The sequence below is a fragment of the Microcaecilia unicolor genome, unplaced genomic scaffold, assembly GCF_901765095.1.
Source record: "Microcaecilia unicolor unplaced genomic scaffold, aMicUni1.1, whole genome shotgun sequence".
In the NCBI taxonomy this organism is placed as follows: Eukaryota; Metazoa; Chordata; class Amphibia; order Gymnophiona; family Siphonopidae; genus Microcaecilia; species Microcaecilia unicolor.
In genome coordinates this window covers 1-70,824 of record NW_021963624.1, presented here as the reverse complement: position 1 = coordinate 70,824, position 70,824 = coordinate 1, and the positions used below count along the sequence as shown (strand labels likewise).

The 70,824-nt window shown below is 46.6% G+C and overlaps 1 protein-coding gene across 1 annotated transcript; it reads right to left on the bottom strand.

Annotated features, from left to right (window-relative positions):
• Window positions 1-26,267: 26,267 nt before the first annotated feature.
• On the bottom strand, window positions 26,268-58,058 carry LOC115459519 (erbin-like; the record flags this gene model as incomplete). Its single annotated transcript, XM_030189334.1, has 3 exons — window positions 26,268-26,350; window positions 36,003-36,120; window positions 57,861-58,058. Coding segments are annotated over 3 exons (399 nt in total), but the record flags the coding sequence as incomplete, so codon positions are not given.
• Window positions 58,059-70,824: the final 12,766 nt, after the last annotated feature.

Sequence of the window (70,824 nt, the reverse complement as noted above, 5' to 3'; positions counted from 1 at the left end):
GGCGATGTCAGTCAAATGCAAGCCTCTCATGGTCTACAAAGCACAGAATCCTCGCACACATGAAGGAAAGAACCTGTTCCTCTGATCCCATTCCCACCCTCCTTCTTAATGTCATCTCTCCTGCTCTTATTCCTTTTATCTGTCACATTCTCAACCTCTCACTTTCCACTGCGACTGTCCCTGTTGCCTTTAAACATGCCTTGGTCACACCTCTCCTTAAGAAGCCTTCACTCGACCCTACTTGTCCCTCTAATTACCGACCCATCTCCCTCCTTCCCTTTCTCTCCAAATTACTTGAGCATGCTGTTCACCGCCGCTGCCTTGATTTTCTCTCCTCACATGCTATTCTTGACCCACTACAATCTGGTTTTCGCCCTCTCCACTCAACCGAAACTGCGCTTACTAAAGTTTCCAATGACCTATTACTGGCTAAATCCAGGGTCAATATTCCATCCTCATTCTTCTTGATCTTTCCGCTGCTTTTGGTCCCCTCCTCTTTTCTATCTACACTTCTTCCCTTGGTTCATTAATCTCATCCCATGGCTTTTCCTACCATCTCTACTACTACTACTATTTAGCATTCCTATAGCGCTATAAGGCGTACGCAGCACTGCACAAACATAGAAGAAAGACCGTCCCTGCTCAAAGAGCTTACAATCTAATAGACAAAAAATAAAGTAAGCAAATCAAATCAATTAATGTGTACATGAAGGAGGAGAGGAGGGTAGGTGGAGGCGAGTGGTTATGAGTCAAAAGCAATGTTAAAGAGGTGGGCTTTCAGTCTAGATTTAAAGGTGGCCAAGGATGGGGCAAGACGAAGGGGCTCAGGAAGTTTATTCCAGGCGTAGGGTGCAGCAAGACAGAAGGCGAAGTCTGGAGTTGGCAGTAGTGGAGAAGGGAACAGATAAGAAGGATTTATCCATGGAGCGGAGTGCACGGGAAGGGGTGTAGGGAAGGACGAGTGTGGAGAGATACTGGGGAGCAGCAGAGTGAGTACATCTTTATGATATCTCACCTTGCATCCAAACCAAAGTTTCAGCGTGCTTGTCTGACATTGCTGTCTGGATGTCTCAACGCCACCTGAAATTAACTATGACCAAAACCAAGCTTCTCATTTTCCCCTCCAAACCCACCTCCCCGCTCCCCCCGTTTTCTATGTCTGTTGATGGCTCTCTCATCTCCCTGTCTCCTCAGCTCGAAACCTTGGGGTTATCTTTGACTCTTCTTCTCTTCTCTGCTCATATCCAGCAGATCGCCAAGACCTGTCGTTCTTTCTTTACAACATCCGTAAAATCCGCCCCTTTCTTTCTGAGCACTCTACCAAAACCCTCATCCACACCTTGTCACCTCTCGTTTGGACTACTGCAATCTGCTTCTTGCTGGCCTCCCACTTAGTCACCTCTCCCCTCTCCAATCGGTTCAAAACTCTGCTGCCCGTCTCGTCTTCCGCCAGGGTCGCTTCACTCATACTACCCCTCTCCTCAAGTCGCTTCACTGGTTCCCTATCCGTTTCGCATCCTGTTCAAACTTCTTCTACTAACCTATAAATGTACTCACTCCCCAGTATCTCTCCACACGTGTCCTTCCCTACACCCCTTCCGTGCACTCCATTCCATGGACAGGGAAAGCAAGGCAATATGTCCACATCCACAGAGGTATGGGTAAGGCAGGGAAAGGGCTAACCTATGTGCCTTTAAAGTGAAGCTGCTATAGCCTCCAACACCCCGGTTAACAACTGGCAAGCCAGGAACCACCTCCCGGCAGATTTTTCTGGAGCGAACAAGCTGCAGCCACCCTGCTAGGGGAGATAAAGAATACTGAAGAGGCAGTGGCGCTAGCTGGCCAAGAGGGCACTGTGAAAGTTTGAGTGCTCTCTATCCCCCCTGCTGGATGATGGACATAACCCATACGTAATGGCTTCATCTGCTTGATGATAAGGAAAGAAATGCTAAATAGTAGTAGTAGTAGTAGAATTGCATGCCATTGGAGATGTAACCGCAAAGCTTGATGCCATCCAAAATATTCTAGGATTGGTTCAACAACTGTTTCATCCCAGAAGTTGAATGCCATCTCTGCCGCAAACACCTCACCTTAAAATTTTGCTGATTTTGGATAATGCCCCAGTAACACTGTCACAAAGCCCTTGAAAATGCTCACCCAAATGTATAAGTCTTTTTTATGCCCCAAAACACTACTTCTGACATCCAGCCCCTCAATCAGGGAATTATAAAGGCTTTCCAAGTGTCGCTACATATGGGAGTTCACAGCAAAGCCTGCGAAGCTTTAGCCACTGACAATCAAACCTCCATGCTTGATTACTGGAAGACAGTGATGATACCCAACATAATTGACTATGTTGGAATAACCAGGAACAGCATAACGCAGGCTACTATAAACAATTGTTGGAAAAACAAACTTGGCTTGATTATAAGTACATAAGTATATAAGCATTGCCATACTGGGACAGACCGAAGGTCCATCAAGCCCAGCATCCTGTTTCCAACAGTGGCCAATCCAGACCACAAGTATCTGGTAAGATCCCAAAAAATACAATACACTGTATGTTGCTTATCCTACAAATAAGCAGTGGATTTTCCTCAAGTCCATTTTTTTTTTAATTCTTGTTTATTAACATCTGAAACCTCTTACAAAATACAGTCCACACAAAAGAGAATAATGCAATACATCAAGATGTTATGATCATTTTCCCCCTCCCCCCCCTTACGCTCCCCCTGCCTTCCCCCAGAACAACCCTCCCCCTTCCCCTTTCCCATCCCATATCCCTTCCCTCTATGCATCTAGCAACTGAGAATATTATTCTCTAGCTACGGGTGTTAGCGTATCCCAGAATGGAGACCATGTCCTACAAACCTGTCCCCTCTTTGGAGGCCAGGTCCGGTGTGCCTTTCTTTTCCAAAGAACAGCACTGTACCATCGCCGACCCTCCAATGCGCCATGCTTGGAGATTTGGTGGCCAGCCACAGTTGTAAAATACCTTTTTTGCCATCAGAAACAGCTATCTTTTGAGGCCAAAACCCCCTGGTCTTGGTCCCTGAGTTCTAATCAGATCAAATAGTTGACCTGGGTGTGGTCTCCAGTTGGTGTTCCAGATCTGCGAGACCTGGGAATTCAGTGCAGTCCAAAACCTTTGCACCTCCGGACAAATCCAAAACATGTGGCCCAGAGTTGCATTGCTGCCCCGACACTTTGGGCAAGAGTCATTTCGCGGAGGGGTGGCCCGATAGGCTCTGTGTGGTGACACATGAAGTCTAAGCAGAAATTTATATTGTATTTCCCCCCATGCGGTGTTCATCGTCAACTTGTAAATAGACTGGAGACAAGCCATCAGTTGCTCTGGTTGTAGGCTAGTTTTCAGTTCTTGATTCATGTTAAAGCTATTCCATGTTAAAGTCCTTAGGGTCCTATGAAAATAACTCAACGGTACCTTAATTGCGCATCCAAGCCCAGCAATTCGCCATCCCAATCTTTTTAAAAACCCTGCTAACTACTTTTACTACGTTCTCTGGAAACAGTTTATCTCGTTGGGCAGACTGGATGTTCAGTTCTTTATCTGCCGTCATTTACTATGTCTAGTTAAATTCCAGAGTTTCATTACATGTTTGAGTGAAGAAAACGTTCTTCTCCATTTGTTTTAAATTTACTACTTTGTAGCTTCATTGCATGCCCCCTAGTACTAATATTTTTGGAAAGAGTAAACAAGCAATTCACGTCTACCCGTTCCACTCCACTCTCATTATTTTATAGACAAACCAGCGATTCACATCTACCCATTTCACTCCACTCATTATTTGCATAACAAACTTTGAGGGCTTTGAAGCTGTTGTGGAAAATGTGAAAAAATGTATGGAAAATATAATGCACTTTGCACAAAGTGGGCTTTGAGTACATGACACAAAAAGATGTGGAGGACGTTTGGCAGAGATTGCAATAGAACCCAGAAATGAAAACCTAGATGAGACAGAACAACAAGGCATCAGAGGCAATGATGATGACAAAGAGGATGATCAGCCTAAGACTCCAAAAATAGTGCCTCTCACAGCAGTAAAAAGTGCAGAGTGGACATTATTGTTGGATACAATGTTCAGCGACACAGAGGAACATGGTTCCGTGCTACAGCTCAGTCTAAAAATGTAAGCGTTTTGTAAACTCTGCATTTGCCCCTTACACCAAGACATTTAAGGACTTGAGGAGGAAAGCCAGAGTTCAAGTCATTGAGTCGTGAGCCCAGGCTCCAGAGATTATCTGCCAGCTTTGCTATCTTCCATCGAGGTTAATCTACCAGTGACAACGTCTTGTTTCCTACTGTGCAGGAGGTGCAAACCTCTTCCTCTCATGCAGTTGTTGATGTGTAATGTTTGTTTTTTTTTTAATTTTCCTGCACTATTTTCTGTGCATATTTCTTTTAGTACTGTAATTGCTTTAATGTTACTGCAAATAATTTGTATTCAATATACAGTATTTGGTTAAGTATGCAGGTTTTTTTTTTAAATTGCCTGACAAATATGCAAGCTGGAACATAACCCTGTATTTCTCATAGGAGCAATGCTTCACTTTTCACGTTTTTGCAAGAGATTGGCAGGAGCTTAACCCTGTATTTTCCCACAGAACAATGCATCACATGAATAGCAAGAACACACATTGAGCCTGCAAATAGGTGGGAAAATGTGGGATACAAATGTAACAAAATAAATAAATAATTAAATAAAATAAGGTAAAATTATGTATCATACCTGATAATTTTCTTTCCATTAATCATAGCTAATCATAGCTGATCAATCCATAGATTGGTGGGTTGTGTCCATCTACCAGCAGGTGGAGATAGAGAGCAATCCTTTTGCCTCCCTATATGTGGTCATGTGCTGCCGGAAACTCCTCAGTATGTCGATATCCAAGCTCCATCTGCAGGACTCAGCACTTAGAGAATTACACCCACAAAGGGACACTCTGCCCAGCTCCACCACCGCCGAAACGGGGAGGGGAATTAACCCAGCTCATCCCCACACAAGTGGGGGAGGGGAATCCGTCCAGCTCATCCCCGCGGAGCGGGGGAGGGACACCACACCCGCCGATGCGGGGGATCTGGCTTATCCTGCAACCGCAACCGCGGGAGGAGCTGACTGACCCTAAACACCGCCGAAGCGGGAGGGGTACAAAGCTGCCCTACTGCCGCACGAAGCGGGACGGAGCGCCGGCAGAATTTAAGTCTCAATCCAGCCCCGTAAAACAGAGGGGAGAGGAATGCAGCAGCTCACTGTAACACAATTCGTCTCAACTCTTGAAGAATACATTGAAAAACTTGAACACGAAGTCCTCCTGAACAGGAACTGAAGACTAAACTTGAACCTGAAATGCAACCAGAATATAAACAATACAGATATCTGGGAGGGGCTATGGATTGATCAGCTAAGATTAATGGAAAGAAAATTATCAGGTATGATTACATAATTTTACCTTCCATATCATCATGCTGATCAATCCATAGACTGGTGGGATGTACCGAAGCAGTACTCACCCAGGGCGGGACACAGAAATCCCTGACCGCAACACTGAAGCTCCAAACCGGGCCTCCGCCCGAGCAGCCACAGTCAAGCGGTAATGCCTGGAGAAGGAATGGGCCGATGCCCAAGTTGCCGCCTTGCAAATCTCCTCCAAGGAGACGGACCCGGCCTCTGCCATCAAAGCCGCCTGAGCTCTAGTGGAGTGAGCCTTCAGCTGGATAGGCGGCACCTTCCCCGCGGCCACATAAGCCGCTGCAATGGCTTCCTTGACCCATCTTGCCACTGTAGGCTTAGCAGCCTGCAGACCCTTACGAGGACCTGCAAACAGGACAAACAGATGATCCGACTTCCGGAATCATTGGTCACTTCCAAGTATCTGATGATGACTCGTCTCACATCCAGATATTTGAGAGCAGAGAATTCCTCTGGGTAGTCCTCCCTACGAAAGGAAGGGAGACAGAGCTGCTGATTCACATGGAAGCGAAAAACAATCTTGGGCAGGAAGGAAGGCACTGTGCGAATAGACACTCCTGCCTCAGTGAACTGCAAAAAGGGCTCTCGACATGAGAGTGCCTGGAGCTCGGAAACTCTTCTGGTTGAAGTGATAGCCACCAAAAAGACTGCTTCCAACGTCAGGTCTTTCAGAGATGCCCTTGACAAGGGTTCAAAAGGCGGCTTCTGCAAGGCTCTTAGCACCAGGTTGAGATTCCACGCAGGCACCACTGAGTGCAGAGGAGGGCGCAGGTGATTAACTCCCTTGAGAAAGCGCACCACATCTGGCTGCGAAGCCAGGAAAGCACCCTTCAGGTGGCCCCTGAAGCAAGCCAGAGCCGCTACCTGGACTTTAAGGGAACTGAGCAACAGGTCTTTCTCCAGACCTTCTTGCAGAAACGCCAACACTGAAGAAATTGGAGCAGTGAAGGGAGAAAGTGAGCCTGCTTCACACCATGCTGCAAAGGTACGCCAAACCCTGGCGTAAGCAGTAGAAGTAGAGCGCTTCCTCGCTCTTAGCATAGTGGCGATGACCTTGTCTGAGAAGCCCTTCTTTCTCAGACGCTGCCGCTCAATAGCCAGGCCGTAAGACCAAAGGGGAGGGATCCTCCATCACCACGGGACCCTGATGCAACAGGCCCTGCTCCACTGGCAGCCGCAGAGGATCGTCCACTGAGAGCCTGATCAAGTCCGCATACCAGGGACGTCTGGGCCAGTCCGGACCCACCAGGATTATCCGGCCCGGATGCTTTGCCACCCGGTCTAGCACCCTGCCCAACATGGGCCAGGGTGGGAACACATAGAGAAGCTCCTGTGTCGGCCACTGTTGGAGAAGAGCATCTACTCCCAGGGATCGAGGGTCCCGTCCTCTGCTGAAAAAGCGCGGCACTTGGCAATTGGCCGATGACGTCATCAGATCTAGGCTCGGCTGGCCCCAGCGCTTCGTGATGTCCAAGAACGCCTGAGCAGATAGCTGCCACTCTCCGGGATCCAAGGTATGGCAACTGAGAAAGTCCGCCTTGACATTCATGACTCCGGCAATGTGGGCCGCTGACAGCTGTTCCAGGTTCGCTTCTGCCCACTGGCATAGATTCATGGCCTCCTTGGCTAGAGGGGCGCTCTTGGTACCTCCCTGGCGGTTGACATAGGTCACAGCCGTGGCATTGTCCGACAGGACCCGTACTGGCTTCAACGCCAGTACCGGGAGGAACTCCAAAAGCGCCAACCGAATGGCTCTGAGTTCCAGGAGGTTGATAGACCACTTTGACTCTGCAGGAGACCAGAGCCCCTGCGCTGTCCTTCCCAAGCAGTGGGCTCCCCAGCCCGTCAAAAAGGCGTCCGTCGTGACTACAATCCACTCCGGGGTCACAAGAGGCATCCCTGCAGACAACTTGTCTGTCTGCAGCCACCAGCTCAGCGCCTTGCGCACTGCTGGGTCCAAGGGAAGGCGCACAGCATAATCCTCCAACACCGGAGTCCAGCGCTGCAGCAGAGAGTGTTGTAGTGGTCTCATATGAGCCCTGGCCCAGGGCACTACTTCCATCGTGGCCGTCATAGAGCTGCACATAGTCCCAAGCCCGGAGCGGAGAGGCTACTAGGAACTGGTCCACCTGAGCCTGAAGTTTGACAATCCGATTGTCCGGCAGGAACACTCTGCCTACTTGGGTGTCGAATCGAACTCCCAGATACTCCAGGGACTGAGTCGGGCGCAGCTGGCTTTTCTCCAGTTGATGATCCACCCCAGGGAGCTCAAAAGAGCAATCACCCGGTCCACAGCTTTGCCGCACTCTGCATAAGAGGGGGCTCGGATCAACCAGTCGTCCAGATAAGGATGGACTTGTACTCCTTCCTTTCGCAGGAAGGCCGCGATGACCACCATTACTTTGGAAAAGGTCCACGGAGCAGTAGCCAACCCGAACGGGAGGGCTCTGAACTGGAAGTGTCGGCCCAGGACTGCAAAACGCAGAAAGCGTTGATGAGGAGGCCAGATGGGAATATGCAAGTACGCTTCCTTGATGTCCAAGGATGCCAGGAACTCCCCTGCCTTCACTGCCGCTATAACAGAGCGGAGAGTCTCCATGCGAAAGTGCCGAACTTTCAAGGCCCGATTGACCCCTTTGAGGTCGAGGATAGGCCGTACAGAACCTCCTTTCTTTGGTACCACAAAGTAAATGGAGTAACGTCCCTTGCCAAGCTGATTTTCTGGCACCGGAACGACCGCGCCCAGGCGGATCAGATTGTCCAAGGTCTGCTGCACTGCCACAGCTTTGACCGGAGACTTGCAGGGAGAGAGTACAAACCCGTCTCTTAAGGGTCGGCAGAACTCTAGCTTGTAGCCATCTCTGATGACTTCCAGCACCCAAGCGTCTGAAGTTACCCTGGTCTCTGCACTGGGCCATGGACCAGGACCCCGTCATTGGGTACGAGACCCTGGGGGAGGACCGGAGGGCGCACCTCCGGGACAGCGGTCTCTGCGAAAGGAATGCTGCTTGGGGGAGAAGTTCCTCTTGAAGGAAGAGGGGGCAGAGGAGCCCGACTTGCCCGGGCGGTACCGACGGGCTTCTTGAAACCGTCCTCTGGAGTTACCGGGGCAAGCACTAGCCCGAGCCCTGACCTCTGGTAACCTCTTGCCCTTAGACGTGCCGAGATCGGTCACAATTTTGTCCAGCTCGACCCCAAAGAGCAGCTTGCCTTTAAAAGGCAACTTAGCCAGGCGGGACTTAGAGGCGTGGCCCGCAGACCAATGTTTCAGCCAAAGCCACCGCCGCGCAGAGACTGTCTGAGCCATACCTTTAGCCGAGGCTCTCAAGACATCATACAGTAAGTCTGCCAAATAAGCCCAGCCCGATTCCAGGGCCGGCCAATCAGCCCTCAAGGAAGGATCCGAGGGGGAAGCCCGCTGCACAATCATCAGGCACGCCCTGGCCACGTAGGAGCCGCAAACTGAGGCCTGCAAACTTAAGGCAGCCGCCTTAAAAGGACGACCTTAAGGCCGCCTCCAATCTTCTGTCTTGGGCGTCCTTTAGGGCCGTGCCACCTTTCCACCGGCAACGCCGTTTCTTAGTCACCGCAAGTGATTAAAGAATCCACGGTAGGCCAAAGAAAGGCCTCCCGTTCACTTTCAGGCAAAGGATAGAGGCGGGACATAGCCCTAGCCACTTTAAGGCTCGCTTCCGGGACATCCCATTGAGCCGAAAATAAGGTGTGCATGGCATCATGCACGTGGAAGGTTCTAGGCGGGCGCTTCGTCCCCAGCATAATGGCGGAGCCAACAGGGGCTGAGGGAGAGACGTCCTCTGGAGAGGAAATCTTCAAAATGCTCATGGCCTGCAGTAACAGGTTGGGCAAATCCTCTGAGCGAAAGATCCGTGCTGCAGAGGGGTCATCCGCTCCATCCGAGCGGGAATCCGTTTCCTCCAAGGAATCCCCAAAGGACCGTTGGGAGAACTCAGATACGCTGCCCTCATCTACATCAGAGGAAACAGAGTCCTCTAAGGCCTGGGAATCCACCCGAGGGCGTTTACTTCCGGGGGCCTCAACCCCTTTATGGACAAGGGAGAAGGGGCAGCGTTTTGCATAAAAAAGGCCTGATGCAGCAGCAAAATAAACTCGGGGGAGAAACCCCCCAGACTGAGCACTTCAGCAGCCTGGGCCACAGCCCTAGACGCACCCTCAACCGGCGCTCGCAAGAGCGGGGGAGAAACATGCTGCGCATCCAAGATGGCGTCCGGCGCGACACTCCGAGAAAGAGCCGCGCGGGAAGAACGGCGCTTAACTTAGCCGCTTTTTTTGCCGTCGCCCAAATCAAGGGCGGCCATGGCATTAACGTCTCCCAGCTCAAGGGCGGCCCAAGAAGAAGCCGTCCGAGCAGAGTGGCCGGCCAAGATGGCGGAGGCGAGCAGCGGGGGATGGGCGCTTATGGCGGGAAAAACCGCCGCACCGGAGGAAGACCCGGGACACTGACCGGTCTCTGAACTGACACCCAACAAGGGCGAATCAGACTTTAAGACCCCCACATCCCCGCTAACAGCGCACACGCGGTCCGGGGAGCGATTCTTCGCGCCCTCGCCCTCCAACGCCATAGGCCACGTGGAGATCGATCGGGGAACCCCCTGCCCGCTATAAAAAGGTAAATATTACCTGCTTCTCGCTCCGAGCTGTAACGACCTGGTGTCCCAGTGAGTAGCTGCAATAAACGTTTAAATAAACGTCGAAATAAACGCCTTTAAGGACGTCAAAATTTTTTTTTTTTTTTTTTTAACGGAGCCAGCGGGAGGGGGGAGAAAAGGAGGGGACCTGGCGCCACCAGGTTTGCACTTGCTCAAGAAGAGCCCTCAACCCCAGGCACTCAACAAAACCTAAAAATTAGGCTTGGAGGCCTAGCCAGAGCTGCTGCTGTGTGTGACCACCACCTGCTGAGATAGAGAACATACTGAGGAGTTTCCGGCAGCACATGACCACATATAGGGAGGCAAAAGGATTGCTCTCTATCTCCACCTGCTGGTAGATGGACACAACCCACCAGTCTATGGATTGATCAGCATGATGATATGGAAATTATCAACATATTGTTCTATTTCTTACTACATTTATTTTATATACATCCATAAAATGTATAACATGGGAAATAAGGACCTTATGGTCCATTAGTCTGTCAAATTTCATTCCTAAAGCAATATAACAGAACACTATTTTTTTTTGCTCCAGACAGTAATGGAAGATAACTTGTGAAACCTCAACTGCCCAGGAATGCCTACAAAGATGGCCTTCCAACACAGGCTCTTATCACAGGTTTCTCTTGGCGCCCAGAAAAAAACCACAACAGAAAACATTCCCTTCCAGGAAGAAAAAATTGTTTTAACAAAAAAAAACAGAGCATCCAGTGTTAAAATGTATATAGCCAAAAATCTCTTCTCAATGTCTATCAACAAGCTGATCAAAAACTCAATAAATACTGTGAACAGTAGTAAAGTCACTTAGTTGTCATTATAAACATTCTGGAACATCAAAGATATATTCAGTTCATCCAATCAAACCGTAAAACTCCAAAGCAATACTGTAGCACAGAATATTAAATCCTCAACAAGAGACTCCCTTGTTTCAAATTCTTCATCAGGAGGCATCCATAATAGTTTCAGCTCGACATCAAAATGGCAACAACCGGTATAAAACGCCATCAAAGAAACAGCCTATATATCAGCTTGGAAGAGAGTTTTATACTCACTGAGAGTTTTATTCTGTGTGCTGCACTCATGAGTACTTACCTTTTGTTATACTTTTGTTTTGTCATGATGGGGTATCTTCTTATGTACTTTGGCTCTTTTATGGGATCCTTTTAAATTTATGTTTTTAGCACTAACCAGATAAGGAAAACATTGGACTACTGCTGGGATGTAATTTTGTTTTTTTCTGTATTTCTGAATGCTTTATACACTTGATTTTTTTTATATATCTTTATTGAGTCAGACATGTACAGTGAAGTGTAAGGAGAATGTTCCATAACATCACAAATATACAAACTTCAGATTAAACACTCACAAAGAGCTGTGCAATTAAGTAGAACAAGATCAGCTCAACCCTGACCCCTCCATGATCCTTCCACCACACCCAGGCGTGTCGCAAAGTGCCCAAGAAGTGATTGCCCCAGACTCCTAGGGTGACGAGATTCTAGGACTACAAAAGGGTCATACGGCGCACACCAACTGTTCCAAAAATCAACAGGAGCAAAAATAACTGCCCTCCCCCCCCCCCCCCCCCCCCCCCCCCCCGAGTGGATCTCATGCACCCAACGGAGAAGTGCGGCAACATTATAAGCCCTCAGGTCAGGTAAACTGACTCCCCCTGAACCCTACTAAGGGTTAATTTAGTAAAAAAAAAGATTCTGGATCATTTAGCATGCCAAATAAAGGAGCTGATGGTGCTGCTTAACAAGTTATCTTCATGTTTGCGTACCCAGAGCGGAAGCATTTGTAAGGTAAAATTATGTATAATCATACCTGATAATTTTCTTTCCATTAATCATAGCTGATCAATCCATAGACTGGTGGGTTGTGTCCATCTACCAGCAGGTGGAGATAGAGAGCAAACTTTTGCCTCCCTATATGTGGTCATGTGCTGCCGGAAACTCCTCAGTATGTCGATATCAAAGCTCCATCCGCAGGACTCAGCACTTAGAGAATTACACCCACGAAGGGACACTCTGCCCAGCTCACCACCGCCGAAACGGGGGAGGGGAATTAACCCAGCTCATCCTCACACAAGTGGGGGAGGGGAATCCGTCCAGCTCATCCCCGCGGAGCGGGGGAGGGACACCACACCCGCCGATGCGGGGGGATCTGGCTTATCCTGCAACCGCAACCGCGGGAGGAGCTGACTGACCCGAACACCGCCGAAGCGGGAGGGGTACAAAACTGCCCTACAGCCGCACGAAGCGGGAGGGAGTGCCGGCAGAATTATAAGTATCAATCCAGCCCCGTAAAACGGAGGGGAGAGGAATGCAGCAGCTCACTGTAACACAAACTCGTCTTAACTCTTGAAGAATCCAAGTGAAAAAACTTGAACACGAAGTCTTTCTGAAGTAACTGAAGAGTAAACTTGAACCTGAAATGCAACCAGAATAAAACAATACAGATATCTGGGAGGGGCTATGGATTGATCAGCTATGATTAATGGAAAGAAAATTATCAGGTATGATTATACATAATTTTACCTTCCATATCATCAAGCTGATCAATCCATAGACTGGTGGGATGTACCGAAGCAGTACTCACCCAGGGCGGGACATAGAAATCCCTGACCGCAACACTGAAGCTCCAAACCGGGCCTCCGCCCGAGCAGCCACAGTCAAGCGGTAATGCTTGGAGAATGTATGGGCCGAAGCCCAAGTTGCCGCCTTGCATATCTCTTCCAAGGAGACGGAACCGGCCTCTGCCATCGAGGCCGCCTGAGCTCTTGTGGAGTGAGCCTTCAGCTGGATAGGCGGCACCTTCCCTGCGGCCACATAAGCCGCTGCAATGGCTTCCTTGACCCATCTTGCCACTGTAGGCTTAGCAGCCTGCAGACCCCTACGAGGACCTGCAAACAGGACAAACAGATGATCCGATTTCCGGAAATCATTGGTCACTTCCAAGTATCTGATGATGACTCGTCTCACATCCAGATATTTAAGAGCAGAGTACTCCTCTGGGTAGTCCTCCCTACGAAAGGAAGGGAGACAGAGCTGCTGATTCACATGGAAGCGAGAAACAATCTTGGGCAGAAAGGAAGGCACTGTGCGAATAGTCACTCCTGCCTCAGTGAACTGCAGAAAAGGCTCTCGACATGAGAGCGCCTGGAGCTCGGAAACTCTTCTGGCTGAAGCGATAGCCACCAAAAAGACTGCTTTCAACGTCAGGTCTTTCAGAGATGCCCTCGACAAGGGTTCAAACGGCGGCTTCTGCAATGCTCTTAGCACCAGGTTGAGATTCCACGCAGGCACCACTGAGTGCAGAGGAGGGCGCAGGTGATTAACTCCCTTGAGAAAGCGCACCACATCTGGCTGGGAAGCCAGGGAAGCACCCTTCAGGCGGCCCCTGAAGCAAGCCAGAGCCGCTACCTGGACCTTAAGGGAACTGAGCGACAGGCCTTTGTCCAGACCTTCTTGCAGGAACGCCAACCCTGAAGAAATTGGAGCAGTGAAGGGAGAAAGTGAGCCTGCTTCACACCACGCTGCAAAGATACGCCAAACCCTGGCGTAAGCAGTAGAAGTAGAGCGTTTCCTCGCTCTCAGCATAGTGGCGATGACCTTGTCTGAGAAGCCCTTCTTCCTCAGACGCTGCCGCTCAATAGCCAGGCCGTAAGACCAAAGGGGGAGGGATCCTCCATCACCACGGGACCCTGATGTAACAGGCCCTGCTCCACTGGCAGCCGCAGAGGATCGTCGATTGAGAGCCTGATCAAGTCCGCATACCAGGGACGTCTGGGCCAATCCGGACCCACCAGGATTATCCTGCCGGGATGTCTTGCCACCCGGTCTAGGACCCTGCCCAACATGGGCCAGGGTGGGAATACATAGAGAAGCTCTTGTGTCGGCCATTGTTGGAGAAGAGCATCTACTCCCAGGGATCGAGGGTCCCGTCCTCTGCTGAAGAAGCGCGGCACTTGGCAATTGGCCGATGACGCCATCAGATCTAGGCTCGGCTGGCCCCAGCGCTTCGTGATGTCCAAGAACGCCTGAGCAGATAGCTGCCACTCTCCGGGCTCCAAGGTATGGCGACTGAGAAAGTCCGCCTTGACATTCATGACTCCGGCAATGTGGGCCGCTGACAGCTGTTCCAGGTTCGCTTCCGCCCACTGGCATAGACTCATAGCCTCCTTGGCTAGAGGGGCGCTCTTGGTACCTCCCTGGCGGTTGACATAGGCCACAGCCGTGGCATTGTCCGACAGTACCCGTACAGGCTTCAGCACCAGTACCGGGATGAACTCCAAAAGCGCCAACCGAATGGCTCTGAGTTCCAGGAGGTTGATAGACCACTTCGCCTCTGCAGGAGACCAGAGCCCCTGCGCTGTCCTTCCCAAGCAGTGGGCTCCCCAGCCCGACAATGAGGCGTCCGTCGTGACGACAATCCACTCTGGGGTCACCAGAGGCATTCCTGCAGACAACTTGTCTGTCTGCATCCACCAGCTCAGCGCCTTGCGCACTGCTGGATCCAAGGGAAGACGCACCGCATAATCCTCCGACATCGGAGTCCAGCGCTGCAGCAGAGAGTGTTGTAGTGGTCTCATATGAGCCCTGGCCCAGGGCACTACTTCCATCGTGGCCGTCATAGAGCCCAACAGCTGCACATAGTCCCAAGCCCGAAGAGGAGAGGCTACCAGGAACTGGTCCACCTGAGCCTGAAGCTTGACAATCCGATTGTCTGGCAGGAACACTCTGCCCACATGGGTGTCGAATCGAACTCCCAGATACTCCAGGGACTGAGTCGGGCGCAGCTGGCTCTTCTCCCAGTTGATGATCCATCCCAGGGAGCTCAAAAGAGCAACTACCCGGTCCACAGCTTTGCCGCACTCTGCATAAGAGGGGGCTCGGATCAACCAGTCGTCCAGATAAGGATGGACTTGTACTCCTTCCTTTCGCAGGAAGGCCGCTATGACCACCATTACTTTGGAAAAGGTCCGCGGAGCAGTAGCCAACCCGAACGGGAGGGCTCTGAACTGGAAGTGTCGGCCCAGGACTGCAAAACGCAGAAAGCGTTGATGAGGAGGCCAGATGGGAATATGCAGGTACGCTTCCTTGATGTCCAAGGAAGCCAGGTACTCCCCTGCCTTCACTGCCGCTATAACAGAGCGGAGAGTCTCCATGCGAAAGTGCCGCACTTTCAAGGCCCGATTGACCCCTTTGAGGTCGAGGATAGGCCGGACAGAACCTCCTTTCTTTGGTACCACAAAGTAAATGGAGTAACGCCCCTTGCCAAGCTGACTTTCTGGCACCGGAACGACCGCACCCAGGCGGATCAGATTGTCCAAAGTCTGCTGCACTGCCACAGCTTTGACCGGAGACTTGCAGGGAGAGAGTACAAACCCGTCTCTTAAGGGTCGGCAGAACTCTAGCTTGTAGCCGTCTCTGATGACTTCCAGCACCCAAGCGTCTGAAGTTATTGTGGTCCACTCGCCCAGAAACGAGGACAGCCGTCCTCCAATCTGCACTGGGGCGTGGACCAAGACCCCGTCATTGGGTACGAGACCCTGGGGGAGGACCGGAGGGAGCACCTCCGGGACGGCGGTCTCTGCGAAAGGAACGCTGCTTGGGGGAGAAATGCCTCTTAAAGGCAGAGGGGGCAGAAGAACCCGACCTGCCCGGGCGGTACCGACGGGCTTCCTGAAACCGTCCTCTGGAGGTACCGGGACGAGCACTAGCCCGAGCCCTGACCTCTGGTAACTTCTTGCCCTTAGACGTGCCGAGATCGGTCACGATTTTGTCCAGCTCGACCCCAAAGAGCAGCTTGCCTTTAAAAGGCAACCTAGCCAGGCGGGATTTAGAGGCGTGGTCAGCAGACCAATGTTTCAGCCAAAGCCACCGCCGCGCAGAGACTGTCTGAGCCATGCCTTTAGCTGAGGCTCTCAAGACATCATACAGCAAGTCTGCCAAATAGGCTAAGCCCGATTCCAGGGCTGGCCAATCATCCCTCAAGGAATGATCCGAGGGGGAAGCCCGCTGCACCATAGTCAGGCACGCCCTGGCCACATAGGAGCCGCAAACTGAGGCCTGCAAACTTAAAGCAGCCGCCTCAAAGGACGACCTTAAGGCCGCCTCCAATCTCCTGTCTTGGGCGTCCTTTAGGGCCGTGCCACCTTCCACCGGCAATGCCGTTTTCTTAGTCACCGCAGTGATTAAAGAATCCACGGTAGGCCACAGATAGGCCTCACGTTCACTCACAGCCAAAGGATAGAGGCGGGACATAGCCCTAGCCACTTTAAGGCTCGCTTCTGGGACATCCCATTGAGCCGAAATTAAGGTGTGCATGGCATCATGCACGTGGAAGGTTCTAGGCGGGCGCTTCGTCCCCAGCATAATGGCAGAGCCAACAGGGGCTGAGGGAGAGACGTCCTCCGGAGAGGAAATCTTCAAAGTGTCCATGGCCTGTAACAACAGGTTGGACAAATCCTCTGGGCGAAAAAGCCGCGCTGCAGAGGGGTCATCCGCTCCATCCGAGCGGGGATCCGTCTCTTCCAAGGAATCCGCAAAGGACCGTTGGGAGACCTCAGACACGCTGCCCTCATCTACATCGGAGGAGACAAATTCCTCCAAGGCCTGGGAATCAACCCGAGGGCGTTTACCTCTGGGAACCTCAACCTCTTTACCAGACGAGGGAGCGGGGGCAGCGTTGTGCATGAGGAAGGCCTGATGCAGCAGCAAAACAAACTCGGGGGAGAAACCCCCCAGACTGTGCACTTCCGCAGCCTGGGCAACAGCCCTAGGCGCACTCTCAACCGGCGCTCGCAACAGCGGGGGAGAGGCCTGCTGCGCATCCAAAATGTCGTCCGGCGCGAAACTCCGCGAAGGAGCCGCGCGGGAAGAACGGCTCTTAACTTTAGCCGCTTCTGTGCCGTCGCCCAAATTAAGGGCGTTCCTGGCATTAATGTCTCCAACCTCAAGGGCGGCCCAAGAAGAAGCCGTCCGAGCCGCGTGGCCGGCCAAAATGGCGGAGGCGAGGAGCGGGGGATGGGCGTTTATGGCGGGAAAAACCGCCACGCCGGAGGAAGGACCGGGACATTCATCGGTCACGAAACTGCCACCCAACAAGGGCGAATCAGGCTTTAAGACCCCCGCATCCCCTCTAGAAGCGCTCAAGCAACCCGGGGAGCGACCCTTTGCGCCCTCGCCCTCCGACGCCATGTGCCACGAGGAGAAGAATCGGGGAACCCCCGCCCGCTATAAAAAGGTAAAATTACCTGCTGTCCGCTCCGAGTTGTAACGACCTGGTGTCCCAGTGAGTAGCTGCAATAGACGCTTAAATAAACGTCGAAATAAACGCCTTTAAAGACGTTTAAAATTTTTTTTTTTTTTTTTTTTTTTTTTAACGGAGCCAGCGGGAGGGGGGAGAAAAGGAGGGACCTGGCACCACCAGGTTTGCACTTGCTCAAAAGAGCCCTCAACCCCAGGCACTCAACAAAACCTAAAAATTAGGCTTGGAGGCCTAGCCAGAGCTGCTGCTGCTGTGTGTGACCACCACCTGCTGAGATAGAGAACATACTGAGGAGTTTCCGGCAGCACATGACCACATATAGGGAGGCAAAAGTTTGCTCTCTATCTCCACCTGCTGGTAGATGGACACAACCCACCAGTCTATGGATTGATCAGCTTGATGATATGGAAGGGGTATAGCAGCTTAGGTAATAGGACCATTTTGGCGACGTGGGAAAGGAAGTGCATTGAGGTGGGCCAGTTGATCTGATGTCAAGCAGGGCAGGTTCAATTTGGCAAAAAAACTCCTCACAGCCTTCAACAGAGAAAGACCCTTTCCTATAAAGAGTGGAATAGAACCGAACAAATTCCCACTTTATTGCCTCTAAACCAGTATGGGAGACCCCAGTTGCATCCCTGATTCTGCTAATGTAACTTTTTGCTGACCTGTTTCACTAAGGAAGAAAGCAATTTTCCAGTCTTATTACCCCATTGGTGTAAGCGGTATTTGTAAAGTTTAACATTATAAAGTGCTCTAGCACCCAGGGAGTGCTTGCATTTGCTTCTTAATCTCATAATAAGCTTTACGTGCATTCTCAGAGGGGGTTAAGAATAAAGAGCCTCTGGGTGTCTCTTAGCTGTGCCGTTAGGTCTCGGATTTTATGCTCTCGGCGCTTGTTTAAAGATGCAGTGTAAGCGATGATTTTACCGCAGAGTATCACCTTAGCCACTTCCCAATAGATTCGAGGCCCCACAGACTGGATGTCATTCTCGGCTGCATAGTTCAGCCACCCCTGGCACAGGTACTCGCGGAAGTCTCGGTCCTGATAAAGAGGTTTCATGCACTAACAATGGGTGCCAGGTCTCTCCCCCCCAGCACAAATCAGTCCATACTGGGGCGTGGTCTGAAACATCAGGCACCCCCTACTCCCACCCGATCAACCCCTCGAACTAAAGAGTGTGACAAAAGAATGTAGTCCAAGCGTGCATGGACTCCATGGGGGTGTGAGAAGAAAGTGTAGTCGCATTCATCTATATGAAAAAGTCGCCAGATATCTGTCACTTCCAATTCCCTGATAAGAAAGTTCACCTCCGCCCCTCAAGGTCCTTAGATGGTTTCTTCGGGGGGGGGGGGGGGGGGCGGCTTACAATCTACCAAGGGGTCGCTTGTGACATTGAAATCACCCCCTAAAATTAGAGGGTAATCATCAAAAGTCACCAAGCGGGCTGCTAGAAGTGTGAAGAATTTATGTGAGTAAATGTTAAGTGTGTAAATACTACAAATGGCCACTTTAACCCCTTGTAAGAGCCTTGCTACAATCACAAAGCAGCCTTCCAGATCTTGGTACAACCTATGCACAGCAAACACTACATTTTTCTTTATTAATATGGCCACTCCCTGCTGCCTGCTATTATAAACAGCAAAGTAAAGATCACCCACCCAATCCCTTTTCAATTTAAGATGTTCAAGCTTCCGTAAATGAGTTTCTTGCAATAATGCTATGTCAGCGTGTTGTCTTTTGAGCGCTTGCAGGATTCTTAGTTCGTTTTATGGGTGAGTGGATGCCATCGACGTTTAAGGATACAACCTTGAGGTTAGCCAGAGGGCATCACCAATAAAGGAGGAGTGAGCAAGTTAATTGGTAACAATGATATGCCCAGGGAGCCTCCCAGTTGACCCCCCCCCCCCAAGGCAGCCAACAAAGTAGAAAAATGACATCCCCAACCATGCATCAAGTTTTTTTTTTTAAAACCTCAATGAAAGTGGACATTCCCACCCTAATACCCCACTCCCTCCCTCTCCTCACTCAACTGATAGCCATGCAACTCATGTTCCCCTCCCACCCAACAACCCAGCACAAAAACCTTGAAGACTAACACTCACAAACCAAACAGTTTCACAACATTCATCCCCCCTCCTTCTCACCACTAACCCCCCAAAAATCATGAGAGACTTCCCTCGAGGCAGCGCTCCAAGAACAGCAGCATGGGTGGTTGCCATCTGACGACAGGAGAGCCAAGAGGAGGAAAAAAAAACAAAAATAAAAAAAACAATAGCTTTGCCATAGGGTCTCCAGTTCTATGTGTAGCATCCGGCAGCGAGTCAAAGCCCACCAAAAGTACCCAAAATTGTCACAGTATGCATGAGAGTGCAAGCCCTCAGATCTTCAAGCAAAACATCAAGAAATCTGATAATCCATATGCACGTGGCGCCTTGCAGGTAGCATCAGGAAGAATCATACTGTAAGCAGCGATCTGTAAATTAGAATTATTGCAGCTTGTCCTCGAAGATGCTTAGGTCCTTTGGATCAGTGAAGTAAAGAGTCTAATTGTCATGTAGGACACGCACTTTAGCTAGATATAGCAATGCAAAATGCACCCCTTTATCAAGGAGGCATTTGCAGTGGCAACCCATCTGCTTCCTTTGGTCAGAGACATGAGCTGAATAATCCTGGAAAAGTAAGATTGTGTGACCTTTAAATTCCACTAGCCTCTTCTCTCAGTATGCCTGGAGTATCCTGTCCTTTTTTGCATAGTTAAGAATCCAAGCCAGCACTTGTCATGGTCGCTGCTCACCCTCACACAGGACACCCACTCAATGGACCCTTTCAACGCGCTTTGCCTTATCTGGGAACTGCAGGCCCAGGGGGAGGAATGCTGGCTTCGGCCTAACCCCTGGTAAGCCTTTTCTTGGTTGAGAGGTGCCCAGCTCTCCCACCGGTTGCCTTCTCAGGTGCCGTGGAGGACTTGCAGCTCATCTGCATATCCTCGGAGCCTTCGCCGGAGTGACTCCCAGGTCCGTTCCGATCCACTCGGGGCCTCTGCTCAAGGTGCCGCGCGCCGGAAAGCTTTCCTTCTAATAAGTTCTGGGAGAAGAGGATATTTCTCTGGTAAGTGAACAAATTTTGCTTGTGCTTTCGAAACTTGAAGATTGGGGTTTAAAGGAGGAACTGTAAGTTAGTGATAGGCTGATATCCTTGATACTTTAGCAAGTTTTAAATTACGGAAAAACTCAAAAAACACTAGGATGGAGTCAGCAGTCCAGCAGCGAGAGGGGTGCTATCCAGTCTTTTGCATTGAGTGTCACATGTATGATTATCTCCCAATTAGTGAGGTGTCATATGTGTGTGCCCGATGCAAAGAGCTCCTAGCTCTCAGAGAACGTGTCCGTTCTCTTGAGGCTAGAGTAGCAGACTTGATGGAGCTGAGGGAGACAGAGAGGTACATAGAGGAGACCTACAGGGATGTTGTAGAGAAGTCCCACCTCCAGTCAGGTAGCCCCTGTGCTACCTTGGAGGAGGGAGGTCTCCTAGAAGGAGAGCATCACCCTGGTGAAGTAGGAAGTACTCCTGTAGCCAGGACCTGCCCACCAGGGGATGTATTATCCTTTCGCACCGAGGATATATCTCCAAATGTTGCCCGGGAGGGAAAGGTTAGGACAGCTGTTGTACTGGGTGATTCGATCATTAGGCATATAGATAGCTGGGTGGCTGGTGGACGTGAGGATCGCCTGGTGACTTGCCTGCCTGGTGCGAAGGTGGCGGACCTCACGCGTCACCTAGATAGGATTTTAGATAGTGCTGGGGAGGAGACGGCTGTCTTGGTACATGTGGGTACTAATGACATAGGAAAATGTGGGAGAGAGGTTCTGGAAGCAAAATTTAGGCTCTTAGGTAGAAAGCTGAAATCCAGATCCTCCAGGGTAGCATTTTCTGAAATGCTACCTGTGCCACGCGCAGGGCCCAAGAGACAGGCAGAGCTCCAGAGTCTCAATGCGTGGATGAGACGATGGTGCAGGGAGGAGGGCTTTAGATTTGTTAGGAACTGGGCAACATTCTGGGGAAGGGGGAGCCTATTCCGAAAGGATGGGCTCCATCTTAACCAGAGTGGGACCAGGCTGCTGGCATCGGCGTTTAAGAAGGAGATAGAGCAGCTTTTAAACTAGAAATGGGGGGAAGGCCGACAGTCGCTCAAAAGAGCATGGTTTGGGATAAGGTATCTTTCAAAGATATCACCATAACAGGGAAGATAGAGTATCCTGATAGTGAGGTTGCAAAAGAGATTGTAGTAGATCGGGTATCTTTAAATAACAATAAAAATCAGACAAAAGATTGCCAATTAATACTGTCAAGTACTAAGCATGATGTACTTAGGAACAACAAACATAGTTTGAAATGTCTATATGTGAATGCCAGGAGCCTAAGAAATAAGATGGGGGAGTTGGAATATATTGCACTAAATGAAAAATTAGATATAATAGGCATCTCTGAGACCTGGTGGAAGGAGGATAACCAGTGGGACACTGTCATACCGGGGTACAAATTATATCGTAGTGATAGGGTGAATCGGATTGGTGGAAGGGTAGCATTGTATATTAACGAGAGCCTTGAATCAAATAGATTGAAAATTCTGCAGGAAACAAAACACTCCTTGGAATCACTGTGGATTGAAATTCCATGTGCAAAGGGGAAAAGGATAGTGATAGGAGTGTACTACTGTCCGCCTGGCCAGGACGAACAGACGGATGCGGAAATGTTAAAGGAAATCAGGGACGCAAACAAACTGGGCAACACAATAATAATGGGGGATTTCAATTACCCGCATATAGACTGGGTTAATGTAACATCTGTACACGCAAGGGACATAAGATTTCTTGATGAAATCAAGGACAGCTTCATGGAACAGCTAGTTCAGGAGCCGACAAGAGAAGGAAAAATACTAGACTTAGTCCTTAGTGGTGCTCATGATCTAGTGCAGGGGGTAACGATACGAGGGCCGCTTGATAACAGTGATCATAATATGATCGGTTTTGATATTGGCATTGAAGGAAGTGAAACTAGGAAATCAAGTACGCTAGCGTTTAACTATAGAAAAGGTGATTACGACAAAATGAGAAAAATGGTAAAAAAAAGACTGAAAGGAGCAGCTCGCAGAGTAAAAAACTTGCATCAGGCGTGGATGCTGTTTAAAAACACCATCCTGGAGGTTCAGGACAAATATATTCCACGTATTAGAAAAAAGGGAAAAAAGACTAAACGTCAGCCGGCGTGGCTAAACAGTAAGATAAAGGAAATCATTAGAGCCAAAAAACAATCCTTCAGAAAGTGGAGAAGAGAACCAACTGAAAGTAACAGGATAGATCATAAGGAATGCCAAGCCAAATGCAAAGCGGAGATAAGGAGGGCAAAAAAGGACTTTGAGAAGAAATTAGCGTTGGAAGCAAAAATACATAGTAAAAATTTTTTTTAGATACATTAAAAGCAGGAAACCGGCCAAAGAGTCGGTTGGGCCGCTGGACGAAAATGGTGTTAAAGGGGCGATCAAGGAGGACAAAGCCGTAGCGGAGAAATTAAATGAATTCTTTGCTTCGGTCTTCACCGAGGAGGATTTGGGGGGGGACACCGGTGCCGGAAAGAATATTTGAAGCGGGGGAGTCGGAGAAACTAAACAAATTCTCTGTAACCTTGGAGGATGTAATGGGTCAGTTCAGCAAGCTGAAGAGTAGTAAATCACCGGGACCTGATGGTATTCATCCCAGAGTATTAATAGAACTAAAAAATGAACTTGCGGAGCTACTGTTAGAAATATGCAATCTGTCTCTAAAATCGAGTGTAGTACCGGAAGACTGGAGGGTAGCCAATGTTACTCCGATTTTTAAGAAGGGTTCCAGAGGAGATCCGGGAAATTATAGACCAGTGAGTCTGACGTCGGTGCCGGGCAAGATGGTGGAGGCTATTATTAAGAATAAAATTGCAGAGCATATACAAAAACATGGACTGATGAGACAAAGTCAGCACGGATTTAGTGAAGGGAAGTCTTGCCTCACCAATCTAATGCATTTTTTTGAGGGGGTAAGCAAACATGTGGACAATGGGGAGCCGGTTGATATTGTATATCTGGATTTTCAGAAGGCGTTTGACAAAGTGCCGCACGAAAGACTCCTGAAGAAATTGCTGAGTCATGGAATCGGAGGTAGGGTATTATTATGGATTAAGAACTGGTTGAAAGATAGGAAGCAGAGAGTAGGATTGCGTGGCCAGTATTCTCAGTGGAGGAGGGTAGTTAGTGGGGTCCCGCAGGGGTCTGTGCTGGGTCCGTTGCTTTTTAATGTATTTATAAATGACCTAGAGATGGGAATAACTAGTGAGGTAATTAAATTCGCCGATGACACAAAATTATTCAGGGTCGTCAAGTCGCAGGAGGAATGTGAACGATTACAGGAGGACCTTGCGAGACTGGGAGAATGGGCGTGCAAGTGGCAGATGAAGTTCAATGTTGACAAGTGCAAAGTGATGCATGTGGGTAAGAGGAACCCGAATTATAGCTACGTCTTGCAAGGTTCCGCGTTAGGAGTTACGGATCAAGAAAGGGATCTGGGTGTCGTCGTCGATGATACGCTGAAACCTTCTGCTCAGTGTGCTGCTGCGGCTAGGAAAGCGAATAGAATGTTGGGTGTTATTAGGAAGGGTATGGAGTCCAGGTGTGCGGATGTTATAATGCCGTTGTATCGCTCCATGGTGCGACCGCACCTGGAGTATTGTGTTCAGTACTGGTCTCCGTATCTCAAAAAAGATATAGTAGAATTGGAAAAGGTACAGCGAAGGGCGACGAAAATGATAGTGGGGATGGGACGACTTTCCTATGAAGAGAGGCTGAGAAGGCTAGGGCTTTTCAGCTTGGAGAAGAGACGGCTGAGGGGAGATATGATAGAAGTGTATAAAATAATGAGTGGAATGGATCGGGTGGATGTGAAGCGACTGTTCACGCTATCCAAAAATACTAGGACTAGAGGGCATGAGTTGAAGCTACAGTGTGGTAAATTTAAAACGAATCGGAGAAAATTTTTCTTCACCCAACGTGTAATTAGACTCTGGAATTCGTTGCCGGAGAACGTGGTACGGGCGGTTAGCTTGACGGAGTTTAAAAAGGGGTTAGATAGATTCCTAAAGGACAAGTCCATAGACCGCTATTAAATGGACTTGGAAAAATTCCGCATTTTTAGGTATAACTTGTCTGGAATGTTTTTACGTTTGGGGAGCGTGCCAGGTGCCCTTGACCTGGATTGGCCACTGTCGGTGACAGGATGCTGGGCTAGATGGACCTTTGGTCTTTCCCAGTATGGCACTACTTATGTACTTATGTAACTGGTCTCGTAGCCGTTGTTCCATAAAGGTCCAAAGCTCCTTGTCTTTTATGAATTCAGGTACTCCTATGATCCTAAGATTGTTGTGCCTACTTCTGTTTTCCTGGTCATTGACTTGCTGTGTTAACTGTTTGCATTGCAACTCGAGCGCCACAATCCTCAGGTCCACGGCCTTGGCTCGGTCCTCCTGGCGCGAGATGCGATCCTCAGTTTGTTGTATTCGTGTGCCTTGCCTTTTCAACGAGTATCTGATTTGGTCTACCAAGGTTTGAAGTTTTGACAGTTTCTCTTCGATAACTGCTGTTATTTGCTGCATTAGTTCCTTGATAGCCTCTGCTGGCAAATTTACCGAGGAGAGGCCTGCTTGCGTCTCCGCCATCTTTGATTTTGAGCTGTGTATGAAGTGTCTCGTTGTCCGCGGGGTCTTCTTGGGCATAACCACCTTTCAGCAGCGCTGCTGAATGCTCAGATTTCCTCAGAAGAAGAACCCAAACCCGTTATCGCCAGCCAGGTATATTTAGAGCCTGCTCGGGAAGTTTTGAGCTGATAAATCAAAGGTTTATGGGGCGGTAGAAGCAGAGCAGGGTAAAAAGATGTCCGCTCAGCTAAAGAGCATCATGTGACCCACTATACACTTGATTTAACAAAAAAACACACACACAACTTATCTGATGTCCTTGTATGTATGTATGTATTTTACAGTTCTACATTAATCCCCTGATGCAGCCCTTGTACAGTAGTTAGAAGAAAATTGGTTGCTATTTTTATGTTACCTGCATTGAATAAATATTTTACTATTTGAGTCTGCTCCTTTTTTTTTGTTTGTTTGCTATTCTGGATCTTGAAGACCGCTTGCCTGTATGCTTTTTGGGACCGATGAAGTCAGGACCAGGGAATGGCCCTAAAGAGGGCCCTTGGGGGCTTGGCCTGAAGAGGTCAGGACCAGTGAGAAGCAAAGTGAGAGGGCCCAGAGGCCAGGAACAACAAGACACAAGACTGGAGCACAGGCAGAGGACGCAGGCTGGAAGGCGGCTACAACACTTACTAGATAACTCTAGCAGACCTGTTGCAAAGGCAGGAGTCAGTAACTTCTTTATATACTACCAGACAGGAATTAATGACATCAGCCAACGCCCTCTTGCAGGGCTATAAAGCAAGTAAACAGATTCTTCTTGGCACAAAATGCTTTTGGAGACCCCACAGAACAGGTTAGGGGGGTAACAGAAAGTAGAAATAAGCTAGTCTTGTACTAATTAGATTCTATCTGCAAACTCAAGCTGCCGCCCTATGCCAATACATGGTTTGAACTGGGGGTTAAGCAGCCCATGAATATTAAGAAAAACTAAGATTTACAAACAACCATAACAAAGAGTTGGTATGAAAACAACAAATACTAGACCTGGTGTTTATTTATTTTTTTTTTTTAAAGCACCCTCCTCTACTAGAAAACTTACTTGGAAATTGGGTTTACACTTGCTTCAACAACAGCCAAAACCTTACAGTTCTTGATATTTTCTGGAAACTCTTGTATACCTATAGCATTAACAAAGATTCAAAGTTAACATACCAAAATATTTTTTCAACAATTACATTACAGAAGTACATAAATGAACACATGATTTATTCAGCTGTAAATGAAAAAATTAGTGGTAATATATTTTTAAAAAATTGAGGATTCATTTGATAAATTTCATTGTAAATTGCACACATTTCAATGGTCAAGTGTGAATAAAAGTAAAAGCATATAGACTGAAGTCTAAATTTTCTACTGTTCTGTTTTGATTCTGCTTCTAACTAGGGCTTTAATAATATGCAGTAGAACAGAGGTTTCCAGCTGGTGCGCTACAGATGAAAATATCAGGTAATGCATGAAAATGTGTCTGCCTAAAGAGGGACAAGCAGGAGTGGATCACATCTATAGCAGTCAACATCACAAGCTTGCTCTCTTTTTCCTGGTCTCCTGTACTATTGCCTCCTGCCAGGAGAAGTGAATGAACAATGCTCCTCCTTTACTGGCTTCCTTCTAAAGTCATAAGTACATAAGGTCAGCAAATCTCTCAAGACGCCCACGAGGTTCAAACTTTAGAAGAAAGCTGGCAAGAGAATGTGCAGCAGCATGTAAGGTGTGCTGCTTGCAGAATCTTGTTGGCTGAAGTTAATGCCAAGAAGTGGGAGAAAAAAGTGTTGATGCCAGAGGAGTATCAGGCAGCAATCCTAATTTCCTGCATTACATTTGGTGGAAGAATACTTCCCTTGCTACCTGAGAAGTTATGTACCAGAATTAAGAGACTGAGGGATTGGGGATACCCAATTTTCTGGAGTATAATAGGACTGCTCAGCTAAGAGCTATTTTGGATTGAGGGACAGGATGGCATTCAAAGCTGTGCATGCAAATTGAACAAGAGATAGCAGAGGAATATCCTTATGGTCTAGGATATGGTTGCCTAGAGATGTAGGCTATAGGGAAGCCGGTGACAATCCTTTTAGAGGGCTGACGGTGAAGATTTGAGAAAAAGTCCAGGAAAAATTACTGCAGGGGAAGTGGTACTCTAGATTTACGCCAATTTCTTACATTGAAGAATTTGAGTCTGGATCCCAGTTCACAGTACGCAAATGGGAGAAACAAGGGCTAGGTATGCTTGGCAAGAGCTGAATAAGAGTACCCTCCTGGATTCTAGGGAGTTAAGGGAGAAAATTGGATTGGGTGAGAGAGACCTGATCCACTCTTGGCAGCTGAGATTTTATTACGCAAGAATGACAAGTTTTTTGGCTTCTGAGGGTTTTATGGGTCAGTTTAAAGGGGGGGGGGGGCATTATCCAATATATATGCTATATTATTGGCCATGATGGATAGGATGATGTCCTTTCAGAAAAAGTGGAAGATGAATTTAGAACAGTATTTCCAAAATGAAGAATGGGTGATGATATACTAGCACATAAATCAGATAAAAGCCTCAGACCAACAGCAAAAGGTGGGTCTTAGGATCCTGTATAGAACATACATAGCTCCTATTCAGTTGCAAAAATGGTACAAGCAGTGGAAAGGCCAATTTTGGAGGAACTGTGGGGAATAGGGTAGTTTCTTCCATAGGTGGTGGGAGTGTATACACAGTCAAGTATACTTGAATAAGGTGCTTTGTACGATTAAGAAGATAGTGGGGATTCAGATAGAAATGGAGCTAATGATTTGGCTATTGTTACCAGAATAAGAGGACTGCTTATGTGTAAGCTGATAGAGCAATGCTTAGTAGCTGCTAAAAGTGAATTAGCCACATACTGGAAATAAGATGGGTGGGTTGCCGCCAGAGGAGGAATTAACCAAAAAACAGGACACAAAGGTTAGAAAGGCAAAGATTGCTACACACCGAAGGCACAAGGTAATGAAGTATAAGATTACCTGAAAACCCTATGAGAAATGAAAGACGGCTGAGGGAAATGGTTATGAGTGCTATGGCAGAGGAGAGAAGGAAAATGGGAAGGGGAGAAGGCGAGGATGTAGATATAATTGAAAAGTTTCCTCTGTTCATTTTCTATCTTTTAGTGACCCAATGAAGGAACAGCAGAAGACCAGCTATTTGCTTATTATTAAATAAAAAATTTAAACAAACACACACAAGCCTGGTTAAAACTTTAAACAGTGCTGGTAGAACTGCCATCAAGCCTATAAGAAAACACTGAAACGGTGCCATGGAATGTGGTTACAACTCTAATCATCAATGGGATGATTAAACACAGGCCTCCAACAGTAATGGGGTAATATGACCTACATGAAAGAACCATGTTTAAAACCTTAACTTCAAGGAGCAGGAGGTGGTCTGATTTGGGTTAGTGGGGCTTTATTTTGTTTGGTTGGTTTTGGTTTGACATAAACAAAGTTAACGATGGGAAAGATAAATATCAAGAGGGCAGACTGGATAAGCTTTGGTCTTAATCTGCCATTGTAATTGTCTGTTGCTTATGTATGACTTAATCTTGCTGTACACCGCCTTGAGAGAATTCCTTCAAAAAATAAATGTTACCCAGTCCATAGGCTGACAAATGAACCCTTAAGACCACAAAAAGACCCGTACTGACATACAGATGGCCAGATATTAATGGAGTTAAGAACACATTTTATTTTTTACACATAGGTAGAATATATACAAATTAAAAAGAATATATTAGGACAAACAAATTAACACTTATTTATTATTTGGTGCATTTGTACCCCACATTTTCCCACATAAGCAGGCGCAATGTGGCTTACATTAAGTCAAGAGTATACAATTCAATATAGAGATGGCACAGAAACAGAATGTGACAGGAGGGGAAGGTACATGGGATGACGAGCCAACAAATAAACAGTTTGGAAGGACCATGTGCAGCAATAAAAGGGTACTGTCCATACATCCTCCCCACCCCCACCCCTAAAAAATGAAGACTAAGCAGCATCATAACATTACTACCCACCATGAAAAAGGGGTTCAACGGGTAAAAATCATCTCTTCCCCTTCTAAACAAGAGAGACTCTGCAACTCCCCCCACAGAACAGTGCTCAGCTGCCCCAACCGAACATCTCTTGCTCACTTTTTAACCCAACCAAAAATAAATATAAACCCAACATACCACCTCCCAGAACAGATGCATAGTAGTCAACACTATTAACACCCACAAGAACACCTCCTGTACCCCACAAGATCACCACCACCAGTATTTCCCTGCCCTTTCCACCTACTCTCTCGCCCAGTACCAGGATCTTCCCCCTGCAAACTTTCAAAAGGCTTGGCCTCATGCTTGAAGTCCCACAAAATGCTCTCAAGTCTCTCCTCCTGCCCACCTTTCAGTCCCTCTAGCTTCAGTTTCTGAAAATAATAAGAAACAGCGTAAAGGAATGTCAGGTCAAATGCAAAGCGCTGATAAGGAAGGCAAAGAGTGACTTTGAAAAAAAGATTGCGTTGGAGGCAAACACACATAATAAAAATTCTTTTGGGTATATTAAAAGCTGGAAGCCAGCAAAATAATTGGTTGGGCCACTAGATGACCAAGGGGTAAAAGGGGCGATCAGGGAAGACAAAGCCATAGCGGAGAGATTAAATGAATTCTTTGCTTCGGTCTTCACCAAGGAAGATTTGAGAGAGATACCGGTGCCAGAAATGGTATTCAAAGTTGACGAGTAGGAGAAACTGAATGAATTCTCTATAAACCTGGAGGATGTAGTGGGACAGTTCTACAAATTGAAGAGTAGCAAATCTCCTGGACCGGATGGTATTCATCCCAGAGTACTGACATAACTGAAAAATGAACTTGCGGAGCTACTGTTAGTAATATGTAATTTATCCTTAAATTCGAGCGTGGTACCAGAAGATTGGAGGGTGGCCAATTAACGCCGATTTTTAAAAGAGGTTCCAGAGGAGATCCGGGAAATTATAGACAGGTGAGTCTGACTTCTGTACCAGGCAAAATGGTAGAGACTATTATTAAGAACAAAATTACAGAGCATGTTCAAAAGCATGGATTAATGAGACAAAGTCAACACTGATTTAGTGAAGGGAAATCGTGCCTCTCCAATCTACTACATTCCTTTGAAGGGGTGAACAAACATGTGGATAAAGGTAAGCCGGTTGATCTGGATTTTCAGAAGGCGTTTGACAAAGTACCTCATGAAAGACTCCAGAGGAAACTGGAGAGTCATGGGATAGGACGTAGTGTTCTGTTGTGGATTAAAAACTGGTTAAAAGATAGAAAACAGAGAGTAGGGTTAAATGGCCAGTACAGACCCCTGCGGAACCCCACTATCTACCCTTTTCTATTGAGAATACTGACCATTCAACCTTACTCTGTTTTCTTTCAACCAGTTTTTCATCCACAATAGAACACTACCTCAAATCCCATGACTCCCCAAATGTTTGAATGATATCCGAGTATCCGACTTCTTTCCTATCAGTAAATTGGTGTTCAATGAAGAACAGTATATCAAGTTTTAATAAACAATAAAATTTTGGCATTCCTGCTGTAGGTGGTCAGTGTGCTTACTGACGTTAATATCTGGTGCTCTGTTTCCTTTATGCAGCCAGTTGTAGGTATAGTCACAAAAGGCTGTTTAAATTTACCAATGAAACTTGTTATGAATATCTATAAAATAAATAAATCACAGACAGTAACACCTGCTAAGGAAAGACAGATTCAATGTAAACTTACTTTGAAGAACAGCCCGGTAAAATAGCTAATATCCAAATATGGAAATGTTAATCTGCCTTGCTTGGTGTACAAAGTAAAGACCCTGCCATTACCATGTGTTTCAATTATGCTTACTGCTTAGAGGCAACACTGCCACTAAGTTTGTTTCCTTGAGTTTTAACATGCCTCTTTTTCTTAAGTTAAAATATAGCTTCTGCCTAAGGAAACATGGGTTTTCATTTCCCATTTTAAGCCAAGCTCTGTATCTTCCTACTTCTGTGTTTTGCCAGTGGAAGCACCAGTGTGATGGAACAGATTCTTATGAACTTCATATAATAGTTGCAAGTAAGATTGCTCAGCAATAAAGGTAAAACCAACAAACAAAGGAAATACATCAGCTGACACCTTTTTTGGTTTTGGACTTAAAACAGCTTTGACAGTGAATATTCCTTCCCCAGGTTAAAAACAAAATGAACAAGTTGGAGGAAAAGATGCCATTGCCCAAATGCTAAAATGAATTCTTCCCTGTTGCCCCTGCAAATTAGCCAAGGCAATCTTGCTAAAATGGTTTAGACTTTAACCAAGTTTAGCTGATCTGTAATACAAGGTGAAATGTGCTCTGACCTGTTAATTTCCTTTCACCAAGTCCTGCTGGACCAGTGTAGACTTATGGGTTTCAACTCCCTACCAGTATATGGAAGCAGAGAACTGAAGATTTTGTTGGTATCATCAGTATAACAGACAGGAACATTCCAGCATGCTAATAACAAACCCACTCAGAAATCCCTAAATAATTAAAAAGAACAAAAACAAACAAAACAAAACCAAGAGAACCAAATTGAACACAGAATATAAGCCCCACAGGGCTAACCTTCGTACATACAGACAGCTGGGAGAACTAGAACCCAAGAATCTACAGAATTCCGTGGAGGGTCCGTAGACTTGTCTATCAGGATTCAAGGAAAGGAAATTAATTTTTTTAAAATTCAGCTTCCTTATCATTCTGCTGGACTGGACCAGACCTATGGGATGTATCACAGCTTTTATCTCACACGGCGAAAGAGCATCTTTCAGGCTCTAATCAAGTTATCTGCCAACAAAATACACACATATCTAGCTGGGCTGCAATAGATGCTCCACCAACTTTGCCTCTGAAGCAGGCGAGTGCTGCCACATGGACCCTGAGAGAATTAAGCACCAGGCAATAATCCAGACTGCCTTGTAAGAATGATATGATGACTAGAATGTCCATCCACCAGGTGGATAATCCCCCCACCAGAACGCCAGGTCTCAAACACCCTCCAGACTCTGATAAAGACCAGAGATGTTAAGGATTTCCACATCTCAGCATGGCAATTAGTTATGGAAAACTCCCTTCCTTCCCAGACAATGCCTTTCAAGGGAAAAGCCTGAATTGAATCAGATCTTCCATGAGAAAAAAAAACTAGTCCTTGGAAAAGAAACATCAGTCCTCACTGCAGGGAGACACACAGGACCAATGAAGAGACAAATCAGGTCCAAGTACCAAGGGCAGCGAGCCCAATCTGATGTAATCCTGTGTTATCATCCAATTTATCAGGGGCATGAGAGAGATCTACAGTGGCTGAAACTTCAGCACCAGAACATCTAAGCCCCACTGATACAGGCCTTCTCCACCAACTAAAGAAGTGAGGGAATTTGGATTTCTGGAAGGTTGCCATCATTGGAACGCCCCAGCACTCCACTACCAGACAGAAGGCTGCAGGGACTGCACATTCTCTCTCCTGGATCCAGCATCTCTCTACCGATAACATCCACCTGGACGTTGTCCACCCTTGCTACATGGCATGGGCCTCCTAAAGTTTTTTGGCATATACTACCACTGTGGCACTGCTAGATACCACATACCCAATTGATCCAGAATAAAAGGGAGAAAGTGAACAAGGCCAGGCAAACAGCTCTCACCTCCAAGCGATTTATGGACTACTTGGCCTCCTGGACCAACAGCACTCTTGAGCCACTCTGTACTAATGGGCTTATCAACTTATAAAGCTCACATCCAGTTCCACCAAAGGGGGAACTACTGAATCTCACTGTGTGCCCTTGGACCTCTATAACAGTGTTGATGGAGAGGATGAAACTAAAGCTAATTGGCCTTCTTGTCTTTCTGTGGAGAATGTGAGTGGGCTCAACACTACAATTAATGGCTCAAAAATTACCGCATACTGTCACTTATGTAGTTAGTGCAGGCGCACCTACCCCTTTCTCAAAAGGTGTAAAAGTGCATCTGCACTAAATGCAAACAGTCTTACCATGTAGTAAAAAAACTTTTCAGTGATGTAATTAGAGGAAATTACAGATCAGCTAAACTTGGTTAAAGCCTAAACATGCCCAAACAGTTACCACACAGTCTTCGCACTTCGCATGTGTTAATCTTGCTGTTAAAACAGATTAATAACTTCAGTCAAAAGGCTCCAAAGTTAATTTGAGCAGCACCTTTGCTTGAACAATGGAGCCATCATATCATAGTCAGTCATCCTTAATATCATGTTGATCTCCCCTGCTTTGCTCACCCAATGATCATTGTGTCTATATTCTGCATTAACTGTAAACTGGCCACGGTCCCTGTGAGAAAGCCCAGATACATGGTTACAAACACAGGCCCATTTCTTTCATATGCTGCAGAAACCGGTAACCACAATAATTTGCTCAAAATTGAAATTTTAATTATGAAGTGTTTTTTCTTTATTTTACATCTTCATACAGTTAATTAGCAAGCAATTTAAGAGAATGAGCAGCATGTAGAAAATCACAGAATGCTGTACAAAATGCTTTTCCAAATCACTTCTGGCTTTGGGGGAAAACTACTTACATCTCTACACAATACTGTTGTATATATTGCAAAATAAAATTTGTCCCATGATTGGACCTAATCACTGGATTTGCCTTAATCAAACTACACCACTTTTAGTAATAAACTAGTAAAAAAGGCCCGTTTCGGACTCAAATGAAACGGGCGCTAGCAAGGTTTTCCTCGTAGTGTGTATGTTTGAGAGAGTGTGTGTGAGAGAGTGACTGTGCGAGAGAGAGTGACTGTGCGAGTGTGTGTGTGTGTGAGAGAGAGAATGAGAGTGCGAGTGTGTGTGTCAGAGAGTGTATGTGTGTCAGAATGACAGTGTGTGCGAGTGCATATGTGAGAGACAGTCAGTGTGAGAGAAAGAGAGTGTGTTTGACACAGATACAGTATGTGTGAGAGAGCGAGTGAGAGAGTATGTGTGCGAGACAGAGTGTATGAGACCGAGAGTTTGCAGAACCCCCTTCCCCTCCCCCCCCTTCCACCCTGTCCGAGTTGCAGAAACCCCTCCCACTTCTTCCCATCCCCCCTCTCCCCTTCGCTCTCGGAGTTGCAGGATCCCCCCCTCCTTGTTCCCCTCTCCCTTCTTCCCATCCCCCCAGCTACCCCCTGATCCAGGACCCGCCCCTCCGCTTCCAGTGCATTTCCAGGAATCCCCTCCCACCCCCGTGTCATTTCAGGACCCCCCTCTGTAGTTTTAGGACCCCCTTCCCTCCCACCCCCGTGTCGTTCATGACCCCCCCCTTCCCTCCCCTGTCATTTGAGGACCCCCTCTCCCCACCTCTCTGGCCCTCCCCCTCGTAAGAGCCGGCTGCTGCTGAAAAGTTTGTACCTCCTGCACGCAGGGACGCCGCTTCACTCAGCTTTCTCTTTCGCTTGTGTTTCAGCTGTTCCTGTGATCTCGCCCTCAAGGCCGGGACCACAGGAACAGCCGAAACTGAAGCGAAAGAAGAGACTGTGCCCCACTTCTTTTTTGAAAGCTTTCAGGTCGAGGATTGAGCAGTGGCTGCGTTGACGTTTGGGGGGGAGGGTGGTAGAGTTGGCAACCTGGGTGGGGGGTGTAGGGGTGAGGGGCACCGACTTTGGGGGGGGGGGGTGGCCAAGGGCGGATACTGCATCTCCAACGGGCTGTGCCCAGCTTCGTTTTTCCTTCAGCCACGTAGCAATGAGTTAGCGATGCCATTCGTTCAGTGTCAGTACTCCGCCCTCGACGTCATCACCTTTGACGCGTGTGCGGGGCAGACACTCATGGAGGAAAATCGATCTCATCCACTTCATTTTTAGAATGTTGGGTAAGTGAGGCTTCATTAGAACGTTGGAGGTGCGTTTTATATAGAGAGATGGTTTGAGATACTCATATGTTCTCAACTATTTATTTAATGGTACACACATCTCTTCCGGAATGAAAATGTGCAGCAAACGTCAAACATTCTTAAATATACCACAGTTAACAATACAGTATTGCAGGCCAAATCATAAGATAAATGTCAATTTACATACAACAGATCTTTACAAGGCTGAAAGTATGTCTAAATATTGTCTATAAGGAGTACTGCATACATTTTCCAGTACATTATTCAGTTGTACATAATTAAAATGAAAAATCAGCAAAAGTTCCAATTGCTAGTAATCATTTAATACTAACAAGGAATTTGAAGAAAAAAAAAAAGCTGTATCATAATATATCAGAATAAAGAATTTCACTCCTTTTGCTCTCTCTCACCCGTGCCTCTTAAACACAAAAATGAAGAAAAAAAAGAGTTGTACAAAGTAAACAATTTCATACTTAGAAGATTCAAGGGGGTAGTCCATGTTGATAACTTCTTTTGTCTGGTTACCTTCCACTTTTTTGTTTTTGATTTGCTGTTTGCCTGTGATGGCTTTTTTCTTTTGTTTTGGATAGCTTCCATTATGACAGGTTATTTTACCATTTTATCACAGGTCCTGTTTTACACAATGCGACCTAGTTGTTAATAACCTGGGTAAAAAGTAAAATAACCCATCTTAACGGTAGCTAATATTGATAACTCCACCTCTTAGATGCTGTATGTAGTATGCAGTTTAGAGTAAAGATTATAAAAATGCATTTTACATATATGATAACTAAGCAGTAATTAAAAAGTTCAACTAGTTCAACTAGAGCCACGTTGATTTGCCCTTTATCTGGGCTCAATTATATTAAAACAGACAACTTACCATTCTTGCTGACATCCAGTTCCCTGAGATTAATGAGATTTGCAATGGATGCTGGCAATGTTGTTAGATCATTGTCTGGCACGCTCAGTTTATGGAGAGACTGGCAGTTGAACAGTGGCTATTCAAAGAAAATAAAATAAAATGTGAGCTTTTTGTTTTATGTTTTGTCTTTATGTAAATCACTCCTAACCTGTTCAACTTTCAGACAATTTGAAAGGATATAAGTGACTTTGGGCCCTGTTTACTAGCCACGCTGTAGGCGAGCTAGCATTTTTAGCACATGCTAAAAATTAGTACACACTAATGCTAGAGATACCCAAATGGGTGTCTCTAGCATTAGAACGCACTAAAAATGCTAGCATACCTTAACAGAGCCCTTTATGTTTACATGATAAAAAAATTAAATGTGGCTAAAATATTTCAAATTCATGAATTTGTTCTCTAAATCCTTAGATGTCTTAGCCAGATCTATGTATAAAAGTAAGTTCCCTCTTGATTTATCAATCTAACTCCAGATATTAATGGAGCAAAACATATATCCAAGGATATTCTCAAGATACAAACCTGCAATTTAAAATTAAATTAATCATTTTTTTCATATTTATTGCAGATGGGAGAAATAAAAACATGAATTTTTTCAAATTTAATATTTATTGACCTTTTTAAAAATAGTCACAAAAGAAATATTTTAACAAATATAAGTCGCCACAAGTTAACAAAAATGAAAAATCAAGATAACTCTGCACTTCATTCACATTAAACAAAAAAGCAAAGGGGAAAAAGAAAAATGAAATATCAAAGAAGGGGAAATATGGAGCTAAGAAACAAAATTTAAAATTTAAAAATAATTATTGTGAGAAAATCACATTACCTCACCTACTTCAAAAGCCAACCCTTACAGCTAATCATACAGCAACCCTTAATTCTTCCTTATGGCTCAAAGCACAAATAATTGTTAGACTCAAAACTAACAAGGACAAGGAAATCGTAACACAAAGGTCATGCCAAGAGCAAGAGATCTGGGTCTCAACGCCACAAAATCCTGATGTCTCCTCTGTATCTCTCTTGCTACATCAAGAAATACAGAAGTTTTAAAGCCTAAAAACAGCTCATCTGTATGGCAAAAATATAGATGAAAAACATGATTCCTATCTGGTTCAAGCAATTGTGCTCTAAAGGCGGTATTTCTTTCGCCGGTACATTAAGAACTTCCCTAAAATACTTTTTCACCATCTCTATAGCTGTAATCAGAGGGGATTTAGGGAAGCTCAAAGACCTCAGATTTTTCTCTCTCAATATTCCATTTTCTTTACGGAATATAATTTGTCTTTAATAATAGACTCGGTCAACTGCAATATGGAGACACTTGTCTCTAGAGCAGTCTATTGGCATGCTGATCCAAGACTTGTGCCTGAAATCCAGAAGAACTGGTTAACATAGCAATTTAAGATAAAGTCTCAGTAAGTTTAAGAAAGGATGAGTTAAGAGTCTGTTTAGCCTCCCAAACAGAATCCATATAACAACTGAAGTCCTCAACTCCAACATGGGCTGTTGCAACCCCAAAGCAGGTGTTATCTCACTTAATGGATGAAGACCTCCTTTCTCTCTGAGATGTTGAAACGGCCAAAGGATGGCCCTCAGGTCCTGAAGTAAAGGCTCTATCTTCCTTCCTTCCTTGACTCCCTCTTCCAGGTAAGCCCACTGGCTGCTGTAGAGTTGTCTGCTTGAATTGACTTAAACGCATCAATGGGGTGAATATTGGAGCCAGTGAAAGTACTGCGGGAGTTTGATAATCCCGCAGGATAGTCTGCGAAGCTGTGGGGTTACAAGACTATGTTCAGAAGAAATCTAGGATAGAAGCTCAATACTACCTGGCTGAGGTGAAACTGGATATAAGGGAGAGAATAATCAACTAGGGCCTGCAGTTTACTCACTAACCAAGGTTAAATGACTGCAATCAAAAATGGTAACTTCCAAGAAAAAAATATGAAATGATCACCACTCCATGGGCTCAGGGAGGTTTCATTAATTTTGAGATCATTAAATTAAACTCCCAGGGTTTGAAAATTTCTTCAGTGGATGTTTAAAGTGTTTTATGCATTTCAGATAGGACACCGAGGAGAATATTATACTGGAAGCAACCATTTCATACCATAAGGCACAGAAATTCTATTACTTGGATAAATCAATGTTAGTTTAAGCATCCTTTAAGTCTAAGGAGCTAAGCCAATACTTCTGTAGATTCACCTTCAATTTCTCTCTATTGATTTGCTGAGATTCCTCAGGTCCAAAATGGGACAAAGACTACTTCATAAATTTACCTCTAGAAGAGAAAGCAACTCCACTTGTAGGATTTCTTCTTGTTCCTTTTCAAGTGAAAGGGTGATGGATCTTCAAGATCTAATGTCAGCTGTAATTGTGGGCCATTCATTCCTGAAAAATGTAATCTTCCTCCCACTGGAGTGTTTGAAGAATCATTGTTGGAAAGAATAAAAATGGTGTGGGCAAAGGTTTGACTATTCTTGGTCTCTCTTGTGTATTTTATCTTTGCTTTGGGAGTTCTTCGTGGTGTGGTTAAGGAGGGAGCAAGCAAGCAAGCATGTGTAACACCCAAATCTGATTGTCTTCCTGGCAAAGAGTCCACCACAGAGGGTAGTTCATCAGGAAAGTGATTCCAAATTTATAGTGCGATATAAGAGTAGGCTCCCCTATAAGTAGTAGACAATGTAGCGTCCCTATGTACAAGAGCCACAACTATACAATCCCCCTGAGACTAATGCACACTGGGGAACATACAGCTACAATCCATCTTTAACATATGCTGGCCCAGGGCCATATGTGAGTTGATCCTACTCTGTACTCTAAGTCAGTATAATTATTTCAAGAATGACTGAAAATACTGCAATCCACCAAAAGCTGACTGCAATATTCTTGAAATCGATATGCGCTTATGGCCTCTCTTGGGAAGGCCAACATACAAAGCGTTGAAACAGTCAAGATAAGCCACAGCAGCATGTATCAATACAGCCAGGCCATTCTTAATAAATAAAAATGCATCAACTTCTAAACAAGAGATGGAACTATACTATGCACAGTTGGTAACCTCTAAAATGTGGCCAACAACCAAATCAAATCTCTTTTTCTTCATAGCAAGGTCTAATTTAATGACGACAAACATGAATTTTTCATTTCATTATTTTTTAAATTTATATATATATATATATATATATATATATATATATATATATATATATATATATATATAATTTATTTACTGCATTTGTATCCCACATTTTCCCACCTCTTTGCAGGCTGAATGTGGCTTACATTATGCCATAATGGTGATCGCCATTTCCGGAAGGAGAAATACAGAATATTATTGCATTTAAAATACAGAAGATATAAATACTGAATCAAATATTCCATCAAATAATCAGAGGGGCTGTAGCCCACATTACTGAAGGCTCAAATGCTATTTAATCTAAAAAAATAAAAAATAAAATAAAAATAATGAAGAAAACAAACAGAACTCAATCCTACCCTATGATGATTGTTCTAAACTTATTTGTGCGCAAATTCGATCATGTTTCCCCTTTGTTCCAAAAATTCCATTGGCTTCCAGTAGAAAACTTATTTTCAAATTACTTATATTTACTTTCAAAGCTCATAGACTTGGTCTTCCAGATGACCTTTCAACACTTACTATTCCATATTCTCTGCACAACTTCGTTCTATTAATGATCATCGTTTAGTTCTTCCAAACCAAAGAGTAACCCAGTTAGAATCCACCCAATCATCACACTTTCTTTTTCACAGCACCTTTTCATTGGAATTCTTTCCCACTTACTATCCGCTCAGAGACATCTTTTAAAAATTTTAAGAAAGCTCTAAAAATATGGTTATTTATGTGGGAATTCAATTTGGAAGATTAAAGGGGTTCTGAGTACACTGTACCATTTCACTGTTTCATTTTCCCCTGTCCTCATCCAATACCCCTCTTCCCTCTCCTCCAGTTACCCCTCTCCCGCTGACCTTCTCTCTTTGTTTGCTTCTCTGTTGTGGGTTGATTTTCAACTGCTGAGTGATAAATCCTGTCCTATCAAATAGTGTAGTTCCTTTCCCTCTCTTTTATTTTTGTTATTTTAGACTGTAAACTGCCCAGATGTATGAGTTATTGTAGCTTGGGCAGTATAATACATTTTAATGAATAAACTATAACTAATAAAAGTATATGACTAAAGAGAACACCACATCTTTAAAGTTAACCTAGGAACGTTTATTATCATCCAGAAACATTTCTAATTGTGTAGAATCAAAGACAATGTAACCCTTTCCTTGTCAACCAAATATTTGCGTGGGAACTGTAAGAAAAACATGGCTCCTAAAGCAACGTGCAAACTTTTTTAAAAATTGCTTCCTTCTCAATTGAGTGAACCTAGCCACATCAGGAAAGATCTGAATTCTTTTGACAATAAAATTTTAAAAAGAGAATACATCAAACAAGATTGCCCTACTTTTAATATCATCATTAGAACTTAAGGAAATTAGTCAAACCTAAACTAGCTCCACCTAAGGAGTCAAGGCTACCCTCAATAGAATTCTCTACACAGATGAGTTGAGAAATATAGCACTGAACAAGTGTTATTTCTTCAGGTGATGTAAATTTTAGTACCTCCTTAAAATATTTATTTAACAAACTCTCTAATGAAAGCAATTTTGTTTAAGGAAAATTTAAAAATCTCAGGTTATTAGAACGGAGCAAATTTTCTACCCTCTCTATTGCATACCACAATGTGAAGCAATCTTTAACCGTTGAAACTCCTGAAGCCTGAAGACAGTCTCATATCCACTGAGGCAAACTTAGTGTCCGTATCCTCTAGTTTTTGAACAGTCTCTTGAGAAAACGTACACAACTGCTGAACCTGAAACCTAATCATGGATTCAGTCCTGCTAACCACAGTCCAAATACCTTGTAAGGTAATATCTTCTCCTGGTTTGGTGGTAGGTATTCCCTTAATACTAATAAGAGAAGCTGGCTTAGGCATAAGAACACCCAAAGATGATACTGAGAAAAAAATCTTCAAGCGCAGTTAATGCACACCCTCTAGAAAACAGCATTACTAGGATGAGGAAGCAAAGGGAAGCTAGGCATTGGTGAGGTGGGGGGGTCTCTCTGGTGAGCTTATAAAAGCTCCTTTAGGAGAGGAGGGTAGATTTATTTAGCTGCTAACAAAAGTAACATATTTATCCATAGGGCCTTGAAGAGGAGTATTAACAGCCACCACTGCCTTGAAATGAGCCTTCCGTTTTTCCACATGATGTTAATACAAGAGCATACTCTTTGGCACTCCCAAGGGGTAGGATGTGCCCCTTTGGCCATGAGCTGTCTCTGCACCACAGGGGCTGCTTTCCGTTGGCACCTATGATTGAAGTCACTCTTATGCGCCCAAGTCCTCCAAGCATGAAAACGTTCAGGGGTTTCTAAGAAGGCATCCTCATTCTCCCTCATGCCAATGGCTCTTCTAGATGACAACTGGGCTTCAATGAGACCACAAGGGCCAATCGGTTTTAAGATGTTTCGTGGTGCCTAGCAAGATCCCAAAAGAGTAAAGCAGAATTTATGCTGCATATCCTAGAAATAAGCAGAAAGTTTTCCCAAGTCTATGTTAATAAAAAGACTTATGGACTTTTAGGAAATTATCCAAAAATTTTAAAACCCTGCTGCTTTTACCATATTATCCAGAAAGGAATTCCAGAGTCTAATTACATGTTGAGCAAAGAAATATTTTCTCTGGTTTCTTTTAAATTTAATACTTAATAGCTTCATTGCATGCTCACTAGCCCTACTTTCCTTGTCATCAAGCAGATGAAGCCATTACGTATGGGTTGTGTCCATCAACCAGCAGGGGGAGATAGAGAGCACTCAATTTTTCACAGTGCCTCATGGCCAGCTAGCTCCACTGCCTCTTCAGTATTCTCTATCTCCCCAAGCAGGGTGGCTGCAGCTTCTTCGAGCTCCATCAAAAATCTGCCTGGGGGTGGCTCCTGGCTTGCCAGTTGTTAGCCGGGGTGTTAGAGGCTATAGCAGCTTCACTTGAAGGCACATAGGTCAGCCCTTTCCCTGCCTTACCCATGCCCCCGTGGATGTGGACATATTAGCTTGCTTTTCCCTGTCCTTTCCCACTCACTGGATGCAGGCACTTTGGTTCGCCTTTCCCTGCCTTTCCCACTTATCTGAGCCTCCGGAGTGTTTTTATTTACCTCTTTTGCCTCTGCTTTCCTCACAGTGTTTTAAAAAAAAAAAAAGAAAGAAAGAAAAGAGGTTTTTTTCTTGAGATTCTTCTGCAGGACTGGAGCTGTGATACTCGGTCTAGTGAGGTAAGAGTGTTTTCTGACTCCTCCGGGGTGGGCCCGCAATCAGGACGTTTTTGGCGTGAACCGCCATTTTTTAATTTTACCGCCGTTTTCGGCGATGGCTGCGGAGACTGTAAAGCGCTGTTCTAAATGTGGCAAGTGCAAATCAGCAGCGGGGCTCTGTAATTAGTGCTATACAGACGGTAGAGCCGGACCGAGCATGGCGAGCGGCTATCTTTTGCGCTCTGAGCTGGCAGAGGACGCCATTTTGGATTTTCCACATGGCACGGCCTCCGTTGCAATGGAGAGCCCTGAATACAGGGGGGGGGGGGGTGTCCTCTGAGTGAGGCTAATAATAGAGCTGATAGCCCTGGGCAGGTTTTCTCCCCTGATTTTGTTTTAATGCTGCCTAGGGCGTACATGCTTAAAAGAGCTCTTCCACAGGGTTCTTCGGACCCTCTGTCTGGGCGGTGGACGTGGCCTCTAAGCAAAGGTTGGTGAAGTTGCCCTTTCAAGGCCTTCTCCTCTTTGGTGAGGAGCTGGAAAACATTGTTAAAGGCCTGGGGGATTCCAAACCTCAGCGCTTGCCCGAAGATAGGCCGAAGCCTTCCTCTAAGGGTCAGGCGGTCCGCTCCTCTTACAGACCTCGCTTCCGTGAAGCTAGAAGGTACCGCTCGGGGCTTGCTGCTGGGTTCACTTCGTGTGCCCGCTTTCAGCAGAGAAACTCCTTTCGCTCGGACAAACGTTCCGCAGCTGCCGGTTCAAGGCCTGGAGTTTAGGGGCGACCCTCTCAATGATGGTGCGCCGGCTCCCTCCTCGTTTCCCGTCATCGGAGGAAGACTTTCCTTCTTTTTCGAGGAGTGGGCCAAAATCTCCGCAGATCAGTGGGTCTTGGACCTGATCAGAGACGGATACGGAATAGAATTCGATGCCCCGGTGAGAGACGTGTTTGTGGAGTCCCGATGCGGATCTGCCGCCAAACGGGCGGCGGTAGAGGAGACTTTGCACAGTCTGAGCCAGATAAGGGCTGTGACCCCGGTGCCTCCCGCCGAACAAGGTCTAGGCCGCTACTCCATTTACTTTGTGGTGCGACGAAAAGGCGGGTCTTTTCGCCCGATCCTGGACTTAAAAGAGCTAAACAAGTCCTTAAGAGTGCGGCATTTTCACATGAAAACCCTGTGCTCCGTCAGTGCGGCGATACAGCCAGGAGAGTTTCTCACGTCTCTGGACCTGAAAGAAGCTTACTTGCACATACCAATTTGGCCCCTGCACCAGAGGTTTCTGCAGTTTGTGGTGTTGGGAAAACATTTCCAGTTTTGGGCCTTGCCTTTTGGCCTCGCCACAGCTCCCCAAACCTTCTCCAAGGTAATGGTGGTAGTAGCTGCCTTTCTCAGGCGAGAGGGTATCCGGGTTCACCCGTACCTAGACGACTGGCTCATCAGAGCAGACTCAGAAAAAGAGAGTCATCTAGCTACAGCCAGAGTGGTTTCAGTCCTTCAATCTCTGGGCTGGGTCGTCAATATGGCCAAAAGTTACATGACCCCCTCGCAATCTCTAGAATATTTGGGGGCCAAGTTTGACACAGCCTCGGGCTATGTGTTTCTTCCCGAGCAAAGGCGGTGCAAGCTTCAAAACCAGGTTCGTCTGCTCCTGAGGATGCCCCGCCCGCGAGCTTGGAACATTGTCCAGCTGTTGGGATCGATGACAGCCACATTGGAAGTGGTGCCATGGGCGAGAGCGCACCTGAGACCTCTACAGTATTCTCTACTTCAACGAAGGTCTCCAGTATCTCAGGATTATCAGTGCAGACTTTCTTGGCTCCCAGCGGCCCGCCTCAGTATGGAGTGGTGGCTCTCGGACAGCATGTTGCGTCGGTGGATGCCGCTGGCGCTCCCCGATTGGTGCCTAGTGGTGACAGATGCGAGCCTGAAGGGCTGGGGCGCACATTGCCAGGGAAGGCATGCCCAGGATCTGTGGACGCCCGACGAGTCGGAGTGGTCTATCAACCGCCTGGAGTTGAAAGCGGTGTTTCTGGCTCTTCTGGCCTTTCAAGTGACCCTGGAAGGATTGGCTGTCCGAGTGATGTCGGACAACACGACAGCAGTGGCCTACATAAATCGACAAGGCGGAACTCAGTGCAGAGCTCTAGCCGCGCAGTCCGAACAAATTTGCCACTGGGCCGAGCTGCATCTACAGTCCCTGTCAGCAGCTCACATTGCAGGTCAGAGCAACATGCAAGCCAACTATCTAAGCAGGCATCAGATCGATCCAGCTGAGTGGGAACTAGCAGACGATGTATTCCTGCAGATATGTGCCAAATGGGGCAAGCCAGTGATGGATCTTATGGCGACAAGTTCCAATGCCAAAGTCCCGTGCTTCTTCAGCAGACGGAGGGATCCTCGCTCTGCCGGGTTGGATGCCTTGGCTCAACCCTGGCCCCTGGGCTTGCTGTATGTCTTCCCTCTGTGGCCCTTGATAGGGTGAGTGCTACTGCGGATTCGGCTGCATCCAGGAGAAGTGGTGCTCATCGCCCCGGATTGGCCCAGGAGGCCTTGGTATGCGGACCTCCGACAGATGCTGTTGGAGGCTCCCTTTCCGTTACCTCTGGTTCCGCACCTGTTGTCACAGGGTCCGGTGGCCATGGAGGACGCCTGCCGCTTTGGTCTTATGGCATGGCGATTGAGAGGGCGCAATTGAGAGATAAAGGCTACTCAAATAAGGTAATTTCCACTCTCCTGCAGGCGCGTAAGCACTCCACTTCCGTGGCTTATGCCAGGATTTGGCGCCAGTTTGAAGTCTGGTGTGTTTCAAGAGCACTTTCTCCGTTGCAGGCTCCTGTCTCGCCGATTCTGGACTTTTTGCAGGATGGTGTACACAAAGGCTTGGCCTATAATTCCCTGCGGGTTCAAGTGGCAGCATTGGCCTCCCTGCATGGCAAGGTTGAAGGCGTGTCCTTAGCTGCTCATCCAGATGTGGCACAGTTTCTTAGAGGGGTGCTTCGGCTCCATCCTCCCTTGCGGGCACCTTGTACAGCTTGGAACCTGGGGTTAGTATTGAAGGCCCTTCAGGAGGCTCCCTTTGAACCGCTTCGGCGTGCTTCAGAGAAAGATTTGACACTGAAGGCCGTCTTTTTAGTGGCCATTACCTCGGCGAGATGGGTGTCAGAGCTCCAGGCACTGTCCTGTAGAGACCCTTTTCTGCAATTCTCAGAGTCAGGGGTCATGGTTCGGACCGTGCCTTCCTTCATGCCTAAGGTGGTTTCAGCGTTTCACATAAACCAGCCTGTTTTTCTTCCCTCCTTTGTTGAGGAGGAGTTTCCAGATTCATTTGGGCAGTTGCACCTTTTGGATGTGCGCAGGACTCTGTTGCAGTATCTGCGAATTACAAATTCTTTCAGGCCCTCTGATCATCTTTTTGTGCTGTTTGCAGGTCCTCGCAGAGGGTCTTCAGCGTCTAAAGCCACTATTGCCCGTTGACTCAAAGAAGCTATCTTTTCAGCATATCTGCTGTCTGGCCGGACTCCGCCTGAAGCCTTTAAGGCACATTCCACAAGAGCGATTTCCTCTTCCTGGGCGGAAACTGGAGTACTATCTCTTCATGAGATTTGCAGTGCTGCAACATCGGCTTCTAAGCTCTCTTTCGCCCGACATTACAGGCTGGATGTGGCTGCCAGGAGGGATGCGCGTTTTGGAGCACAGGTGCTAGCGTGGGGTGTGTCTTGTTCCCACCCTATTTAGGGATTGCTTTGTTACATCCCATACGTAATGGCTTCATCTGCTTGATGACAAGGGAAAATTAGGTTCTTATCATGATAATTTTCTTTCCTTTAGTCATAGCAGATGAAGCCATGAGCCCTCCCTGTATGATTGTCTGTATTGCAGTGATTCTGACTTTAGGTGCTGTTCTTGTTTCCTGAAGTTATATTCCTTCCTTGGGGAGTCGGAAAACAGTCTTCAGGATTCTTGTTACAGTTATAGGAGGATGAGTTCATTCCCTCCAGTTCATGTTTTGGGAGGATGAGTTTATTCCCTCCAGGAGGATGCAAGTATTCCCTCCGTTTATACAAAGTGGAGGACAAGTTTATTCCCTTCAGGAAGATGAGTTCATTCCCTCCTTTTTTGGAGTTTATGCCCTTGTTAAGGGGCCATCGTTCGCTGTGAGGAAAGTTCATGTTATTCCCATTGCGGTTTGCCATACTGCTTTGGAAGCTTCAAATACTGAAGAGGCAGTGGAGCTAGCTGGCCATGAGGCACCGTGAAAAATTGAGTGCTCTCTATCTCCCCCTGCTGGTTGATGGATACAACCCATACGTAATGGCTTCATCTGCTATGACTAAAGGAAAGAAAATTATCATGGTAAGAACCTTATTTTCCCATTTTTGGAAAGGGTAAACAAGAGATTCATGTCTATCCATTCCAATCCACTCAGTATTTTACAGAGCTTTATCATATCTCCCTTCAACCGCCTTCTCCAAAATGAAGAACCCTAGCCATATTAGCCTTTCCTCATAAGGAAGTTGTCCCATCACTTTTATCATTTTCATTGCCTTTCTCTGTACCTGTCCTAATTCCATTATATCTTTTTTGAGATGTGGTGACCAGAATTGCATACAGTATTCAAGTGTGGTCGCACCATGGAGCGATATAAAGGCATTATAACATTCTCATTTTTGTTTTACATTCTTTTCTTAATAATTCCTAACATTCTATTTGCTTTCTTAGTCACAGCTGCACACCAAGCAGCGGGTTTCAAAGTATCAACAATGACACCTAGACCCTTTTCCCAGACTATGACCCCTAATGTGGAACCCTGCATCACATAGCTATAGTTCGGGTTCCTCTTTTCCACATACATCACTTTGCACTTGCTCACATTAAATGTCACCTGCCATTTGGATGCCCAGTCTCCAAGTCTCAAAGTCCTTTTGCGATTTTTCACAATTCTCTTGCGATCTAACTTTGAATAACTTTGGGTGAGCAGCAAATTTAACTACCTCACTAGATATTCCCCATCTCTAGATCATTTATAAATATGTTCAAAAGCAGCAGTCCCTGCACTGACCTCTTAGGAACCTCAATATCTACCCTTTTCCATTGAGAATACTGACCATTTAACCTTGCTCTGTTTTCTGTCTTTTAACCAGTTTTCAATCCACAACAGGACATTACCTCCTCTCTCATGACTTTCTAATTTCCTCAGGAGACTTTAATGTTGATTGACCTGCTTCCAAATGCCACCCCCCCCCACCACCACCACCACCTTCTATTTTAAATGCATAGAAACAGTATCTGAATTTTTCATCCATGCCATCTATTCTCCCTTAGAAATCCTATGTACTTGTCCCAAGCTTTCTTGAATACAGTTACTGTTTTCATCACCACCACCCACTTCTATCTGGAGGCCATTCCATGAATTAACTACCCTTACCACGAAGTACTTCCTTAGATTACTTCTGAGTCTATCCCCTTTCAGCTTCATCCGATGCCCCCTGGTTCCAGAGCTTTCTTTCACCTGAAAAAGACTTGCCTCCTATGCATTTATGCTGCATAAATATTTAAGGGAAAATTAGGTTCTTACCTTGGTAATTTTCTTTCCTTTAGTCATAGCAGATGAAGCCATTACGTATAGGTTATGTCCATCAACCAGCAGGGGAGATAGAGAGCACTCAAACTTTCACAGTGCCCTCTTGGCCAGCTAGCTCCACTGCCTCTTCAGTATTTGAAGCTTCCAAAGCAGTATGGCAAACCGCAATGGGAATCACAAGAGCTTTCCTCACAGCGAACGATGGCCCATCACAAGGGCATGAACTCATAAAGGAGGGAATGCACATCCTCCTGGAGGGAATAAACTCATCCTCCTTATTGTATAAGTGGAGGGGAACACACGTGCCTCCTGGAGGGAATCACATATCCTCCCAACACACTGGAGGGAATGAACTCATCCTCCTATTTATAGAACTGGAGGGGAACACACGCACCTCCTGGAGAGAATCAACACATCCTCCAAATAAAAACATGCTGGAGGGAATGAACACATCCTCCTAAATTTAAACTGAACATGAATCCTGAAGATTGTTTTCAAACTTTCTCCCAAGGAAGGAACTTCAGGAAATTAGAACAGAACCTGAAAAACAGATTCACAGCATACAGACAATCATACAGGGAGGGCTCATGGCTTCATCTGCTATGACTAAAGGAAAGAAAATTACCAAGGTAAGAACCTAATTTTCCCTTCCTTGTCATCAAGCAGATGAAGCCATTATGTATGGGATGTAACAAAGCAATCCCTAGATAGGGTGGGAACAAGCCACACAACGCGCTGGCACTTGTGCACCAAAACGCGCATCCCTCCTGGCAGCCACATCCAGCCTGTAATGTCGGGCAAAGGAGAGCTTAGAAGCCCATGTTGCTGCACTGCATATCTCTTGAAGAGAGAGTGCTCCAGTTTCAGCCCAAGAGGAAGAAATCGCTCTAGTAGAATGTGCCTTAAAGGCTACAGGCGGAACCCTGCCGGCCAGCAGATAAGCTGAAAAGACAGTTTCTTTGAGCCAGCGGGCAATAGTGGCTTTAGACGCTGTAGACCCTCTGCGAGAACCGGATAGCAAAACAAACAGATGATCAGAAGTCCTGAAAGAGTTAGTAACTCGCAGATACTGCAGCAGAGTCCTGCGCACATCCAAAAGGTGCAGCTGCCCAAAAGATTCTGGAAACTCTTCCTCTGAAAAAGAGGGCAAGAAAATAGGCTGGTTTAGGTGAAAGGCTGAAACCACCTTAGGCATAAAGGAAGGCACGGTCCGAACCGTGACGCTGGACTCTGAAAATTGCAGAAAAGGGTCTCTACAGGACAGCGCCTGGAGCTCTGACACCCGTCTCGCCGAGGTAATGGCCACCAGAAAAACGGCCTTCAGTGTCAAGTCTTTCTCCGATGCTCGCCGAAGCGGCTCAAAAGGAGATGCCTGCAGGGTTTTCAAAACTAGCCCCAGGTTCCAAGCTGGACAGGGTGCTCGCACTGGAGGTCTGAGCCGAAGCACCTCTCTAAGAAACCGTGCCACATCTGGGTGAGCAGCCAAAGACACGCCTTCCACCTTACCACGAAGGGAGGCCAATGCTGCCACCTGCACCCGCAGGGAATTATAGGCCAAGCCTTTTTGTACACCTTCCTGCAAAAAGTCCAGAATCGGCGAGACAGGAGCCCGCACTGGAACAATGGCTCTGGAAGCACACCAAGACTCAAACAGGCACCAAATCCTGGCATAAGCCACGGAAGTGGACCGCTTGCGGGCTTGCAGGAGAGTGGAAATAACTTTATTGGAATAACCTTTATCCCTCAATTGCGCCCTCTCAATAGCCATGCCGTAAGACCAAAGCGGCCGGTGTCCTCCATGGCTACCGGTCCCTGCGTCAACAGGTTCGGTACCAGAGGTAACGGCAGAGGAGCATCTGTCGGAGGTCTGCATACCAAGGTCTCCTTGGCCAATCCGGGGCGATGAGGACCACTTCTCCTGGGTGCAGCCGAATCCGCAAGAGCAGGCGCCCTATCAAGGGCCATGGGGGAAACACATAAAGTAGACCCGGAGGCCAGGGTTGAGCCAAGGCATCCAACCCCGCTGAGCGAGGATCTCTCCGTCTGCTGGTGAAGCACGGGACTTTGGTATTGGCACTTGTCGCCATTAGATCCATCACGGGCTTGCCCCATTTGGCATAGATCTGCAGGAATACTTCGGCTGCCAGATTCCATTCTGCTGGATCGATCTGATGCCTGCTCAGATAATCGGCCTGCACATTGCTCTGACCTGCAATATGAGCTGCCGACAGACACTGAAGATGCAGCTCGGCCCAGTGGCAAATCAGTTCGGCCTGCGCGGCTAGTGCTCTGCACCTTGTTCCGCCTTGTCGATTTATATAGGCCACCTTTGTCGTGTTATCCGACATCACTCTGACAGCCAATCCTTCCAGGGTCACTTGAAAGGCCAGAAGCGCCTGAAACACCGCTTTCAACTCTAGGCGGTTGATGGACCACTCCGACTCCTCGGGTGTCCATAGACCCTGGGCATGCTTCCCCTTGTAGTGTGCGCCCCAGCCCTTCAGGCTGGCATCTGTTACCACTAGGCACCAAACGGGGAGCATCAGCGGCATTCCTCGCCGCAGCATGCTGTCCGAGAGCCACCACTCCATGCTGAGACGGGCCGCAGGGAGCCAAGTAAGTCTGTATTGGTAATCCTGAGAAATAGGAGACCATCTCCGGAGTAGGGAATACTGTAGAGGTCTCAGGTGCGCTCTCGCCCAGGGTACCACTCCCATCGTGGCTGTCATCGATCCCAGCAGCTGGACAATGTCCCAAGCTCGCAGGCGGGGCATCCTTAGGAGCAGACGGACCTGATTCTGAAGCTTGCACCGCCTTAGCTCGGGTAGGAACACATAGCCCGAGATTGTGTCGAACCTGGCCCCCAAAAACTCTAGAGATTGTGAAGGGGACAGGTGACTTTTGGCCATATTGACGACCCAGCCTAGAGATTGCAGTACTGAGACCACTCTGGCTGTAGCTTGTAAGCTCTCTGTTGCAGAGTCTGCTCTGATGAGCCAGTCGTCTAGGTACGGGTGAACCCTGATACCTTCTCGCCTGAGAAAAGCAGCTACTACCACCATTACCTTCGAAAAGGTTCGGGGAGCTGTGGCGAGGCCAAAAGGCAAGGCCCTGAACTGGAAATGTTTTCCCAACACCGCAAACCTCAGAAACTTCTGGTGCGGGGGCCAAATCGGTATGTGCAAGTAAGCTTCTTTCAGGTCCAGAGACGTGAGAAACTCTCCTGGCTGAACCGCCGCAATGACGGAGCGCAGGGATTCCATGTGGAAATGCCCCACTCTCAGGGACTTGTTCACTTCTTTTAAGTCCAGAATAGGGCGAAAGGACCCACCTTTTCGCGGCACCACAAAGTAGATGGAGTATCGGCCGCAGCCTTGCTCGGTGGGAGGCACCGGGGTCACAGCCCCTAACTGAATCAGACCTTGTAAAGTCTCCTCCACCGCCGCCCGTTTGACGGCAGAACCGCATCGGGACTCCACAAACACGTCTCTTACTGGGGCGTTGAATTCTATTCTGTATCCATCTCTGATCAGGTCCAGAACCCACTGATCTGAGGAAATCTTGGCCCACTCCTCGACAAAGAGGGAAAGCCGTCCTCCGATGACCGGCATCGAGGAGAGGGCCGGCGCACCATCATTGAGAGGGTCACCCCTGAACTCCTGCTCTTGGGCCACCGGCTGCGGAACGCTTGTCCGAGCGAAAGGAGTTCCTCTGCTGACCACGGGCACGTGAAGTGAACCCAGCAGAACGCCCCGGGCGGTACCTTCTAGCTTCACGGAAGCGAGGTCTGTACGAGGAGTGGACCGCCTGGCCCTTAGAGGAAGGCCTCTGCCTATCTTCGGGCAAGCGCTGAGGTTTTGGATCACCCAGGCCTTTCACAATTTTCTCCAACTCCTCACCAAATAGGAGAAGTCCTTGAAAAGGCAACTTCACCAACCTTTGCTTAGAGGCCATGTCCGCTGCCCAGTGTCGTAGCCACAGACGACGGCGAGCCGCCACTGCTACTGCCATTTGTTTAGCCGAAGCTCTGACAAGGTCATAAAGGGCATCAGCCAGAAAGGACAAGGCCACCTCCATCCGCGGAGCCACATCCAAGAAGGGCTCCGCTCCATCTCCGGGCTGAGCCACTGCCGGTTGCAGCCAAGCTAGGCAGGCTCTCACAGCATAACAGCTGCATGTAGACGCCCGAACAGTGAGACCTGCAATTTCAAAGGACCGTTTCAATGCTGTTTCCAGCCTACGGTCTTGAACATCCTTCAGGGCAACACCTCCTTCAACAGGGAGGGTAGTTCTCTTTGTCACCGCAGTGACTAGGGCATCCACTGTAGGCATTTGAAAACGAGCCATATGTCCCTCACGCAGAGGGTATAACTGCCCCATAGCCCTGGAAACTCTCAAAGGTCCCTCGGGGTCAGCCCACTGAGCCGAAACAAGCTCTAGGATGGAGTCATGCAAAGGGAAGGCTCGAGCAGCTTTCTTGGTACTAGCCATCCTGGGATTACCCGAGGAGGCCATGCCACTGTCAGGATCTTCAATCGAGAGGGCCTGCAGGGTATCTGAAATAAGCGCTGGCAGCTCATCACGGTGGAAAATCCTCACCACGGAGGGATCATCCAGATCCTGTGGTAAATCCGCACCTGACTCTGGTTCCTCAGACAAAGAACGTCTGTCAGAGTTCTCCGAATCCTCACACCCCTACCACGGGGGGGGGGGGGGGGGGGGGGGGGGGGGGGGGAAGGTGCACCACAATCTGAAGGGGAATTAACCCTTCTGCGCTTATCTTTAGGCCAAGCATCCGGAAAAAAAAACCTCACAGGGCAGTCCCAGGCCAGAATCCATCGGGGGGGGGGGGGGGGGGGGCAATCAGAGGAGCCTCAGGCGACACTTGAGGAAGGGCTCTTTTCACCATGTATGCTTTATGCAGCAAAAGCACAAAATCCGGGGAGAAAATCTCACCCTGGGCACCCAAATCCTGTCCGGTGCTAGCCACTCCTGAAATAACCTCATCTCGAGGTGCCCCACCCGGCTCAGGTCTCTCCGTGTCCACGGAGGCCGCGCCATGCGTTGTAAGCAAAATGGCACCCGATGCCAGCTCAGAGCGGGAAGAAACATCGCTCGCCATGCTCGGGTCGGCTCCTACGCCAGTACAGCACGATTTACAGAGCCCTGCTGCTGATTTGCGCTTGCCACAAGTGGAACAGCGCTTTACATTGTCCGCAGCCATCGCCGAAAAAACGGCGGTAAAATCCAAAATGGCGGTTTCGCTCCAAAATCGCCCCGATCGCGGGCCCACTCCGGAGGAGTTGGAAAACACTCTTACCTCAAAGGATCTAGTGTACAACTACGATCCTGCTGAAAATCAGGTCAAAAACCTCTGTTCCCGCGTCTCTGCGTTTAAAAACGCGACGCAACTTTTTTTTTTTTTTAAGCTGTGAGGAAAGCAGAGGTATTGAAGACTCCGGAGGCTCAGATGAGTGGGAAAGGCAGGGAAAGGGCTAACCTATATGCCTGCATCCACTGTTGGTAGGTAAGGACAGGGAAAGCAAGGCAATATGTCCACATCCACAGAGGTATGGGTAAGGCAGGGAAAGGGCTAACCTATGTGCCTTTAAAGTGAAGCTGCTATAGCCTCCAACACCCCGGTTAACAACTGGCAAGCCAGGAACCACCTCCCGGCAGATTTTTCTGAAGCTCGAACAAGCTGCAGCCACCCTGCTAAGGGAGATAGAGAATACTGAAGAGGCAGTGGAGCTAGCTGGCCAAGAGGGCACTGTGAAAGTTTGAGTGCTCTCTATCTCCCCTGCTGGTTGATGGACATAACCCATACGTAATGGCTTCATCTGCTTGATGACAAGGAAATGTCTCTATCATATTTCCCCTCTCCCTCCTTTCTTCCAAAGTATGCATATTGATATCTTTAAGTCTGTCCCTATACGCTTTATAATGAACACCACTGACCACATTAGTAGCCGTTCTTTGGACAGATTCCATCCTGTTTATATCTTTTTGAAGGTGGTGTCTCCTGAATTATATACAGTATTATAAATTAGCTCTCACAAGAGTCTTATAAAGGGACATCACCACCTTCCTACTGGCCATTCATCTCCCTATGCACCCAAGCATCCTTCTAGCTTTCATCATCGCCTTTTCTCCCTGTTTGGCCACCTTAAGATCATCACACAAAGTAGAAGTTACCGATTTTGTCCCCCACTAACGGTCTCCATTTGAATAAGAAAGCCATTTTCAGAAAGGGTTCCTAGATGGCGTCGATATAGATGGGCTGTAACGAATGCTCTTCCACGGACTCCTATAATTCTTTAATAATATCACTTACCTAGGCTGAGCATGCCAAAGAGGAAGAGGAAGCTCAAGGGACCTCCTCTCCCGAAGCCAGAATCTCCACTCATTCGTCAAACTTCCATTACAGCCTTTACGGTCTCTACCCTGATTGCGGGCATCTCTGCATCCGGGGCTAGGAAGAGCCCCAGATTAAAAAAGCAAATATTGGCTTAGCCTCACGGGATCAGCTACCCCTCCACTACTACAACCAGTTGAAAATACAGTTCCGAGACTGTATTCAAACGAAGCCTCGAAGGGAAGGCGAGCTTCTTTCTTGGCGGTGTCGAGTGAAATATCTTCCGAAAGCGTGTCTCCACAGCCTGTGGAAAGGACTTAGCATATCTTGCCTATGGTGTCGGAGGAGGCATCGGGGGAAGTTATTTCAACAACATACTCAATACGAGATTGATTTATGTGCCTCAGCGATTTAACCATTGACAAGACCACAAGAAATATTGCTGGAAACTATTCAGACTGCCCTTGAAACCCTGCATAATGTCTGTTCATCTTTTGTTTCAGTTTCTTTGAATAATTCTGTGCAAACAAGAGAGGTCAAAAACATTACCGAAACAATTTCCACTAAACAAAATAAGTTGGAAACTGATATGGCCAAACTACAAGAGAATCAAGCTCAGTTTGCAGGGAATAGATTACTATTGCATCGTAAGATAGAAAACCTAGAGAATGCAATGAGAAATTTACAAATATTTAATTACCCTTATTCAAGACTTATTTCACCAAGAGATATGTCCCAAAATTTTCTAAAGGAGAATTTTAAGTACTCAGAACATTCTTTTCCGCCTGTTCAAAAGTTATATTATATGGCAACTATTTTGAACTCACAAAAAAAAAAAAAAAAAAAAAGAGAAACAAGACGATCGATCTCAACACACCAAACCTAAACCTTCCAATCTCAGAAACGCTAAAAATCCTTGGAGTCACTATCGACCGCCACTTAACACTCGAAACTCACGCAAACAACACAACCAAAAATATGTTCTACTGCATGTGGAAATTGAAAAGGATTAGACCATTCTTCCCAAGATCCGTCTTTCGCAGTCTAGTGCAATCCCTTGTACTCAGCCATCTGGATTACTGCAACTCACTATACGCAGGTTGCAAAGAGCAAATACTGAGGAAACTTCAAACAGCCCAGAATACAGCAGCCAGACTCATCTTCGGAAAACCAAAATATGAAAGTGCAAAACCATTATGAGAGAAACTACACTGGCTTCCACTCAAGGAACGCGTCACTTTTAAAGTATGCACATTAGTTCACAAAATCATTCACGACGAAGCCCCAGCCTACATGTCTGAGTTAATAGACTTACCACCCAGAAATGCTAAAAGATCATCCCGAACCTTCCTCAACCTCCACTTCCCTAATTGCAAGGGCTTGAAATACAAGACGCTACACGCATCAACCTTTTCTCACATGAGCACGCAGTTTTGGAATACACTGCCACGCAACTTAAGAACGATCTACGAGCAAGCTTCCTTCCGCAAATTATTGAAGACCCATCTTTTTGAAAAAGTTTACGGAAAGAGCCAAAACACAAAGTCCACACTCTCTGTTCATTAATGCATCATACATCCACTTCTGAACTCTCATCCCCCGTAATCTCACATCACTCATACCTTTACTCATAGAAATATGTATACCATATGTCTTCGTGTCTTAATATTGCCCTTTAAGCTTCCCATTGCATCATACATCCACTTCTGAACTCTCATCCCCCGTAATCTCACATCACTCATACCTTTACTCACAGAAATATGTATACCATATGTCTTCGTGTCTTAATATTGCCCTTTATGCTTCCCATTGTCTCCTTCCAATGTTTCAATGTTTGTGTTCCATTGTTATATTCCTCAACGATACTTCGATTGTCTCGCATAATCTGCACAATGTAATCCATAACCAAGTTGTAACAAATTGTATTTCCACTATTCATATCATATTGTAAGCCACACTGGGCCCGCAAAAAGGTGGGAAAATGTGGGATACAAATGCAATAAATAAATAAATAAATAAAAACAGGAAATCTCATTGGATAACTTAGATATCACTACTTTATTGGAGCAATCGGAGAAAGTAGTTAAAACTAGAGCTACACTCTTGGTATCTTTTGTATTCCTACAAGATAAAGAAGCCTTACTGAGACTATATTTTCAAAAAGCCCAGCCTAATTTTTTATTGATTTTTCCTGATATCTCCAAATGGACTCAGGATAGGAGGAAAACATTTCTGGGAATGAGACAAGAGGTTTCATCATTGAATGCTCACTTCCAACTACTATTTCCATGTAAGTGTATTCTTTCTTTCAAAGATAAGAAATGTTTTTTTAACCTCTCCAACTGCGCAGTTTTTTTTTTAACTTTCAGGGTAGCATAGGTGTAGATCCAAATGTTTAGCTGATCAGATGTTTATAGGGGAAGACTGCCTGTATTTTGTTTTGTAAATTGTTACCTTTATAATCCAACTTCCTTTGGAATGTATCATCAAGGAACCTTCCAATTGTGAACTAATTAACCAAGTAGAATTGCTTCTTTTTTCTAAAATGTTTCCTGATTGTATTTTCTATAATTTTGGTGTTTTTCCTTCAAAGACTATTGTGTCTTTGTAAAAATGTAAAAGCATAAAAAAAATTTAAAAAATTAAAAAAAAAAGATAGCCATTTTCATTATTCATACAAGATTATATGCTACTCTATTTGGATCAAACTAACTACTTATCTTCATCTGAAAGACTTCCAAACAGCATGTTGAATGCATTATAAACAAATTATTTTTCTGTTCAGATACAGTAAATTATGCAGGGGGATTCACTGATGCAGCAAAAGAGAATTAGAGAAACATTAGAGAAATGTAGGAAAGCAATTAAGGTTTCCTAAGAAACCATGATCAGACCACCCTCAGGAGACAATAATGAATTACTAAACTTGTACATTGCAACCCACAGAAGTCTGGTTTATCATTTTAATTTAACTGTTCCCTTGTAACACCAGTGTGATTAGCACTCAAGGCTCAAATTATACACTATCAGTCAACTAAAAGACATTACTTTGCCTTTTTGAGATGTAAAGTGGTAGGGAAAGATTGAGCAAATACTTATCTGAAGGTCTGCATTTAATTAAAAAGCAAATGGAAAAAAATTAAATACATAAAGAAGTTCTGGAGCAGTCAAGGCTATGTTTGAAATATACTAATATGAAAGTATTCTTTCCTCTTGCTGCCCTTTTGGGCAGAGTATTTTTATTATTATCTTTTTTTCTTCTTTGGTCTCCCACTTCATCTTACCCAAAGCAACAAGACCACTGTTACTATTTCAGATTGCATCTGTTCAATAATTAAACAGTGTAACTGAATAGCACTAAATAAAAATGAATTACAGAAACTCTTTGAGGGCCCACTGTTAGTCTTCTACAATTCTAATTATTCTGTTTTTATATTAAATTTTTACCCCATATTTAAAACACCATATTTTCACATTAAAGGGCTCAGAATTAATCCATGGTAACATGAGAATTCTGATTATCACTGTAGTATAACTGAAATGGTTAACACCTATCAAACACATACCTTGGGAAGTTCTTCAATCTGATTGGCATCTAAATAGAGCTCTTCCAAAGTCTTTTCAAAAGTAAAGATCTCCTTAGGCACCTGTTCCAGGCTGCAGTGAGAGTAATCAAGTGCTGTGATGGTCTCTTCTTCTCCTCGTAAACAGCGACATGGCACCAGGCGCACAAACAAGTTCCGCTTTGTCGTCATTTTCAAGCACTATAGATGAATGATTGAGAAACAAAATTTAATAACTAAAGCAAATTCATATCTCCATTTTTTGATGAAGTTGTTGGGCAGAGTAAAGTCATACAAAAGAAACACAGATTAAAACATAGTTCAGCACAAACTTATATTTGATACACCATCAAAAAGACGAACAAAGTGAAGTACATCTGGTAAAACTGCAAGAGATAAAAAGATAGCTGAAGTGGTTAACTGAGGTGACAAAACTTTTCCAAGTATGTCTGAGAAAGGAGATGAAGATTGAAGTGATAAAGAACAATGTGTTGAGAGAGCGACGACATCAGGCAAGCAGAAATGCTTAAATACTTTTGATCAGTGTTCACTGACCGTGGTCTTGGAGAGGGGCTCACTGAAGGTTGGCAAGGATATACACAAGAATATGGTAGATATCACACATTCACAGAAGACAGCAGTTCCACAGACCTGTGAATGTTGTGTTTATCCCATTCCAGTTATGTATCCATGCCAGCCTTTAGTGAACACTGAAGATAAGAAAAGAATTTAAGCATTTCTGCTCTCCTGTTGTCACTTTCTGTATATTGTTCATCTCCTTTCAGTCAAATAACATTTGTGTAGAACTACCAAAACTGGAAAAGGACAAAGCCATGGGGCTGAATGAAATAGAGGAATAGCCTAATGGTTAGATCAGTAAGCTGAGAATCAAGGAAGCTAAGTTAAATGTCCACTGTGGCTTCTTGTGATCTTGGGCGTCACAACCTGCCATTGCATCATGTACAAAACTGATTTTAGGCCCTTCAGGGACAGGAAAATACCTACTGTACCCAAATGCAACTTGCTTTAGGCTACAACTGAAAAAGTTGTGAGCTAAATCCAAACCCCTACAAAATCCATTTACTGAGCTCTAGCAAGTTTTGGCAGATTCACTAACAAATTTCATTAGATCTTTTAAAACAAGAGTGGTTTCACAGGACTGGAGAAGGGCAGTTGTGGTCACTCTTCCTAACAGAGATAACAGATGTGATTGGAAATTACAGGTCTGTAAACCTTACTTCAGTGATGGGAAAATTAACAGACTCTCCTGAAAGAAAGGAGAGAGAACCATCTATAATAATAATTCTCACCTCCAACGTTCTGTGCCTGGGACTGTGCCGCATTGAAAGGAGGACTGTAGGCTGTGTAGATAACATGACGTCAACAGCTGCTAAAAAGAACAAGTGCCACGCGTGAAAAAAACAAAAAAAAGGCTCGAGACTGGCTGCCACGCGCAAAGGCTCCACAGTGCCTGCACCCCGCCTGAACGTGCCGCGCTCAGTAACCGACAGTACAAAACTGATCAGCTCGGAACACTGCCGACATCGCGAACCACACTCTCAAAACTGACAGCTCAGCTGACAACACTGTCGGACTACAGAAGCCCCTTACAGAAAGTGCCGCCCGCCCTGACAAAAACACGCAGCCTGCGAGCCACCGGCCGTCCCAACAACACAGCCGGCTTACCGAAACACCATCACTAAATTGCCACCCACCCTCACAAAACCATGAAGACTGCGAGAGTGCGGCCGTCTCGACACTAACGCGCTCACAGAACTCCCTGCAGAAACAACAGTAATAGAACAGGGAACTCCTACTGACATGACAGAGGCAACTGACAGGCAGCATAGAAATGAAAACGAAACTACTCTAAGTGTGCTATGTACAGCCACAAAAAGGAGGGGAGGGGAAGGGAAGGGAAATAGGGCCAAATTCACAGGTCTACAATGGAAAAACAATACTTCAAAGGGAACCTGCCCTTCTACAGGGTATTATGTGCAGCTAAAAATGGCAGGGGGGGGGGGGGGAAGGAAAAACTGCACCAAATACAACACACACAGACACTCACTCGCTCTCTCTCTCTCTCTCTCTCTCTCTCTCACACAGACAGTCTTTCACTCTCTGTGTGTCACTGTCACACACACTCTAGCAAACACACACACACAAACACACACACACACACTCACACATTCTGAGACAGAGCCTACCCCTGTGCTCCTGCAAGGGCATGCTGCAAGGAGGAGGATATGGAGAGAAACACACACACACATACTCTGTGACACACTATCTCTGTGTCAGACACACACACTCTCACTCTCACACATAACCAGTCTTGCACCAAACACAACACACACACACACACACACATACTCTGTGACACACTATCTCTGTCAGACACACACACTCTCACTCTCACACATAACCAGTCTTGCACCAAACACAACACACACACACACACACACAGACACTCCCTCTCTCTCACACACAGTCTTTCAATCTCTGTGTGTCACTGTCACACACACTATCGAAAACAAACACACACAAACACACACACACACTCTGTGTCTCTGTCACACACACATACACTCTGACACAGTGCCTACCCCTGTGGTCCTGCAAGAGCATGGTGCAAGGAGGAGGATATGGAGAGAGACACACACACAGGAATGCATCCCACAATTTGAAGATGCAAAAAAAAAAAAAAAACCCACCACAACACATGAGTTCATGCACAAACACAAAGACAAACATGTTGGCAGAATTACTAATATAGGGAAAGAAAAAAACATAAAAAACCAAGGACACACAGATATTCCTTCGGATTATAACACTTTTATAACAACTGTTAGGTTACAAAAAAAACATTCATATAAAACCTTGCTAGTGCCCATTTCCTTTAAAACAGAAACGGGACTTTTCTACTAGTTTATTTAGATTTTGCTCACACCTCATTGTTAAAGTAACTACACTCAAATACAAGAGGTAGTTCTCTTTCCCCAGAGGGCATATAACTCTCCCCTTTAACTCAGCTACCATCACAGCTTCAGTTGCAGTTCAGATAAGTGGCTTTAGCCTAAATAGATACAAGCAAAAAGATAGTCTGCTTGAAATAAAACAATGTTCATCTGAGGTTTTTTGACTAATGAGGAACTTGCGACATATCCACTAATGACAGTCAATATGTCCACTCTGGATACGAAACAATCTGCACGCTCATAAAACATATGGGAATAATGAGAAAGCAAAGTTCTGAAGTCTTTCCCTCCATTAATAAATTAACTACTGAAAGTGAGAGGTATACTTGTATTGAATACACATTGAAGATATAATTATTGGGAATATTTAGATTTACAGGATAAAAGTTCGTTTTTAGCTGAATTTGTCTGTTATCAAGCTGAATTTGATTATTTTAGGAAACTATGTCATTACTTCCCGCAGAACATTTTTGATAGAGAACTTGGCTGACTCACTGGGACTTACCGTATGGGCTTTCATTCTCAGTCATACACAGGCAATCTTACAGACTGTTAACCCTATCATAGGACACCTGTTTATACCCATTCCAACCAATCAAGATGACTTATTCTGTGTAATAACTGTGGTGCTTTAGTTCCAAGGCACGCCATCTAAAGCATGTCATATCTGTCTTCAGCTTGCTAGTATAAAATAGGAGTTCAGCAAAATAAAGCAAGAATTGGATGAATTAAATCACTGCCCAGAACCAAACTAATTTCTCACCACTGCCTCAAAGAATAAAACAACCTAAGAATAGATGTATCACAGTAGCCTCTGACAGACTATGACACGTGGCACAGAAGTATCCACCCTCAATTGTTGACCCTACAAAATTCTTTTGCTCCATTACAGCACTGTAAGACTCCAGAAAATAGAACCGAGGTGGAGCAAAATGCAATGAAGGTGTCCCAAGAAAAAAGACAACTCCCAAGCATTAATAATGAATCTCAAACCAGAAAACTGTTGCTGCTAGGGGATTCTATTGTCAGAGGCATTAACTTTGAAACACAGTTCAAGGGGCCCAGCAAAATGAAATGCCTTCCAGGCTCCGCAGCCACCAGGAGTAACACAAACGTTATCATCCACCTGGGAACAAATGACCATAATACTCCACTGACAGAGCAGAGAGCTTTTCAGGAGCTGGGGGAGGGGTTAAAACCTTTGACAGAAACCTTAGCTTTTTCTGAAGTACTGAAACCTTCTGCTTAGTGTGCTGCTGCGGCTAGGAAAGCGAATAGAATCTTGGGTATTATTAGGAAAGGTATGGAAAACAGACGTGAGGATGTTATAATGCCGTTGTATCGCTCCATGGTGCGACCACACCTTGAGTATTGTGTTCAATTCTGGTCGCCGCATCTCAAGAAAGATATAGTAGAATTGGAAAAGGTGCAGCAAGGGCGACAAAAATTATAGCGGGGATGGGACGACTTCCCTATGAAAAAAAGACTAAGGAGGCTAGGGCTTTTCAGCTTGGAGAAGAGACGGCTGAGGGGAGACATGATAGAGGTATATAAAATAATGAGTGGAGTGGGAACAGGTGGATGTGAAGCGTCTGTTCACGCTTTCCAAAAATACTAGGACTAGGGGGCATGCGATGATACTACAGTGTAGTAAATTTAAAACAAATCGGAGAAACTTTTTCTTCACCCAACGCATAATTAAACTCTGGAATTCGTTGCCAGAGAACGTAGTGAAGGCGGTTAGCTTGGCAGAGTTTAAAAAGGGGTTGGACGGTTTCCTAAAGGACAAGTCCATAGACCGCTACTAAAAGGACTCGGGAAAAATTCACAATTTCAGGAATAACTTGTATAAAATGTTTGTACATTTGGGTAGCTTGCCAGGTGCCCTTGACCTGAATTGGCCGCTGTCGGGGACAGGATGCTGGGCTAGAAGGACCTTTGGTCTTTTCCCAGTAAGGCATTACTTATGTACTTAATTAACACTAATTAAACTTCTGGCAACTTTAAAAACTGCAACATCCATCTCCTTTTGAATGAGGTTGAGAATCCCCACACGGTGAAAGATACTATGGGAAAATTAGGTTCTTACCTTGGTAATTTTCTTTCCTTTAGTCATAGCAGATGAAGCCATTACGTATGGGTTATGTCCATCAGCCAGCAGGGGAGATAGAGAGCACTCAAACTTTCACAGTGCCCTCTTGGCCAGCTAGCTCCACTGCCTCTTCAGTATTTGAAGCTTCCAAAGCAGTATGGCAAACCGCAATGGGAATCACAAGAGCTTTCCTCACAGCGAACGATGGCCCATCACAAGGGCATGAACTCATAAAGGAGGGAATGCACATCCTCCTGGAGGGAATAAACTCATCCTCCTTATTGTATAAGTGGAGGGGAACACACGTGCCTCCTGGAGGGAATCACACATCCTCCCAACACACTGGAGGGAATGAACTCATCCTCCTATTTATAGAACTGGAGGGGAACACACGCGCCTCCTGGAGGGAATGAACACATCCTCCTAAATTTAAACTGAACATGAATCCTGAAGATTGTTTTCCAACTTTCTCCCAAGGAAGGAACTTCAGGAAATTAGAACAGAACCTGAAAAAACAGATTCACAGCATACAGACAATCATACAGAGAGGGCTCATGGCTTCATCTGCTATGACTAAAGGAAAGAAAATTACCAAGGTAAGAACCTAATTTTCCCTTCCTTGTCATCAAGCAGATGAAGCCATTACGTATGGGATGTAACAAAGCAATCCCTAGATAGGGTGGGACCAAGCCACACCACGCGCTAGCACTTGTGCACCAAAACGCGCATCCCTCCTGGCAGCCACATCCAGCCTGTAATGTCGGGTAAAGGAGAGCTTAGAAGCCCATGTTGCTGCACTGCATATCTCTTGAAGAGAGAGTGCTCCAGTTTCAGCCCAAGAGGAAGAAATCGCTCTAGTAGAATGTGCCTTAAAGGCTACAGGCGGAACCCTGCCGGCCAGCAGATAAGCTGAAAAGATAGTTTCTTTGAGCCAGCGGGCAATAGTGGCTTTAGGCGCTGGAGACCCTCTGCGAGAACCGGATAGCAAAACAAACAGATGATCAGAAGTCCTGAAAGAGTTAGTAACTCGCAGATACTGCAGCAGAGTCCTGCGCACATCCTACTACTACTACTTAACATTTCTAGAGCGCTACTAGGGTTACGCAGCGCTGTACAATTTAACAAAGAGAGACAGTCCCTGCTCAAAGAGCTTACAATCTAATAGACAAGTGAACGGTCGGTCCGATAGGGGCAGTCAAATTGGGGCAGTCTGGATTCACTGAACGGTAAGGGTTAGGTGCCGAACGCAGCATTGAAGAGGTGGGCATCCAAAAGGTGCAGCTGACCAAAAGATTCTGGAAACTCTTCCTCTGAATAAGAGGGCAAGAAAATAGGCTGGTTTAAGTGAAAGGCTGAAACCACCTTAGGCATAAAGGAAGGCACGGTCCGAACCATGACTCCGGACACTGAAAATTGCAGAAATGGGTCTCTACAGGACAGCGCCTGGAGCTCTGACACCCGTCTCGCCGAGGTAATGGCCACCAGAAAAACGGCCTTCAGTGTCAAGTCTTTCTCCGATGCTCGCCGAAGCGGCTCAAAAGGAGATGCCTGCAGGGTTTTCAAAACTAGCCCCAGGTTCCAAGCTGGACAGGGTGCTCGCACTGGAGGTCGGAGCCGAAGCACCTCTCTAAGAAACCGTGCCACATCTGGGTGAGCAGCCAAAGACACGCCTTCCACCTTACCACGAAGGGAGGCCAACGCTGCCACCAGCACCCGCAGGGAATTATAGGCCAAGCCTTTTTGTACACCTTCCTGCAAAAAGTCCAGAATCGGCGAGACAGGAGCCCGCATTGGAGCAATAGCTCTGGAAGCACACCAAGACTCAGACAGGCACCAAATCCTGGCATAAGCCACGGAAGTGGACCGCTTGCGGGCTTGCAGGAGAGTGGAAATAACTTTATTGGAATAACCTTTATCCCTCAATTGCGCCCTCTCAATAGCCATGCAGTAAGACCAAAGCGGCCGGCGTCCTCCATGGCTACCGGTCCCTGAGTCAACAGGTTCGGTACCAGAGGTAACGGCAGAGGAGCCTCCAGGAGCATCTGTCGGAGGTCTGCATACCAAGGTCTCCTTGGCCAATCCGGGGCGATGAGGACCACTTCTCCTGGGTGCAGCCGAATCCGCAAGAGCAGGCGCCCTATCAAGGGCCATGGGGGAAACACATAAAGTAGACCCGGAGGCCAGGGTTGAGCCAAGGCATCCAACCCCGCCAAGCGAGGATCTCTCCCATCTGCTGAAGAAGCACGGGACTTTGGTATTGGCACTTGTCGCCATTAGATCCATCACGGGCTTGCCCCATTTGGCACAGATCTGCAGGAATACTTCGGCTGCCAGATTCCATTCTGCTGGATCGATCTGATGCCTGCTCAGATAATCGGCCTGCACATTGCTCTGACCTGCAATATGAGCTGCCGACAGACACTGAAGATGCAGCTCGGCCCAGTGGCAAATCAGTTCGGCGTGTGCGGCTAGTGCTCTGCACCTTGTTCCGCCTTGTCGATTTATATAGGCCACCGTTGTCGTGTTGTCCGACATCACTCTGACAGCCAATCCTTCCAGGGTCACTTGAAAGGCCAGAAGAGCCTGAAACACCGCTTTCAACTCTAGGCGGTTGATGGACCACTCAGACTCCTCGGGTGTCCATAGACCCTGGGCATGCTTCCCCTTGCAGTGTGCGCCCCAGCCCTTCAGGCTGGCATCTGTTACCACTAGGCACCAAACAGGGAGCGTCAGCGGCATTCCTCGCCACAGCATGATGTCTGAGAGCCACCACTCCATGCTGAGACGGGCCGCAGGGAGCCAAGTAAGTCTGCATTGGTAATCCTGAGAAATAGGAGACCATCTCCGGAGTAGGGAATACTGTAGAGGTCTCAGGTGCGCTCTCGCCCAGGGTACCACTTCCATCGTGGCTGTCATCGATCCCAGCAGCTGGACAATGTCCCAAGCTCGCGGGCGGGGCATCCTCAGGAGCAGACGGACCTGATTCTGAAGCTTGCACCGCCTTAGCTCGGGTAGGAACACATAGCCCGAGATTGTGTCGAACCTGGCCCCCAAAAACTCTAGAGATTGTGAAGGGGACAGGTGACTTTTGGCCATATTGACGACCCAGCCTAGAGATTGCAGTACTGAGACCACTCTGGCTGTAGCTTGTAAGCTCTCTGTTGCAGAGTCTGCTCTGATGAGCCAGTCGTCTAGGTACGGGTGAACCCTGATACCTTCTCGCCTGAGAAAAGCAGCTACTACCACCATTACCTTCGAAAAGGTTCGGGGAGCTGTGGCGAGGCCAAAAGGCAAGGCCCTGAACTGGAAATGTTTTCCCAACACCGCAAACCTCAGAAACTTCTGGTGCGGGGGCCAAATTGGCATGTGCAATTAAGCTTCTTTCAGGTCTAGAGACATGAGAAACGCTCCTGGCTGTACCGCCGCACTGACGTGGCGCAGGGATTCCATGTGGAAATGCCCCACTCTCAGGGACTTGTTCACTTCTTTTAAGTCCAGAATAGGGCGAAAGGACCCACCTTTTCACGGCACCACAAAGTAGATGGAGTATCGGCCACAGCCTTGCTCGGCGGGAGGCACCGGGGTCACTGCCCCTAACTGAATCAGACCTTGTAAAGTCTCCTCCACCGCCGCCCGTTTGACGGCAGAACCGCATTGGGACTCCACAAACACGTCTCTTACTGGGGCGTTGAATTCTATTCTGTATCCATCTCTGATCAGGTCCAGAACCCACTGATCTGAGGAAATCTTGGCCCACTCCTCGACAAAGAGGGAAAGCCGTCCTCCGATAACAGGCATCGAGGAGAGGGCCGGCGCACCATCATTGAGAGGGTCGCCCCTGAACTCCTGGTCTTGAGCCACCGGCTGAGGAACGCTTGTCCGAGCGAAAGGAGTTCCTCTGCTGACCACGGGCACGTGAAGTGAACCCAGCAGAACGCCCCGGGCGGTACCTTCTAGCTTCACGGAAGCGAGGTCTGTACGAGGAGTGGACCGCCTGGCCCTTAGAGGAAGGCCTCTGCCTATCTTCGGGCAAGCGCTGGGGTTTTGGATCACCCAGGCCTTTCACAATTTTCTCCAACTCCTCACCAAATAGGAGAAGTCCTTGAAAAGGCAACTTCACCAACCTTTGCTTAGAGGCCATGTCCGCTGCCCAGTGTCGTAGCCACAGACGACGGCGAGCCGCCACTGCTACTGCCATTTGTTTAGCCGAAGCTCTGACAAGGTCATAAAGGGCATCAGCCAGAAAGGACAAGGCCACCTCCATCCGCAGAGCCACATCCAAGAAGGGCTCCGCTCCTTCTCTGGGCTGAGCCACTGCCGGTTGCAGCCAAGCTAGGCAGGCTCTCACAGCATAACAGCTGCATGCAGACGCCCGAACAGTGAGACCTGCAATTTCAAAGGACCGTTTCAATGCTGTTTCCAGCCTACGGTCTTGAACATCCTTCAGGGCAACACCTCCTTCAACAGGGAGGGTAGTTCTCTTTGTCACCGCAGTGACTAGGGCATCCACTGTAGGCATTTGAAAACGAGCCATATGTCCCTCACGCAGAGGGTATAACTGCCCCATAGCCCTGGAAACTCTCAAAGGTCCCTCGGGGTCAGCCCACTGAGCCGAAACAAGCTCTAGGATGGAGTCATGCAAAGGGAAGGCCCGAGCAGCTTTCTTGGTACTAGCCATCCTGGGATTACCCGAGGAGGCCATGCCACTGTCAGGATCTTCAATCGAGAGGGCCTGCAGGGTATCTGAAATAAGCGCTGGCAGCTCATCACGGTGGAAAATCCTCACCGCGGAGGGATCATCCAGATCCTGTGGTAAATCCGCACCTGACTCTGGCTCCTCAGACCAAGAACGTCTGTCAGAGTTCTCCGAATCCTCACACCCCGACCACGGGGGGGAAAAAGGTGCACCACAATCTGAAGGGGAATTAACCCTTCTGCGCTTATCTTTAGGCCAAGCATCCGGGAAAAAAGCCTCACTGGGCAGTCCCAGGCCAGAATACATCGGGGGGGCAATCAGAGGAGCCTCAGGCGACCCTTGAGGAAGGGCTCTTTTCATCATGTATGCTTTATGCAGCAAAAGCACAAAATCCGGGGAGAAAATCTCACCCTGGGCACCTGTCCGGTGCTAGCCACTCCTGAAATAACCTCATCTCGAGGTGCCCCACCCGGCTCAGGTCTCTCCGTGTCCACGGAGGCCGCGCCATGCGGTGTAAGCAAAATGGCACCCGATGCCAGCTCAGAGCGGGAAGAAACATCGCTCGCCATGCTCGGGCCGGCTCCTACGCCAATACAGCACGATTTGCAGAGCCCTGCTGCTGATTTGCGCTTGCCACAAGTGGAACAGCGTTTTACATTGTCCGCAGCCATCGCCGAATAACGGCGGTAAAATCCAAAATGGCGGTTTCGCGCCAAAATCGCCCCGATCGCGGGCCCACCCCGGAGGAGCTGGAAAACACTCTTACCTCAAAGGATCTAGTGTACAACTACGATCCTGCTGAAAATCAGGTCAAAAACCTCTGTTCCAGCGTCTCTGCGTTTAAAAACGCGACGCAACTCTTTTTTTTTTTTTTAAGCTGTGAGGAAAGCAGAGGTATTGAAGACTCCGGAGGCTCAGATGAGTGGGAAAGGCAGGGATAGGGCGAACCTATATGCCTGCATCCACTGTTGGTGGGTAAGGACAGGGAAAGCAAGGCAATATGTCCACATCCACAAAGGTATGGGTAAGGCAGGGAAAGGGCTAACCTACGTGCCTTTAAAGTGAAGCTGCTATAGCCTCCAACACCCCGGTTAACAACTGGCAAGCCAGGAACCACCTCCCGGCAGAGTTTTCTGGAGCTCGAACAAGCTGCAGCCACCCTGCTAAGGGAGATAGAGAATACTGAAGGGGCAGTGGAGCTAGCTGGCCAAGAGGGCACTGTGAAAGTTTGAGTGCTCTCTATCTCCCCTGCTGGTTGATGGACATAACCCATACGTAATGGCTTCATCTGCTTGATGACAAGGAAATATCATTTATCTGCCATATTCTCCCATTAGCCAATAACTAGTTAAACATACTGAAGTGTAAAATATGAATTATAGATACCATATTCATTTCTACCTAGTGAACTCAAAAGCAAAACAGTTCTGCTCTCTCTTATTCCAGATAATTTTTTTAACCCACTGCTTAACCTTCCCTCAAAACACCAAAACCCAATAATCTCCCTTCCCATCTGAGTACCCACAAAGTCATCTTCATACCCCCAACCCAAGACACTCTCCCCCAAACCAACTCCTAAATTACCCTGAAGATATTCAACCCCTCCTCTCCCATGTAACATAGTAGATAATGACGGCAGAAAAAGACCTGCACGGTCCACCCAGTCTGCCCAACAAGATAAACTCACGTGTCATTTTTTGTGTATACCTTACCTTGATTTGTACCTGTCTTTTTCAGGGCACAGACTGCATAAGTCTGCCCAGCACTATCCCCACCTCCCAACCACCCGCCCCCCGCCACCGGCTCTGGCACAGACCGTATAAGTCTGCCCAGTACTATCCCCATCTCCCAACCACCAGCCCTGCCTCCCACCGCCGGCTAAGCTTCTGGGGATCCCTTCCTTCTGAGGAGGATTCCTTTATGTTTATCCCACGCATGTTTGAATTCCGTTACCGTTTTCCTCTCCACCACCTCCCGCGGGAGGGCATTCCAAGCATCCACCACTCTCTCCGTGAAAAAAATACTTCCTGACATTTTCTTGAGTCTGCCCCCCTTCAATCTCATTCATGTTCTCTAGTTCTACCGCCTCCCCTCTCCAGAAAAGGTTCGTTTGCAGATTAATACCTTTCAAATATTTGAACGTCTGTATCATATCACCCCTGTTTCTCCTTTCCTCCAGGGTATACATGTTCAGGTCAGCAAGTCTCTCCTCATACGTCTTGTAACGCAAATCCCATACCATTCTCGTAGCTTTTCTTTGCACCGCTTCAATTCTTTTAACATCCTTAGCAAGATATGGCCTCCAAAACTGAACACAATACTACAGGTGGGGCCTCACCAACGTCTTATACAGGGATATTAAAACCTCTTTTCTTCTGCTGGTCACACCTCCTCTCTATACAGCACTAAGCAATCTTCTAGCTACGGCCCACGCATTGTCACACTGTTTCGTCGCCTTCAGGTCCTCAGATACATCACCCCAAGAACCCCTCCCCGTCCGTACCTATCAGACTCTCACCGCCTAACACATACGTCTCCCATGGATTTCTACTCCCTAAGTGCATCACTTTGCATTTCTTCGCATTGAATTTTAATTGCCAAACGTTAGACCATTCTTCTAGCTTCCGCAGATCTTTTTTCATGCTTTCCCACTCCCTCGGGGTGTCCACTCTGTTGCAAATCTTAGTGTCATCCGCATGGCATCCCACATATGAGAAACATCTGCAAGACTACATAAGACCCTTCATCAAATTATGTATATACCCTGTTGACCAGGAATATATCAAGGTCATTCCCTCCTCCCTCTGCTACAAAGCAAACTACAGAACAGCACATTAAGTAATATTTCAGAGATGCTGCAGATCTCATCCATTTTTCAGCTGTGCATTCCAGGTAACATGCCTTCCTGCAAGAATTCCCTCCCATCATCAGTGGAGAGAGGCACACCTGGGAGAGGTGTGGTCTAATGCTAACACTGCCCAAATATGATGGCATGCCATAAGCACACTCCCCTTTGGCTGAACACACCGTCTCCAAAATGTAGGCAGCCAGGTACATTAAAATACAACAACTTGAAGAGGATGGTAGTGAGAGCAACGTAAACTGTGGCTAAGATAAACCTTTGCACATGCATAATAAATCACATTTTGGGGAGACGTCCCTGGGAGCTGGACTGAAACAGTATGCACTTAAAACGTATTTTAG